The sequence below is a fragment of the Onychostruthus taczanowskii genome, unplaced genomic scaffold (genome assembly GCF_017590055.1).
Source record: "Onychostruthus taczanowskii isolate IOZ18803 unplaced genomic scaffold, ASM1759005v1 scaffold12, whole genome shotgun sequence".
NCBI lineage: Eukaryota > Metazoa > Chordata > Aves > Passeriformes > Passeridae > Onychostruthus > Onychostruthus taczanowskii.
The window spans coordinates 4100281-4172369 of NW_024498351.1; the positions used below are offsets into that span (position 1 = coordinate 4100281).

Below are 72089 nucleotides of genomic sequence, written 5' to 3' on the forward strand. Positions count from 1 at the left end.
AATGGGTATATATTTTATTCATTAAATGCACTGAAAACCAAAGGGTTTAAAGTCCTTCTAATGAAGGAGTTTGCACTTGAATCTCAGCCAGTTTGTACCTAACATCCTCCTCAAGACGTAATGTCAGTGCTGCCGCTCAGGAGGAAGAACTGCCGTCAGCCTACTTTGAACTAGTGCTGCAAGCCAAAGGTGACTGAAGTCCCAGGGCCACACCTGCTGCACTCCTGTGACAATGTCTGCCCTGCAGGCACATCCTAAAGAACAATTCTGAAGAAGTAGCTATGGGGCGTGAGATAGGTGTGATACTTTTTAAAAAAGTATGGCTTAGCAGTCTCCAGGAGGGATTTAAGAACTTCAAGCATCTGGTACTTAATTTCACTACATGAAAATTTGACAGGGTACTTCTTGTTGCATTTCCTGTTAACGGCTCAATCAGCTAAAGCTGGTTGGGATGGGGAAGTTTATTCCAGATCCCAAATGCATTTCAGTGAGTACTGAAAGCCAGGAACTGAAAAACAAATGATGTAAAAAACCCAAAATAAAAACTACCAGCACAAAACACCCCTTAGGATTATGTAGTGGAGAAGGACTGAACCCCAGCTGAATGCAGCTCAGCCAACTGCATGTTCCATTCCTAAGCAGTACAGTTCCAAACTGCATGTTCCAAAGCAGTACAGTTCCAGATGATAGGAGAAAACCATGTGCCAGAGAAGCAGCATTCCTGGGAATTGAGCATTTGTAACATAGGGCCAAGTTCTTGCCTGCAGAGAAAAAATAACCAAACTGGAGCTAGGGCTGTCCTGTTCAGGGCCAAGAGCTGGACTGTAATGATCAACTCCAGCTATTCTAAGATTCTTCTTATTCTGCTGTAGATTGTACAGGGCTGGCAGAAGCACATCTGCTGTTCTGAGCCTCTGATGCCAAAATGGGATGTGACCCGCAGAAGGCACACACCCCTCAGGCACTCCTCAGCTCTGAGAGCAGGCACAGCAGGTATGTGGGTGCAGAACTGGGAGAAGGTGAGCAAACAATCTGACTGGGTGAGATGCTGGCACTTCTGTCTGTGGCACTACCCTTAGGCACACAGTGAAGCAGCTCATGGCTTCAACCTTTCCCCTTTCCTCAGAAAGCAGGAAGAATGAGAGCAGTGAACTTTTTGTTCCCTTCTGTAAGGCATCGAGGCACACGTGGGCTGGGTGTTTTAATAATTGTTCCTGTGGTGCTCAGTGACTGAGCACTCCCAGTGTGCTGACACTGACAGTGAGTTATGGTGTGCACACCCAGACTGAGTATTTGAGATTGTGAATCCCCCTTCTCTCAGACAGGCAGACAGAATAGGTGAGTTTGTACCCGCTTTATTGGAAAACTAACCCATGCAGTTTCAGCTCTCTGTGTACTCACAGACACCTCTGGGAGCCCGTTTCCCAGGGCTGTGTGGAAATCCCATTTCCAAGTGCCACATCAAAGCATGGGAGATGCAAATGGCTGTATCCTGCTTTTCTCTGGCCCATCTGCCTTTGGCTGATGCATCCAGGGAGGGCTAGGACTTCAGGCTGCTTGAAGTGTATCCAACAAGCACGACGCTGCACAAGGAGACACCGAAGTTCATTTGCAGACAGGAAGAAGCACATGCTTCTTCAGTTGCTCGTGTGCTTTTTCTCCTGTGGCTACTCTGACAGCTTCTTCTCTAATAATTGCTTCACCAGAACAGGATTGGACCGTCCTTGTGTTTTCTTTTGTACCAGACCAATTAACTTATTTAGAACTTTTGGATTTCCTGCCTTGATCGCCATAACCTTTGAAGAAGAAAAAGACACCATTGTTACAGGAAAACTGAACGTGTTCACTCATTTCCAAGCAAGGTATGAATATTTTTGTTCTTTGGACTATTGTGATAAAAGACTACATTTTGGGATAAAGTGTTATTTATAAAAACTGCCTTCAGCCCTGCAATAAGCTCCTGCTCTGCTCCCATGAGAGAACAGCAAGTCCCTACAGCATCAGGGCCTTACAACTAATAGAGAGAGCTCCTCTTATTGAAAGAGTCAGAAAATACTTTCAGATTTTACAGTGTCTGCAGTTTGAACAGCAACTTCCTGGAAAAAAGCCAGAGAAGTGAGATGGACTTGCCTTGCTAATAGGATCTACCATTTTACTGAATATAATGTCCTGTTCTAACAGGTGATTTGAATCAAATCAAAATCTATTTGATAATATTGGTGAGGTCCTTCAAGCACAGACATAGGTGCTTTTTATTTCCTTCAAGCAAGTACTCCTTTGCAACACGATGATTAATTAACTGATCAAATATTACCTGCTATCAGACAGCCTTTGATGCACAATCACCTGCTACATTGCAAGGCCCATGTTTAAAAGCTGAAAGGATCAAAAGTTTCACCTTTGGGCCTTCCTAAAGCAGATGCTACTGCTGAAAGACAAGCATCTGGCTACTGTTTGTGTGGCAGGGAAGGCATTTCCTACCTTGTCAGAGTTACCGGGCAGAACGCAATCGATGCAAAGACACAGGATGACCTATTTGCAGATGTTCAGGGAAGGGTTGCAAACATAGGAGCTATGCACTGTGCCAATACCAAATTCAGATGCAAATACTGCTTCTCATTACAGTATCTGAATTATTGTCAGTCCAAAATCTTCTCTGTTATGTGCACAGTGGAAAGGACTCATTACTCTGGATCTGCTAGAAATTACCTATGTGGAGCAGAGTGCAGTACAGTCTTGCACTGTCATAAAGTGCTCAGTGTTGGTTTGAGCAGCTGTTTAGAAGCTATTTCATTCTGAAAAAAGTTACTCTCAAAACACATTGAAATGGGAGTGTGGTTATGAACCTTCCAGCTCCTGCACTTCCCAGTCAGTTCTAACATTTTCTCCCTCCCTGCCTGTGCTTTCATACCAGCCTGGAAATACAGCAGCACTTTTATCAGGCTCTGCAAATGAGTCAAGTCGGATGGAGGTCACGCCGACCTACTGCAAGCTCGTTTTATCAAAAGCTCTTGCAGAGCTGTTAGCATCCCCCAATGAGATCTGGAGTGGGCGGTATTGTTCTCAAAAGATGTTAATGTTTTTTTCCAAATGGCAAATGGAGCTAGACATTGTTTATATTAGAAGTAAGCTATTCACTTCTGCTTTTACATTTTTGCTCCAGAGAACATATAAGCACTTGTTTTCATTTTGCTTTTTATAAAGCAGATTATATAGACTCTGTCAAGATCCCTTCCCACTCCTCCCCTTCATGATCAACAAGGGTTTTTTCCCTTTTTTTTCCAGCTCAGACCTTGTTAGACTGAGCCACACTGGTTGCTGTGTCTTTCAAGGAGATGGGGAAGAGCCAATCATCCCCCACAGGGCAGCGTTTGTGTTGCTGCCACAGCCCAGCAGAACAGCAGAGTGGGCACCAGCTCTGGAGCTGCTGCTGCTGCCACAGGGCTCTGGCTCCTCCCCACCCCACAGCCACTGTCAGGCAGGAGAGCCAGCGAGGCTCCTCTCTTTGGCAGTGGACAGAGACAGGGACATGGCAAAAAGTCAGATGCAAGCCGAATTTCTGCCTTGCCAGCTCTGATACAGTCTCTAATTCCATAATTAATATATGCCTTGCTGGCAGGTAACTTCAGCTTCAGAACAGTTTAACAGTGTTGCCCCAATGTCATCACAACAGATGACATAAAAATCAGTTATGTGGCTGGGTGGCAGGGTCAGGTTAATGGCAGTACCGCTGGAGAGGGACAGGGCCCTGCAGTTTTGCTTTCCTGCATTAAAGTTTTATGGGCTCCCAGAATGACTTAGCACATTAGCCAGACTGGTAATTTGTTTTGCAGATCATTTTGTGTAAGCTTCAGTTTCAAAAAACCCACTTAGTAAAATAAGAAAGAAGAAAAGCTTGATAATATCTTGGCAGCAGCTTTACTGCTCTGGCTCTAGAGCACAAATGCCATCAAAAGGGAAAAAAAGAGAGGCTATTTTAGCCCCCTTCCACAGACTGCCACAGTGCAGAAGGTTCCCTGCACCATCATAATCACCTCATTTTCTTGTCCATCAATCACTGCCTGGCAGATCTGTTCAAGCTCTTTTTGATCCTGTAACAGTTCAAGTTTCTGTTCTTTAACAATTTCAAGGGGAGTCTTCCCTTCTCCCTTCCACAATTCCGCAAGCACCTGAAAATCACAATGAAAGCAGCAAAGGTCAGTGGCTTGACTTAGGAACATTGTTTACGTGCAGTATTTCGGTTATGGTTCCAAGCCCTATTTTTGCTAAGGGCCGATTGTCTAAACGTGAACAAGCCCAAGATTTAATCATGTGCCTCTCTGAAAGAGCCCTCGTACCTCCCTCCTTTTCTGCCACCTGCGCTGAGACAAAGCACTGCCACTTCCTGCACGAGTCCAGGTTAATGGTTAATGCAGCCTCCCGCAGCCCGGGCCCTGCCCGCTCCCCCAGTGCTGGGGTCTCTCCAGAGGGGATTGCTGAGCACAAACCCCTGCTCCTCTGGGCTGGCAAGCCCAGAGCTGCTGCTCCCTGGCTGGGAGAGGAGCCACCACAGCAGGGATGGCTGCAAGGCTGCTCCTCCGCCAGTACTCCTGCTCTTCTCACATCATTCACAGAACTGCCTGCGAGCAGCAAGGAAATGCATCTCCATGAGCAATGGCCGTGCCCGGGAACTGACGATTAGCTGACTATTGTACCAAGTTTAATCCCAGGTAACTCATCCCATTACCAGTCCTTGCCAGCAGGCTGTAATGAGGATATGTATGACAAAGCAGAAGAAAAATGGTGCCAAGCAGAATGAATGCAGCAGCTCCAGCCTTCCTATGCATCATCTCCAAGTACTGGACTGCTGGGCAAACCCAGGCCTGTGGAATAATCACTTGTTAATGCTAGTGTTTTCCTACACTGCAGCAGGACTACTGCCCTGGAATACACTTGAGAGGAGAGAACATTTATAAAAAACCAATTTCCTTGGGCAGTCATGTTCTGTATTCCCTTTGCTTTTATTTCAGGGCTGTGGGAGGAGAGTAAGAAAACCCTTATTAAAACAGCTCGTTGTGCTCCATCCTGAGCTGAGGATGTAATTGTATGTTTGGGCCATTGCTGTGTCCCAATATGGAAATGCATGTCATGTCAAAATTTCAGCATTAAATATTCCCTGTAGGATGAAGAGGCTCTGGTGGGAAGACAAAGAGGGGCATTCAAACTGCATGTTAAAAAATTTGCAGGGCAGCAAGAGAACTCAGGTAGAATGATGCACATGGGATGGGATCTTAACTACCCCAGCAGTTTGCTTCAGCATGACAAATTTGTGGGTACAAAAGACCTTTGGTTAAAGAGTTCTCTATTCACAGCAAGTATTTAAGAACTGTGCATCCATACAATTGCTGCAAGAGGACATTTTTTTGCCATTCTGAAGCTTTTTATGGGATCTTATCAACACTTCTGGAGACCTTATGAGAGGGTAATGGCACACAGCTGTATTGTGGCAGCTACATCTTAATTCTTCCTTGAGAGAGGGCCAAAGGCAGATCACAATATTGAAGTTACTGATAAGCCACCAGAGTTACAATAGCTGTAAGTAAAGCTTTCAGATCTTTACACTGAATAAATCAGTGCTGTATATGATGTCTTCTACAAGATCTTCCTTCTAGTGTGATATTTAAAAATCATCATGCCAGTGCTACCTGGAATAACCCTAGAAATAAATATATCATATCCAACAGAGATTCAGCCTGTCTGCAGCTGTTTGCCTTTTTTTGTGATGGGTTTTTTTTTTTGATTTTTTGGTTTTGTGGTTTTTTTTTGTTGTTGCACTCCACTGCTACTCCTGGCAGCCCTTCTGCTTCTTCCCTGAGGGATGAAGCAGGAAGGTTTTTGTCCTGGAGGCTTCCATACTGTATGTCACCTGTCAGAATGAGCCCTGTCCTTTCCAGGCACAGCACAACCTCTAGCATAACACCCTCTACAGTCTAAAGTACTGCACAAATCAGAGTGGACAATGAATAAGCCTTTTCACTCTCCTGGAAAAAGGCAGATGAGACTTTTAGGACTGGTATGTATTCAAGCAGGATGCCATGGGCTGCAGGAAGGGGAAATCTGCAATGAACAAAATCTATGCAGCCAACCATGGCAGAGTTACCCAGGAGCAACATGTACATCAGGCTGACTTAGATCAGGGGCAGGACAGCTTGACAGTCAGAGATCCAAGTCTGATTCCCTGTTATGCCTATGCCAAATATTTCCTGGCACTGAGGAAAGCTTGCCCATTAGAAACCTTGAAGGCACCAGATTTTCTCTGTGACAGCTGCATCATGTGTCCCTTCCCATTTGGTAACAAGCATCTCCACTTAGTAGAGCAACAATGTTATCAAGGCCCTTGCTTGTTTACAGGTATGTAGGAAAGCAGAAAGAGATGTGGCCAAGACCTGTCAAAGATGCACTTTTAAAAAATGTGTTTCTCCACTTGGCAAGGAGTACAAATCTAAAGAAAGCAGTTTAAAAAACGATTTCAACTCATTTACACAAACTGCCTGCACCAGCACAGGAGGATCAAATTATGAAGTCTCCAGAGCCAAAACGTGAATCTCAGGCCTCATTTCCATTACTGAAATCTCAGTAGCTTCTACTATTGATTCTTGCCTGAGCGTGATTAGATTTTAATGATGTTCTGTGGTCTCCACCTATGCAAGCTTAGCAGCAATGGTCAAGATGAATTAATCAGGACTTACACGTTTGGCTGTCATGGGCATCATATCAAACATTTTGCAACTGGTGACCATGCCAGCTGACTGCTGTGCCTAAGAATGCTCCAACTGGAAACCCTATCTGCAGTGATTTGCTGCCAAGGACAGGAGGAAAGCAGCAGGTAGCGCCATTCCAGCAAGTCCCGTGGGCACCTCTCCTTTCCAGTGATGGAAGCTGTCGTGTCTGGCGGGTGTCCCTCAGCCTCTCAGAGAAGTGGGGGGCAGGTTGGGTCCAGTCCTCCAGATGGTGTAGTCATAATTGTCAAAGCAGATGGTTCTGTTTAGATATAGGTACTGTACTCATTTCCCTGCTATCTACTTTAAAGTAGGGGTGCCAGGCAGATCTGTTGAAGTTATTCCTGTGTGGGTGACCTATGCAACTGCAGAAGCCAGCAAAACCCAAGGTCTGCTCTGCTCCATGGCCTGCTGGGCACGGATCCCCTGTGAACCAGTGACAAGGGTGTCCATACGGAGTTGCTCCAGAATGTCTGCTGGCAGCAGGCACAAGTTTCCACTTCCCTGGCCCAGGAACCAGCCTCCTCCCATTATGCCATAGCTCACAGGCAGGTCTGTTATGCCAGACACGGACCTGCTGCCAGCCTGGCCTCTTGAGCAGCAAGGCCCCATCGCAGGCACACTCCCCATCAGACGGGTTTCAGCCCTTGGTGAGCAGCACCCACCGCTCACACTTCAAAATGGTGCCTCTGGGCTGGGCCACAGGCAACATGTATCCATCTGATCCAGGACATGCCCACCCACAGCCCCACGTGCCAGCAGAGCTGGAAGCTGCTCCCCGCCTTTGCACAGGCAGGCCAGCCTGGAACTGCTTTGGAGACCTCTGGAGTGGGATGCTATGTTTGACGGCAAGTTGGGCATGAGCTCTGTAATTCCCTACATGGTAACTATGTAAGCACACAGTGCCCTACGTTTGGCATTGCATCCCACCACACAATGCTCAGTGTGTACAGCCAGTGCTCGCGGCTTTTATCTGCCTCTTTTACTGCCTTAGTCAGCAGAGCCCAAACACAAAACCTTTTAAACAATTTAAGTGGTTAACAGCCTCCCGCAGCGAGCACATATGTGTACACATGTCTGTGTGCTCACCCCATGGAACCCTTCCTTCCTTTCCCATTGGATCGGTATCTGCCACTGCAGATCATGCTCCCCCTCCCCAGGAGATGCAATTCATCTGCTGGTGTGTATATATAGCCCTTTCTGCCCTCGGGCCATCCAGCGTCTCTGCCTACTGCTGAGAATTGTTACAAACATTTGTTACTCTTCTGACATCCAGGCAACCAAAATACTTTTCTAAATGTGGCAACGTTTCTGCAGTTCGATAGCATCATCGCTCGGTGAGGGCAAACTACTGCGACTTCTGGGTCCAGTTTCAGATCACTGGGGACAACATCCACATTACAAGGAGTTGGTAATTAAACAACAAATGCATTTCTGAAATTCTTGACACTTCACAGAAGTGCCTGGCACACAAATATAACACAAAGCAGAAAATCCCATAGAAGAGCATTAGTACCCTGTCCCTACCTCCACAAGGAAGAGACTTCAGACTGGAGTTCTGAAGCTTCCTTTTCAAACACAGACACCAAACTGATGGGTGTGCCACAACCCCGCAGGCAAAGAGCTGCTCTGCATTCCAGTGCTCTTCCTATTAATACTTTATCTCCTTTTTGAAGCTTTTACTTTTCCAATACAAAATTTCCAAACACACATGCCTAAAGCCAGGCACTTAAATCCCTATTTATGACGCCTGTCTTATGCAGCTGGCTATCCACAGACCAACTTAATTAAGAACCACAAGTATCTCCAAAAAAAGAAAACAAACCAGAAAGTTCATTCACAGTTCATTAACAGTTTCACTGATAAACACTGAAAGAGTCACCTAATGCAGTTAACTAGAGTATAATAATTAATCTGAAAAGACAAATCATTCCATATAGATGAACTTGCAACAATTTAAGGTGAACGACTGATTATGGCCCATCACAAAAAAGCCTCTATATTTTGTCTACAAACACAGCAGTACTGTTCCCATCATAACCAGTTCACAATTTTAGGTATAAATCATCAAGAGCTGCGTTTTTAGACTGTTCTAGGCAAGATGAAAAAAAAACCAACCGAGCTTTACTTGCTTGAGAGCTTCATGATAGCACTTGCTCAAAGAAGCAAGGATAAAAGAAAGGCCAGACCTCTGCCACTTTTGACTCAGGTACACCAATGCAGAACTCTTTTTGTGACTGCGCTTGGATGAATTCTATCCTTTCCCATGTGCTAATGCTTGGGAACGTAGACTTTACTGTCCCTAGGAATCTAGTAACTGATACTCTCATCTTAACTGCAAGCCATGGATTAGCTCCCACTGACCTTTCATGCAGGCCTGACTGGAATAGTGAAATTGAGATCTACTGTCTGCTCTGCTCAGAAGCCGGATTTATTTGAGTTCAGTTCACATTGTTTAAGTCTACTATTTAGCTCCTGCCCTCTTCTAAAAGGGAGTATACAGATATGTCTCTAAGACTGTATAAAAACGTAAGGCATTTGCATCTATTATATGTATATAGCATAGATGCAGAAGTTATCCTTTATCAACAGTGTAAACAACTTCCCTTTAAAGCAACCATAGTACTGGTACACAATGATAATAAAATCGCTACGCAATTGAAATAAGAAGCCATGGATGCAGAGTACAGCAAAATCAAAAAGGTACTTACCTGCTTTGCTGCTGTAGAAGAAATTTCTTTTTTTTGTAGAAGGTTCAAGAGGTCAGCCAGGAGGAAAGAACTGACTGGGCTAGGGAAAAAGCGGGCAGAAGTTATGTCAGAGAATAAAGTGCTGTAATGTATCTGTACTACTGCTGCTTGCCTAAAGATCGCACAGTTCAGTATGACAAGCTATTTTTCCTCATGTTCAGTACTCATGGGTAAGGCCTGACTATGCCTTACCATCATCACACTCCAAAGACTGAACACTGACTGCTACTCTTAACAACATGATCCTCTTGTCTGCCATGTATTTCTCTAACTCCATTCAGCAGGACAGAGCCAAGGCCTGTGAGGGACTGCCTGGAGTAACAAACTTCACAGGGAGCAGCTAAAGCAGCCACGAGCAATGGAGTGGCATGGTACCAGTCATGAGAAAAGGATCACTTTGTCTCACCACTGCAGCAATGAAGAAGACTGACCTTTCCTTTACTGTAAGGGAATGTTCTTTCAAGTAACTGAGCAGGTCTTTTAGAATCCAGCCGATCACCTTCTTTGGCTTCATTTGGGTTTGTTTTACCACACTTTCAAAGAATTCTGCTAGTCCGTCTTCATTCTGTTTATAAAAAGTTAAATGTATCAAAGGGATACTGGAGTGCAAACATGGTTACAGAATCACAGAATTGTTAGGGTTGGAAGGGAGCTCTGGAGATCATGCAGTCCAACCCCCGTGCCAAGGCAGGGTCACCTGGAGCAGTGACACAGGTTATAGGTTACAATTAATTATACAACTGCACTCAGCATATAAATGCTCAGTCCTAAAGTAAACTTCAGCTCTGAATTCATGCAAAGTCATAAGACTTCGGAGTAATTTTATTAACATAACAGCCAGCAATCTTATGCCTAGAACGGGAATATACAGTTTATCTGTCAGCCTGTCTGTTTCAGTGGAACTTCCAACAAATGAGCCATCATTTTTCTCTTAGTGCCTCCCTAAAATTAACATTTGGACAGAAGCTTTCTCATCTTTGCAAGTGTTTTATGTATGATACTAGAAAATACAATGCTCTCACAGGCTGTCATGCTACCTTTTACCAAGAAGAGCCTTTTCCTGAAATTGTCTGCATCTACTTCACTCTTGATCTTGAAATCACTTCTATTTATTTTGGATTGAATTAGTAAGTTTAGCTTGCATTTACCCTTGAGAGATATGGAAAGGTCATATGTAAAAACAGGGTTTTATTTTTCAGTTTTTCTGAGAAGCTATGGTAAGCTTTTACACAGCACACTAACAGCTCAGAAGATATGACAGTGGGAGAATCAATTTATAGCCTAAGTGAAATCTGAGATTGTTTTTAGAAGAACTGATACTGCACAGTCTGTTGAAGGCTGTGGTGTTTGTCATCAAGGCACTGATGGACCTTTAAATGCAGCACAGAACTCATTACGTTTACTGAAGGCTGAAGAGGTATGAAGTGGCAGCTCCTACCTTTTAAAGGAGGAATCCAAATCCAGCATGCCACTGGATTTCTGCAGTATGTACCATAAACACACAGGAGGACAAGCCAGCTCTCAGAAGTCAGGAGGTAACAGCTTAGAGATAGCCAAGGAGCTATTCTAAGTATACAGTCATCACAGCAAAAACATTTCTCAAGCACATACTGACTGCAGCCAGATCTCTGAACAGTTATGAGCAAAAAGAGAGCAGGGTAACCACAAAAAGCCTGAATTCTCCACTCACAGCCCATCAAAACAGTCTCATTTGTCCTTGTTTTTAAAGGCCATTTACTGCCATAGCAATACAGAATTTTAGATTTTCCTTCTCCAAATTTTCACAACACAAACTTCCAAAACTCCGGATACCACATATTTCATTGATAATAATGTATGGCTTTTGAGAAGACTGATCTCTATTCTGCGAAACAAAACAAAATGTACCTAGATTAACATTGGTGCTGTAACACTGGTGTGACAAAAAACAGACCCATCCCCTTCACCTTGAGACCATGACCAAAGAAACCAAGTTCTCAGCCTGGGAAACCACTGAGGTCTTTTGTGAACCAAGGTAAACCTTCTAACTCCCACTAGTTATCTATCTAATACACATTGACATCATTCTATTCTTCACTCACTACTCTAATTTAACTAGCATTTACTCTCTAATCAAATTATGCAAAAATAAGGCTAAAGAGACTAGAGGAACAAATTTAACTTAAAAAAACGGTAAAGGAATGACATGATTACCAAAGCACAGTAAACTTGATTAAAAACTGTGTGTGTGTTAAGCAGAATTCCTGGAATGATGTATTGCCAAGTACTGTACTCTAATTCACCTCAGGGTTCAACAGCACACTCACTCATTATTTAAATAGTGGGTTCCTTTACACAGTAACGATTGTCCAATCTAGGTAGGAGAAAGTGAGCATGTCTGAATGCTGGGTTCTTTACACATGCTGCAGAAGGTTTTACAAACACTCCAGGCAGAGTAGGTCTAGCTACAACATTATGCAGAGGAAAATAATGTCTGCAGATGCCACATGTCTGAATGCAGCTACACAGCTCAGATGCAGCACATAAAGCACTTCCATCATGTACAGGCTAGAGAGCGTATCCCTAGCAGTGGGCACATCCCAGTTTCTGGATACTCACAGCCTGGCTGGAGTTAGTTCTGATCCTGCTGCCAGACCTTTGAAAAATCAAGGAAAAACATATGCAGCCTTTGCATTTTAATCAGCTGATTTCCAGGCGGCAAGTGCAGAAAATCCCAGGAAAAGTCAGGGAGACAGACTTACATATGCTACCAAGTCGCTGAACCCCATACCCACTACTTGTGCACACATAACCAGACACATTCCCCAAAATTCCCTTGCATTTCATTTTGGGTTTTTTAAAGAGACTTAATTTTCTGTAGCCAAAGAGAAGGAAAACCCAGTAATGCTAGACTGAAATGAGTACGGCAGAATGTCAAAACATCAGAATGACTGACAGAAATGAAACATTTTCTTTGTTTTCTTGTCATATTAAAAAAATGTAGAGATAACTTGATTAGCTTCAGTTTATAGATACTGCACTACTTGACTTCAATTTGGTTTACATTTTGGTACACTTTCTTCCAAAATTCACTCCAACTACCAACACACTCACAGACCTGTCCCTTGTGGCAAATCTCAGCTGAAAACTGCACCCTCCAACATGCCGGATTTACAGGAATGCTGACTGCCTGTTCTCTCTTCATTCTGAATACTCTAAACTTCGCTGAAAGGAATCCAGAAATCTGGAACAACAGCATCATATTTGTAATCCAGGCCACTCCATGCTCGCACTACACACCAAATATGCTGTAATTTCTTCATGTGAGTCTCACTGGCATGAAACCTGACATACCAGTATTTCAATCAGATGCAAATTTCTTTCTTAAACATGGTTCAAAATTATGATTTCATAGCAGTGAGATGAAGCAGTAAAAAACTCTAGTGGTGTAGTGATTTCAGGTACCTTTTAAACAAATTTAAAACAATATTTTACAGAATACCATGGGTACAATCTTCAGGGACATTGGGACTGTAATGCAAACTTATTCTTTTAAAGACCAGTAATGTTTCCCAAAGAACTAAAGAAGAAAACTGCTTCAATGATCACAAATAAAATGTAATTTGCTGCTTGGTTGTTCCCATTTTCACCATCACAGTTCCTACAATAACCAACTGTGAGGTAACTGCTGCAAAACTGTGCAAGACTGTCAGGGGGAAAACCCCCAGAACATCCAGGAGACAAGCGAACCAGTCAAAGAAAGTTCAAACTTTTTCCTAAAGCTTATTGTAAAATTATTTGAATTCTAAAAGAAGCGTAAGTTCACCTGTGTACTAACATGTCTGAGAATGGCAGGGCATGAAACAAAATGGTCAGAACCAATTTCTCCAGCAAGCCACTTCAGACTCTTTGAAGGAGTCACCAATGTGATTGTTCCACCAGGGCAATCAGCCCAAGTAGAACAGCCACTTTTATCTGAGTAAGCAAAGGACTAGCAGATGCACAGGAAGACTTGGAATTCACACGACAAAGGAAGTGATCAGACTGTTTTTTCTCATGCTGTGCTGTGACAATCAATGTATTTTCTGGTTGGACTTCCCTGGACCTCAGCATGCATTTTGAAAATGAAGCGTTGCATCAACACATTAATACATTAATGTCTATGCCAATGTATCTTATTTTTTTACTCAATAGATAGCAAGATGAAAATACCATAACTGGCAAAGTTGTCAGAGATCATTCTTGACTGATGTATTTGCCAGATTACCAGTTTACAGAGCAAAGTAAGAATTGCATGAAGAAATTGAATACCCAAATACCATGGAGTGTACATGGCTCAAAGAATTATGAGTAAGAATAGTTCTGCATGAAGAAAAATCAGAAACATCATATATTTCTGTAATTTATATAAAACTGCCAAAAATGAAGCCATTTACACATGAGGCATTTCAGATATGAAGATATTAATAGGGTACTTCTTCCCTTTCAGTACATCCTGTAATTAGGTAAAGGAGGAATCTCAGTTTCTCAACACCACAGTATGTACAGGCAGCTCCTGTGTATGAGGACAAAGCTCTGGAAGCAAGCTCAGGAGTTAGCCTGCATGCTGGAGTATGTGTGTTTGATTGCAACTTTGGCACAAAATGCTTTCTCTATTAAGTTGGCGCAGAACAGACTTTGCATTTTAGAGCCATTCCTCTACAACTGCCATTTATTTAATGAGCACTCCTGGGCGCTCTAACCTGAAAGAATGCTCATTAGATGTGTGCATCTGGCCCTATCAGCAATCCTGTGCAGCCTCTGATGCAAGCTGAGGGCAGAATGGACACGGCACTTCCCGATGAATTAAGGTTAACGGGTGTCCCAGCGCACAGGCAAGCAGCTCTGGTGGGGAGCGTGCAGGCTGACATTCTAATGCACAATAAAAGCAGACCTGCAGTGAAGAATGTGCTTGCTTCATGCATTCAAATGGATGCATTAGCTTATTACAAGCTGAATCCCAAATTTCAGCTTGGAGCTCATTAATTGTCTTATACGTCGCAAAAAGCAGAAGGGGAAAAGCAAAGGCAATAAAGGATTTCAGAGAACAGCTGAAAGAAAGGGCAGTTGATGAGGCAAATGTATAGGGCTAGTTAGCAGAGATGACAGAAGCCACCCATACCAGCAACTTGATACGCACAAAAGGTGGGCTGATGCCAAGTGAAAGGAGTGGGTGCCCTGGGCATGGCTGCCACGGCGTTTATGTTCTAAAGATATTTGGATTTGTGACCACAGCAACGCTGACGACACACAGGTGTTTTGGCTACTGCTGAGCAACTTTCTTTCTCCACTCTGTCCCCCACAGCAAATACGCCAAGGATGAGCACAAAGCCAGGTGGGACAGTCTAACAGCCAACCCAAACTGGTTATATTCCCTGCCCTGCTCAACAAGGAAAACTGAGGGAAGGGTTTTTGGGGGATGTAGTCAGTGTCATTGGCTGCAGACTGGCAGCACATCAGTCTACTTGTGGAGTGGTGACTGATTGTATTTGCAAAATTTTTAGGTTTTCCCCTACTGCATTCCTTCACTTCAGTGTTTCTCTCAAATCACAAGCCTTACTTTTGCTTTTCTTGATCTCCTCCCTCTACTCCTGGCTTGGAAAATGAGCAAGCAGCTGTAGTACCTAGCAGCTGGCAGGACCAATGCACTACAGAGAGGAGGAAGTAGAAAAATTCAGAAAGAAAGGATGCAGGACCTATCTATCCTTTCTATTCTTATGCTTAATTTGTTAGAAATATGTGAAAAAATGCATGTATGAACAGGAATGCTGGCAGCAAAATCATATTTTGCAGCTCATACAATGAAATAGCAAGGTAAGAACTGCTGACACCTCTCAATACTGTTACTGCAGTCTTGTGACTTTGATGAGAATTATGACTCACCTGCCCACAAAACAGTCTACAAGTCACTAAAATGGCACAGCAGCACAAAAGCAGTTTTCCTAACAGCTTTCCTCAGAACACAGAGTCATTTGCTTCCTGTAGAATCAGCCTCTGTAAAAGTGTATTAAATTACAGACATACAAAGAAGGAATATGAGGTAGTTATGTGCACTGCTCTCCCTTCATTTATAGTCAAAGGAAAGGATCTCCTCCAGAGGACAATTTAAAGTACTTAAAGTTCTGCTCTGAATCTCACTCTGAAAAAGTCCTTTTCCTTCTGTCTCCACTAATGACAGTGGTAACCAAAGCAGGACATTCTCCTAGCTTAGCAGGGTATGTAAAATGTCTAATCTAGGATGAGTATACTAACTCCCTCCCCAGAGTTACCACTGGCAAAGAGAGGTGACAGTTTGCATTTAAGAAGCTCATGGTCCTCTAGAACAATTTTGGGAGCTACAAGACTTTGCTGTCACTTCCTTATTTTTAACTGTATTTGCCACATTGTTTCCCTTCTTATCCCTCTTCTGAACCTATCCCTGGTAAACTGCAGTATGAGGTCAAAGTTGATACTGTGCAACCATTTGGGAGCACAGGAAGCTGAAAGATTTAGACTTTGGGTTTTGATTCACATTCATTAAATATGGTCAATGTGCCCAGCCTTGCAGCAAGCCCAGAGCTGAAGGGCAGACACTTGCAGACAAGGGACAGTATCCAGAAGCTGTACATTTGTTGCAGTCAGTCAGGGGTGCAGCAATGTCTAGACAGACAAGATCAATCTTAAGTACCAGTTATTTGACTGCATTTTGCATAAGAAACACTTCTTGGCACACTGTGTCTGGTGCATTTTTTCCACCATTCTATGTGTATGGCTCCATGGCAAGAAGTATGCATTGGACACACTTCCAAGTCAGAATGTTCATAAGGACTGACAGCTGGTTAATATGACATTTGTAAATCTTTTCAAGAATCATGCACCTTTGAAGTTTCTCGGCTTATTTTAGCACTTGATCAATAGACCTACCAATAAGGTGAAGCTGTGCTCAGGAAGAATCCCATACTGTTCAACAAGCTTTTTCCTCTTCACACTGGGGAGGTCAGGAAGTCTCTCATGAATCCAGTCAATATTTATCACTTGCTGATGGTTCATATTAGCTGGCAAAGATTTTGCATCGTACAGAATCAATGGGGGAAGGTTTGGCTCTGGCATGAACCTAGTAAAAAGGAAGAAAAACTCCTTTATAATTATTTTCACTCAGAAGCTAAGCAACAAGGAATAAAATTTGTATCACAAGTTTATACTTCCCTGAAAGCTGTATCACCCTTTCAACTAAACAAAATATTGAAAATTAAAGACCTGGTATATCACTGGTAAGTAGAAAGAGATCAGGCCCCAAACTGTTGCAAAGCCTCTCTCTTTTTTTCCTTCAGCAATTTTCCACCAATTGTTAAAGAGTTCATAATACAAAAGGGGTAATTCAAACACTTCTGCACCAAAAATAATAATAAAAAGTCCAAATAGCACCAGTAAAAGATATGGAAACAGCCCACTCTTTTTGGCATTAAGCATGAATTACAGACCTGGATAAAAATGGGAGTGGGCTGGCAGGGAAGAACTTGGATTGACATCCAGCTGCCAGCAATGATCTGGGCAAGCTGTAACCTTTTCCAGCCAAACTTCAAAAATCTTGATGAAATCTCCTGCTGTGCTAAAAGCAAAGTTACTGTGCTCAGCAGGGTGCTACCACAGAACAAAGGCTCCTTTAAAGAGAAGGCCAATTCAAATGACTCAAATAACTGTGATTGAAGCAGAAACTTCACTCTTACATGACCAAATTAGGGGTTCAAAACCACCAGAATAAAGGGCATTGAACTATAATGATTTCTATTTAAAAATCTGCCTAAACATAGATTTTAAGATTAACGTATAATGTGCAGCACTAAGTTACAAAAAACCCTAGAAAACATAGTTTACAGTTCAATACTGTTCATAATCTTACTACTAGTAATAATCTTTATGGTCTTTTTTTGAAATATCTTAGACTCATCAGTTTTGTCTAGGTTTTAATGAATTTTCTTTTGCATTTTTTCAAATTAGTCTTTTTAAATAAGCCTCATGCCTGCCCCTACCAAAACACGGAATTCACAAAATGATCACTGCTGCATTTCTACAAAAACATAATCTAAAATGCAGATTTAAATTCAAAGTTTGTGGGATGTTTTCAAAATTGTTGCTCTGCTGTAGCAAGATCAGTGGTAGAATATAAGATCTGACAAGAACACAGAGCTGACAAAGCTAAGAGACTCTGGAAGTTCTGCTGGGAAGTGAACTCTGAGGGTAAAAGGAAGATCTCTCAGGGATGCAAAGCTAGGGAACTACTGGGAGGGTTGGCACTACGATAGCCCCAGGCAGCTGTGCTCCTGCCTTACAGTGTTGCCTCAGAACTTGTTCCCAGCAGCATTGCTTTGCAACAGGACTCATGCCTTGTCCCCTCAGCCTCACAGTTAAATCCTTCCTGGGTGACTTTACGGTTGAGTGTTTGTCACCTCACACTTGTGGAAGGCTAAGTGCTTAGCAAGGTAGCACCTTCATTAGGTCTACAAAGAACTTCAAGGTAGAAACCTGCCCATGAAACGCTGACACCTTTCAATAGCAGCTAGGATTTTCAAACAGTGTTTGTGATCTGTGATCACAGAATCTAAGCATGGAGAGGCAGGGCCTGGTAGCTTAAAACCGTTTCCCTCTGTATTTACTTAAAGTAGGCGCAATGCTGAGCTCAGAAATTCTGATGTTTTATGGCAGGCATTCTTAAGAATACACTTATACTGGCCATACAGTAAACCTTCAACTTTCCCACTTTGAGCTGAAGTACTCCCAACCTAGTCTTTGGGAAGGGTCCAGGGGTTTTACCAGAAATGAGACACAAATCCAGATCTGAACTGCTCAGACTAGCATTGATTTTGATAGGTCTCTGCCCCTTCCAGTGGAAGGTAAACTTCCAACACATACTCACTGCACTGACTAACTTTACATCCTTATAACATTGGCTACACTTCAGAAATTTAATAAATTCTCAGTTTGTGAAATGTTAGGTCTATTTAAAAAAATACCGATAATCCTGTTTTCCTTCCTTGTCTCTCATTGGTACTGTGCACCTAAAATAAAAACAAAACAAGATGTGAGTTAGTTTTATGGCAAAACCACAACCCAAAACCTCTGCCTCATGAAGATTAGGAGTGCCTCTGAAAACCACTTCAAAGAATAAGTGCATGTAAGAGGGCAGTCATTTTCAGACACTGCTTGATGCAGGACACAATCTGTTGTGAAAAAACAGCCTTAAATCACTCCCTAAGAGGAGACTATACTTGTGAATATTGACTTTAGAAGACACAAGTTGAGCAACACTATATTACAGCTCCTGATCACGCCACTAGGTGTATGTGGGCACTCAAAAGCAGCTATTCCTATGTTCCTCCAAAATAAAAACTCACCCAAGCTTGGAATCAAAGGCTCTTGTTTCATTCAAAATTGTCCCTCCATTTTCAAGTTCTTCAATTTGCCTCTGTATTTCATAGTCTGATAGTAATAAAAGAAAAAAAGAGTAAGCTTGTTAGACTACACTATTAGCTTTAGTGCACTCCACTATTTCATTTTTCATGCTATGCCATAATGGAAGACTTTGTTGTTTTAACCTTAATGAAATCAACAGCAGTAGTTATGGGCAGAATTATCAGTCACTGTCTCTCTCTCCAGCACTGCTTCTTTCTTTGTGTGTTTTCCTCATCTGCTTTCATTTCCTTTAAATGGAAACCATTTTCTCCCAGGCACTGCAGTCAAATCATATATTCCTGGTGACCTTGCAGTCACCCAGTTCAGTTTTCTTTTGGAGATGTAACAATCAGCCTTTTTTTTCCTCATACCCAAGCTGCATCTGAACTTCACACACCATACTCAGTGGAAAGCAATCATCTCCACTGGAGGACACAAAACCGCTGCTACCATATTTTAGTCTGTGCTAGGCACTGAACCACCTGCTTAGTTCTTCTTGCAGGCAGAGGTTTTACTGCAACAAACCTGCAGACTAACATGCCTGCTCTTCCCAGAGTATCCCATACTAAGATTCATTCTGTCAGGGAGCAGCAAGAGTGGGGCTGCTCCATAAGGAGGATAAGCCAGGAGTGAAGGGTGGCCAGAGCCCAGGCCATGCCCTCATGGTCTGATGCAGTCCCACTGGTCTGAACAATGTGAGCAGGGGCACGTGCTACCAACTGAGCCCTCTGACAGTGCCAGCAGAGGTGAGGGGATGAGCTGGGTTCAGGTTCCATTCAGGGAGAAGCACAAGAAGCTAGGTTCTAGAAACAAGACTACAGAACAGGTCCAAGGCCCTTCAGGAGACAGGACTGAAAACTGGCACATCTGTGACACAACCATTTAGGCAAAGTCCAAAGACCCCTGCCTGAGCCTAAATGGGACTTCTGTACCCACAGGCAAGGTACATGGAGGAAACACCCAGGTGAAGTTTGTCAGGGCATTTAAGGCCAATTACTGCACTCAGGAGCCTGACATATTTCATCTCAGACCACATAAAATACCTACAATGCTCTTGTAATGAAGCAACCACCATTTACCTATTGCTTTTGCCAGAAATCGTATGCTATTGATATTCTTCACTTCAGTCCTCACTCCATAAGGCTCTCCAGGGTGATGCACAGAAACATTGGCATCCACTCTCAGCTGACCCTCTGTAAAAGGAAATTTTATTAACAGAACAGTCTGCCCTTTACACTAGAATTAAAAACCTTGGCATGCCTTAATAAACTGCATGTTATGTGCAAAGCCTTAATAGCAGACTTCTCTATGTTCAGAATGGAGTAACAACCACTTCATCATAGCTTTCTGTATGTGATTTCATCTCAAGGGACTGCCTTGAATCATTCAAAATAGTTTTAAATCATTGCTCATAATTCCTCTCAGAAAACTGCATGATGCAGTGCAGCACAGATCCTCTAAACCACACAGTGAAAAGAGCTTCTGATTCACAGATCTTAAATAAAGGGTAGAATCAGACAAGCAAAGTGGTGGATTGTGAGCTTCCATTCCTCTCAAAGCAGCACAAAAATACCTTTTGGAATTACAATTTGATGGATATATACTACCCTAGCATGGAACACAAGAACTTAAGGTTACGTTGAACAGATTTACTAAGGTGTTCTTGGAAATTTACAACTCAAGGACAAAATGTAAGCAGCAGTGGTTTTTTTAGTAATTTTCTTCCTCTCCTTCAGGAAATTGCAATCTTACCCCTCAAAATGTCCCTGGCTGCCAAAAACTGTACAAAGTTTTATATAAAAGCATCATGCACTCTCAGTCCAAAATGGATCAATGTCCTTAAAATTTTTTAGTGACTCAACCACAAGGAAATAATAATTGTATCTTTCTAAGTATTGTTCCTCTAAAGATATCTCTTCCAAGAAGAAAAGCCTTGCCACAGTTATCAGCTGCTGGGAATACACAAACAGGAGAGGTTGTATTACATCCTGGAATGTTAAGAAACATTATTTTTCCCATATTACACATTGAGCATCTGTAGCCTTTCCATGTGGTTTTTTTTTAATTCATTTTTTTATTTTAAATATGGATAAAAAGAAACAAATGCCTACTGATTGGATGCATTATAATGTTACAGAATTATAAATGAGAGTGCAAAATGACTCAGAGTTAAAACTGTGAGGATGCTACGGCTTCAGAACCCATTCCGGTCAATAGATTTAAACTGACCGACGAGACCTTGGTACAATTTGTAAAAGCAGGCTGGATGACAGCACACTAATCTCCTCTGTCTTCACAGAGCCTTGCCAGACATGCAAATGAGACAAAGATGCTGGAATGACCCAACATCTCTTTCAAGGGAAGTGTTTTGCATGTGCTCCCTCTTTGGGGTGAAACTTGTACTTGTTCCAAACGAGGAATAGTCTTGTCCTGCCCTTGCTTCATTTGAGACGTGACCTGTTTCTACTTGGATGTAGGTGTCAGTGTGACCAATGAATTTAATCAGGCACAAGCAAAAGACCCAAGCTGCAAAAGTTCCTAATAGAAAAAAAATAAAAAAACAAAGCAAAAAAAACCCCAAAAAAGGGCTTTTTTATTTTAAGCCCAGCTTACTTTCCTTTACTTTACAATGCGAGCATCTTTTCATCTGTTTGCTGTTAATGAAATAACATCTGATAAAACTGGGCACATGTTTTCACTGTACATGCAAAAGCGCCTAAAACCTTCACTTAGAAAGAAAAAAAAAAAACCCACATACATTTATAGCTACCTTTCCTGGAAGAAAAATATTTCCAATACTGGGATTCTCATATAAAGTCAGAAATCTCCCTGCGATAAAAGATACCACAATGCAATTTCAATGGCAATCTTAGGCCCAAATTCAGTAGTGAAAAATGATTGTATATAGATATGCCCACAAAGGCCCTTGGAGAAGCATCCAAACTGGCTGCTTAATACTGACAACTGTGCCTTATTTGAGATGTGGGACACTTGTGTGAGAAAAGATTCAGAGAAATAGATAATGTCTAGCTATTATTATTTCCCACTACATTAAATTAAAGTTGCATCAGTAGCCAACATTTATTGGATCCCATTTATTGTGTGATGCATAAACCACTCTGACTCAGTTTTCCAGGAGATATCCACTTGTAAAATGGACTGAATTTGTTGCCAGACAGTGAGGCCACCTGTCACAGGCAAAAATATAGCTTACACTGTGAACACTAATAAGCAGCTGCTAATTGTGGATATGTGCAGAGGGGATGAATGCTTGAAACCACTTTTAAATACTTAAACAGATGTCTGCTATATGCTACCTGTAACCACGTGCCTGTTGTAAATATTGGTAACATAAAGACTGAGGAAAAATGGCATGATCTGAATATTACAATTAATGAGATAAAATCAGCGGTGAGGAGGCTGAATGAAGGCTATGCTTCTGCACATCACCTACTGTGAAAATTGGGGCCTTAAAATTACAGAAAGAGCTGGTACCAGAAGCAACGTTTCCTGCAAGAGGAAGTGGTCTCACAAAGATAGGTAATCTTGGCTAAAATTAAACCCAGCATCCATTTCTGTACATGCTGTTGTTTACTCCATCTCATCTATGACACCAGCACAAGTTTACTGCCTACATCAATTGTATGACTAGCTGAGACCTGACACTTAGAAGATGATCCATGCTCCCACTACTTTGTCCCTTTGTCCCTTCCATACCCTACAATTAATCCTTGCTACAGATCTTCTGTGCTGCAGTGCTGTGCCAAGCAAGATAGAGAGAGATGGGGAGAAGCACCACAAGAACCCTGGGGACATTTCTTCCTGCCTAGCCTTATCCTGTAAAATTATTGTGTGAGGAAACACATCATCTAGCATGGCAAAGCTCTGCAGACAAAGGCAGGCCTATAAGTATGGCAGAGATTAGGAAAGACTCTGAGGATTGTAAAATTACAGCTAGAAAGGGCTATGCATTATAAGCAACCATAGAGAAAAGTAACAGGAAGCTGCAAAACTCCAGCAAACGCAGAGAATTACTGGTGACAAGGGAACATGCCTTTCTCCCCTCAGTACCTGCCATGACTGCCTGGCTGCTCCCAAGTGTTTGCAGAATGAGCTGAAGCTCTCTGACTGCTGCAGCTGCTTCTTCCCCACAGCACATATCAGGCTCCATGACAACCTCCATGAGACCAACTCCTACCAAGAAAAGAGATAGGAGATTTTCAACAATAGCTTTTGATCTTGGCATATCAGAGTGCAACTGGCTAACACATGAAAGAACTTGGACTTCTTTAAAAAAATATAAAAAACACATAAACCCCCATGTATTATTTAGCAACTGTCACAATGGGCCTAGCTGCAGATTGCTATAAAAACTTTTCCTGCAATTTTTTAAAGTAACTGGCAAATGCAGACAAACGGCCACCCTTTGATGACACGCACATCAGAAGGACCCATTCCTCTAGAAGGACTCTCATTTAAAGCCAATTGGGTTCCAGATGCAAAATTATTTATCTTAAATTAATTTTGGAGCAGGCAGAACTGTAAACAGATGTAGTCTAGTTTTTAGCTTCAGGACCTAGCTTTCAAGGAACCTGAGCAGCCACAGCCCTCAGCTTTGATGGACACCAGAGTACTTCATCCCAGTTAGGCCACGCCAGCCACGTTGCTGCCCATGTTGCGCACTCCTTGGATCACTCCATTTACAGTTTCTAAGTTGGAAGAGAAAATCTACATTTCTTCAAAGCTAATTATTAAGAGAAATTACTGACTCATGCACCAATAGATTCCAACAGCTGCTCTTCCTATACACAAACTCAATTCACTATATCTGTAATATTTTATTTTTTTTTTAACAGCACATACTGTACAGAGCTTAAAAAGCTGAGTGGCTCTATGTGACTGACACAGTTTTGAGCAAACTGGAGCCAAAAGATTTCTAACTTGCTACTGCCAATTGCCATCAATCAACAGCAAGTGGGAAAGGTTTACTGGCCATTAAAAAAATCAAGTATTCATCTGTTTCCAGTGTAACAGTCATTTTCATGAATTATTTTTTCAAGGAGAGAGCCATAAAGCTGTTTTTATTTTTTGCCGGTTTTCTGTCATTTATTTACCTTTAAAGACTCATCTTAACCCAAAAGGAGGAGAAAAATAGGAAAACAGTCCAGGCCTACCAGCCCTATTCAAGTCCACAAGGGTTTGGCTCCTTATATCATCATGGAGACTTTTTCCACTGTCTTGCTCCAACTGAATTTGTTTAATCCTCACAGTTTTGGTCACCATCTGGCTCATCTTGTTGTCTATGCAGAGACTGTATGACAGACTTCCATTCACTGCAATAGGAACTCTTTGCTGAGTGATTTGATAGCCAGCCTGTCAACAAAATTAGTTTTATATGCAACTGAAACATTCACTTTTCAGAAAGCAGACCAAGTGCAAATATAATTGACTAAGAACAAAACTAAAAATGCAACATCTTTCTGAGTGACCTATATAAGAGAGAATAAATGTACATGTAAATTCAAAAGTAACTTTGCTTAAATGGAAAGGAAGCAAACTAGAAGATGAGTCTAAAATTCAACATAACGGTAAGAAGCTGGAAGTCTGGAAAAAATACGAGGACTCCTCAATACAGACAAATATACGACACCATACTAATGCTGAAATAATCAATAATCAACTGCACAATCTCTTGCCAAGGATGACAAACTTCTCTGATACTGTCCTGGGGCAGGAAATGGACTGGAGGAGGTTCTTCCATGCCTGTGGTCCCATGATCATGTTACATGTTGTTTGAAGCCAGTGACTGTACTTCCATCCCCAAGCTGGGGATATCCCTCCTCCTCCCAACAGGCTGCATATCCCCCTCTGTCTCTTCCAAATTGTACTCATTAGAGGGGAGGAGAGGGAAGGGGTGGAGGCGTGCAAATCAAGAAAATGAGAAAGCTCTATTTCATTAATGTAGCAATTTAAAAGATAAGACACTGCAACCCCATGTAAGGGACACGGCTGGTAAATGCCACCTCACGCCTGGGACTGCACTCAAAGGGAACTGCTGGCCAAAACAGGGGCTGCCAGTGACAAGGTATTGGAATAACTGCAACGATGTGAAAATAGAGAAGTGAATCAAAGACAGCTGAGGTGGGGTTCCGTTTGCTTCCTCCTTCCTCACCTGCCTATGGCACTAGTGGTGAAAATTTTAAAAAAAGTCTGCTTGAAACAAATTATTTGGGAGGAGTATTTGTATATTTTACAGGGATGACAAGCTTACTCCAAAATGAGAGATGGTGAGTTCCAGGGCACTGGAATGGAGAACAGGGCTGGCCCTGTCAACACCCCAATTTATATATGCAGTGAGGTGCATGACCTACCAGACATAATCACTGTAAGAAAAAGAATATAACTGACTCTCTGCAGCCTATGCTAATCACAGGCTCTTCTCATCTCCTAGAACTTCTCATTAAAATAATTTTTTTTACAGCCTGAAATATTGAGTGACAATAAATAATATGAATCCCATTTCCCATCCAAAGCCCTGTTTTCAGGAGTAACAATAATCCCATTGTCAAATGACCCTAAGAGCTGGATTTATCTGTTCTAGTCAGCTCATTAGCCTAAACTCTGCATCTTATTACAGGGTTCCTGACTAGACTGTTCACTATGAAATGTAGGTCGGGCAGTTTATTGTCAGTGCTTAAACTGCAGAAGTCAGTCAGTTAAAAGCCAGAATTACATGTTTCCAACTAATAAAACATGTCAGCATCTCCCTGACCAAATCTCCATGCTTCTGTAACCAGAGGATCCTGTAATTCATGTCTGCAGAGTCCCACAGTTTCTTCCACTTCCACTGTTCTCTTGGACACATGGACGTGGATTCTTTCCCAGGACACCATTCCATATAGCAGCTATCAGTAGACTGACAGCAGCAGGCATCACAAGAATATGAGAGTGATTTCAGCTTAACAGAGTAAGCACTAAAAGTAAATTGCAAACAATTTGTCTGTGATGTTTTTGATGTTTCTTCACGATGCGTAAAGGAATTTCTAAAGTCATATTTATTTCCTGCTATTTCACCTTTTTTCCCTTCAGATCTTGCAGTGGGCTTTAAGATAATTCTACATGTTTAAAAAAAGTACTGGCAATTCAAACTGCTAAGTTTGCTTTTCACATTCCCAGCAGGTCACTGCACAGCTCCCAGTAAAAGGGCCTCTTAATGGCTTACAAATATTTGCAAAGTTATCCCCAGAAACCAAATCAAAATTATAGCAACTTCACAGAAGAGCCACAAGTTCACAACCTAGAAAAAAATAAAACAGAAATCCTTTCTGAGATCCAGGTCTCCACTGGACAACTATAATATAATTCTCTTTCTAAGGTGGGAAGCAATTGTATTTTAAAATGTTTTGTGTAACTTCAAAATATTTTCAATACCTGAACAAGAGTGAGAAAGAAAGTAATTGGTTAATAATACAGCACCTCTACAGATTCATCTGGGATCTGAGAGGTCTCCCACTCTGCTTCTCTGGATGTCTGAGAGTCCTCACCTAAAGACAGGATAAGCCAACATGCCTGATCTTGCCCAAATAAAATAAACCCACATATTTTTATTTTCATGTCATCAGATCTTCACCCCAAAACCAAAGAAAATAAAAATAGCTTCCTCCCTTTGACAGATTAGTGTTAAACAGAACATTCAGTACCAATAAGCTCATGCAAAAATAATTAGAAAGGTTTAATGTCATCAGAGACAAAAAAAAGGTTCAAACACTGCTGCATCCTGTTGCACGGACAGAAGTCAGGTTCTCAAACTATTTCAGTATTTCTACATCCATATCAAATGCAGCAAAATACATCTGATTTCCAGTGGCACCTTCTACACATACGAAATCTACCAACAAACCGCACTGCAAAGACTCGATTCCTCAGTTGTTTTGGTTTTTTCATTTATTGGAACCACGACTAGGAAAGTTTTGAAGGGAAATTAAATATTTTTAGGTCCCTAAGCACACACAAAAAAGATCCTACTGTGTTTATTCCACTGGAGCCTGTGTTAGTTATACATTCACTTTAAATGAAGGACTTTTATCAGATTGCTTTTGCCCTAACAGACAATTAGTACAAAACACCAGGAATGGAAAACTTAAGGGACAAATCAGCTCCAGCTCCCAATCCAATTACATTAGGCTACTGGAATTGTGCAGCTAAGCAAGGAGTCAGCAATCAGAGCAATCACATTCAATCAGTGAGCACAAGGGTACAGCTGCCTATTCCATCAGGGCACAGTGCAGCATCCTGCTGGGGAGAGCAGAGCACTGACTGAAAACAGAAGCAGCATCTCTGCACTCCTGCCCTACTGCTATCCGTACTGCAGACTTGTCCTTCCCAGAGCCCAGGAGGGACCAGCCATGCTGACTGCATACTTACAGGCAGATCTGCATAGAAGTAGTGTTTTCTGTCAAACAAGGACTTCTTGTTTATGCTGCAGTTGAGAGCCAGGCCTGTCATCACTGCTGCTTCTACACATCTCCTGTTGAGAACCTAAGGAAACATGACACATGGTTTTGCTCAGATACTCAAGTATGTTACAAATGTGTCTCCCACACACTGCCGTATAAGGAGCATATATCCAATTTCACTTGCCTTCAGTCACCATTAGATCTCTTTCTTTGTGTGGGTAGCTCTTATTCATCATTAAAGCTGCGGCAGCTATAAATCTGCGAGGCTTTACGATGAAAATACAAGCTATTCAGTCACTTTGTCATACCACATATGGAGGTGTGCACTGTACTGGCTTGCTACTTTTGCAAACATTCAGTGCTTCAGAATCTTTTGAGGGTACAGGAGACAAATCACAGCACATGATAACTGACTGGTAACCAGCTGTCAGCTCATACTGGGAATTTGAAACACAGGGGATGTGCATTAGGGACTGCAGTGCAGTTACAGTAGAACACTTCAGAACACCTGTAACCACAGAACTGCAGTGAATTTGAGTATCTACACATACCACAGATTTTAATGCTTTGCTTAACCAGGATGAAATGATGCACACTTACATCTTTGCTAAAACAGAACCCATAAGACAACAATTGATGCCATGGCTAAAAGTACAGATGTTTCCAGCTCCTAAGAAACCCATGTGATAAAGGTATTTGAAGAATGCCATGTGATCTAAAGATCCAGCAAGGTCTTCACGAAGAAATAAAGGAGTGAAATGCAGTTTTTCACCATGGAGTCATCATGCTCAGCACTACACCCTTCCATCTCCTCAGCAGGGTCAGGATCCAGAAGATTTCACTCCAAAAACTACTGACAAATGATGTTTTTTATTTCAGATGTGCTCTCAGTAATTTAACAGTTCGTTTAACTAGCATCAAATGGATGAAACTGAAAAGTAAAAAAGACTGAATTTGTCTTACTACAATTCTGACATGCTCACACTTACAGCATTTCGAAACAGGAACAGAACTTTATCCATCTTGTTCTGTACTGTACAGCTGCCAAGAAGTCTATTTCCAGCAGGACCATTAAAGGAGCACATTATGTAAAAGAATGTACATGACTTCATCTGCACTGACCAGAACATAAAAGGCTTAAATAATGTTTTCTTCCATGTTTCTGACAGTATTTACTTTTTATATTCTCCAGCCTCATTTCTGAAAACATATTAAGCAGCTGTACATTTCCCATCATCCCACATCTTCAGCCAGAAAACGAATCTCTTTATTTTATTCATTTACTTTTTAAAAATCAAAATAGTAAGATGGGATATGGGTAACTCTTCCTGAACAAAAACTTTAAAATTGCTTATACAAAAAAGAAATTAAATATTTAAGACATTTAACAAGGGAAATTTCAGATCTTTAGCATAGCTATATATGGCTAACTAGAACACATCATCTGTTCAGGCATATTTTACTTATTAAAAAATTTAAGAGATACATAAAGCAAATTCTAGACAAGAAAAAAGGAAGAACAATCTCCCTTTGAAATATCAATCCACTGCAAAATGCATGCAATTAGTCCTGACTCTAATCTAAAGAAAATTGATAACTACAAAATATGAATTTATTTTAGCAGCATAACTGCAGTTCATTATATAGTAGATGCTCCTGTTTTCAATAATTAAATGCTTCCAGACAATACAGACACTTTTTTTTTACTGTTTAAGGAATTCTGTGACAGTGGTAGTTAAACTGTTCCATGTTTAAAATATCTTCATATTTCTAAATACACAGGCAAATTTCCTCTTACTAAACCCTTATGGCACAATCCTCTTCAGCTTTACACATTAGTGAGGACCTTGCCAGTCAGTCCTTTAATAAAACTGGCCACCAGAAGCCCATTAAGCCTCCATAAGGACTGGTAGACTCAAAACACCACAGCTTCAAAGCAGTGAGCCAGTATCTTGCTACAATTCCTGATGGTGCAGGGGTTGTGACTGACTGCAATCAGCGAACAAGACAAAACCCAACTCCTGAGTCACAATCACTGAAAGCTTCATAGCACTTCACTGCTCTTCAATTTTTACTTCAAACAGGAGAGCGTGTATCTTACTCATTGCCCTAAAGGATAACACTGTCTTGAGGTGAAAAAAATAATCCTCATATATACACTACTTAAACCTGAGAGATCTTTTGCTCTACTGCTGATGAAACATTTTGGCGATCCTGGGGAAAAAGTGGCATAAAACCAGGAAGTACTGATTATTTTTTATGTAGTATTACCAGAATTTTTATGTAGTATTACATGACTCTGATGTATATGTGTCCCCTGTGTACTGGATCATAGTAGCCAAATCTTTGTATATGCTCCATTACTCATTCCCGTGCTATTCCTTCACCCATCTCAGTGGTGAGAGAAGGCCTTGCAAAGCAGATCTTTCCTGCTATGGCACACTGGCTACCACCCCAATCTGCTCCCTCTGCCCTGTGTGCCTTTAAGAAAACACAATCCAAAACCAACCAGACGACCCTCTTCTTCTTCAAAAATCAAAACTTATCTAATACTGCTTCACATCTGAAGTGACTTGTACTACCCACTGCCATGACCAAGGCTGTAAGCACAAAGCACCTTTCCTTCAAACAAGCCTTGCTTTTCAAATAATCTGCAGTGATAAACATCAATTCAGTATGTGAAACTTCCCATACTAATGACCTAGAGTAAGCCCTCCAGCTTGTTTATGCAGTAAGCTGTTATTAAGTTGACAGCTTTGACTAGCACCAAAGATTTAAATTACTGGCTTGAACTGACAAGCTGCCTGTCTGCTCTGTTAGTAAACTGCTGGCCTTGAAAGCAAGCTGCGTAGTTCCTGCAGTAGCTATGGACAAAACACAATAGTCTATAAAGACTTCTCCAATATACTCTTCTAAATGGGAAGCATCCCTCCTAGTACTTGAAGAAAATCCTACCGAGCCATTACAAAAGGAAATGTAAATTGTTTGTATTGGAAACTCATGAAAAACCTTAACAATGGCATCACAACACCAGCACCATTTCCCTCGTAGCTATGGTCTCCTGCTACAGTACCATGGTAACTGAGCACTAAAGGAATGAAAGAAGTCCAACCAAGATCTCTCTTTTTTCTGCTACTTGTCTATTCTTTACATCTAGACCACAAGTGGAAAGACTCCTTTTAAGAATTTATCTTTATTTGCAAGTTCAGTTTAGTCAAGACCTTAGTTTTAAATATTCAATAGCTATTGAAAACTATATACAGTACCTTCGACAGCACAAATTCCCACCAAAAGCAATTTTCTGACAGCTTTTTCTTTAACAACAGGTTTAGTCCTTATATTAATATATTAAAGAAAGTTGGCACCCTTTTACATAAAGATATACGTTTCTATATTTAGTAAATTACCATGTTTAGATTTCAAAGAGGTTAGGTATGCAGTTTCTTGTTTTGCTAATGAGTATTATATAGGATAATTGGGGGAAAAAGAAGAAATATCTAAATAACTCTCGTGGAAAAAGTTTATTTTTTGCTACCTCTTACAAAAAAACAATAATCTCTGCAATAACATTTGCACCCAGGAAGCCTATCTTAAAGAAGAAAATATTCCTTGTACTAAAAATGGCAAAAATCAAAATAATTCCCCAGAAATTTGTGAAGTTTTTCATTCTAGGGCACACATTTTAATAAAGTAGATTTAATATTCACCGGCTATCTTAAGACCTTCAGTCCCACTTACAATCATGAAAAAATCAGCATTAATCAGATTAACTACAGGACTGTTTATCTAAGAAATATTTAATTTTAGCTCATTTTCATTCAAAATAATACCTGAAAGAAGTAGTACAACGTACTCTGTAGACCAGACACCAATCTTTAGAAACCTCAACAGATATATCTAATCACATTTTCAAGTACTCCTATTTCATCTCACTCTGATTTTTATTTGCTTCTACTAATGGATATACCCAGTCTTACTATTCTAGCTGTGTTAAAAGTACCAAATTGCTGCAAGATATGGTTCTTTGAAGTGCAATCATAAGTTAAACTTCAAAATAGAATACCCTTATATGTACTTAGTCACAGTGTAATTGAGGCTGTTCAGTCTGACACTGTAGATGAGTACTTACTGCTCTGCAGCATTCTGCCTTGCATCCTCCCACACACAGAGAAGAGACCAACTGGAGCTATGCATGTACAGAATTTAGATACAATAAATCAAGAGCTGACCATTTCCCAAATTTATTTCAGTAGGTTACAATCAGACTTCATCCCCCAAAGGACACAGTAAAAATTTAAAACATAAGACAACTTAAGCCCTGTCATTTGTTAGGTGTTCAAAGAACCCACATTCCAAAATCCAAGGTCTCAAATTTCAGGGAAAATTTTAAAAAACTTCAATTTGTTTGGTGTCCTCTGCACTTCAGCATCTACTTCACAGCATGTTTGCTGCCCCAGTATGAGCATTATGTTCTTATCTCTAAGGAAAGGGGCAATTCAGAAGGAGAAGAAGCACCAGACATTTTAAATTGAGATCTTAGCATTATCAAAAGAGATCCCAGCTTAAGAGAAGAAAATGGCAACTCAGAAGCTGCAACAGCAAAGGCTACAAGGGCCATTAAACATACTTAATGCACTTTGTAAATTTACCTTTCCACAGTCTGGTACCAAACTCATACATTGCTATACAAAACACATCATTGCTAACCTTGCCTAGCGGCAAAGTTAGCTTGTGGTGACACAGCACACAATGATCCCAGTCATATCTAAAAACTAGGCAGTTCTGCCACCAAGAAGTACCCAACTTCCATACACATTACTTCAGGTGTACTCAACAGAATCAGAGGGCACACTTTCTCAAAGCTGAAGAGCTAGGCTGAAACCTTTTATCACAAGGCTTAGGATGGAGGAAGCATCTTCCAGTGTCAGTGATGGCCAGAAAAATGCAGCAGCAGTAGGGAGAAATTCTGACGTCTGAGAGCAAGAAAAATGGAACATTACACCAGATACAAAGATATTTCTATAATGACAGAATTTAAGGTTTCTCAGCCCAACAGGGGTTGCTAGAAGAAACACAGAAGGAAAAATCCATTCAGACTACTGTGTGGGCAAAGTGCTCAACGGCCTCAATAGAATAAATTTGTTTTCTGGGAAGAAGCCAATCCAGATCATATTTTTGATCCCATCAGCAGCATCTAAAAACAAATAAAATTCTATCCTGCAGGACCAGTTTCAAGCAGGAGAACCCACAGAGAAGACAGGACAATGCAATGGTGATAGAGTGGTTCATGTAATTCATAACCAAATGCTGCGTGGATGTGGCACTGCCATAAAGAAGTCCAGGACCTCTCTAACATCCATGCTCTCCGTGTCGACATTAGTCTTCTGCATCTGCCACATGGCGTTTTTTGACCTGTCATAAGGATGCTCCCTCTCTAATGCCAGCTAGAATTTAAATCACTGCTAATGCTATCTGATCCAGGGCACATTTAATGCAGGAAGATCCAGTGGTAACTTCTCACTGCTGCTGGAGGTAGGGGACTGAGCAATGGCTAAAACTTAAGTTACAGACTACGATCAAATCCAAAGGCAACAAGATGTTTAAGGAGAACCAACTCAGACCTTTCTTCCTACACTGAGTTCCAGAAAAAAAAGGCTTTTGAATGTGAGTATTATCTGCCTTCTTCAACATAACACAGATTGCTTAATTTCTTAAATGAAGACACTCAGAGCATTCAGGACAAAATGGTCTGTAAACCAACTCCTACCCTGTTTTTCCTTGCAGATGGCCCTTTGCTCGTAGGCTTGGTGAGAGCTAGCTCTGGGGTTTTCTGAGCTGTAAAAAATTCTGACCTTTGATCCCCATTTACTGTCATTTTCTATTATTTCAAAGTTTTGGCTATCTGCCCTCTGCTTCTTCTTGCAATTTCTGTGTGTCTGAGAGCCCACACTAAACACACACTAAACTCTCAGCCCTTTGCTCTGACTCCCTCATTCCTTTTTTCCCTAACAGCTATCTCCCAAAACATGCTTATTTGTTCTCAGCCATCTTTCCCTGTAGGCTGACCAAGATCTCTTAAAAGAGCACAATATACAAATTAGGAGTAAACCAGAAGTGGTCTTTTACACATAGATAAAAGATTATACTAATTGGGGAAAACAGTAGGCGACATAATGCAACAAGTCTTGCAAAGAGTTGTTAAGAAATTATTTGAGAGAAATTGTAAGAGAGCAAACAGAAATTATTTGCTTTTAACAAACTTGTTCTGCAGAACCAACAGAGACTGATTTCCTTTAAATAATATCCCTAGTTTGTTTTACCTAAGCAGCGACCCCAAAACTCTCTCTCCCATGACTCCCCCATCTTCTCATTTCATCAAACATCCCAAAATGAATATAAAGTGTCACAAGTATCCGAAGAGCAGCTGCCCAAAATAAACGGAGATCAGTGGGGAGACTAAATCGATAATTTCTTCTTCATATGCTCGCTAATATATTCATAACAACCCTCTACAAGCCTAAAATGTTTTGGAGGAAAATTTGGCTGAACTTGGCAGCAAAACTGCAAAACAAGCATTCTGTATAGAAAACAATAGTCCTGGTGGCAAAATTTGCATATGTAACTGATAAAAATCACTTGCAGAAGTTTCATAATCCTCTCAAAATCAAATATAGTCATATTTAAGGTGGCAAGGTGACTGATAATCAGAGAGAACACAAAGAAATTAATTTTACCCCAGGAACTGATTACAGCCTAATTATGCCAAGATAAGTTTCAAACAAAACACAAAAACCTGACAGTTATGCAACATTACTCACCAGACAGCTAACCATAAGATAACAAAGACCCAGTCTACAATTATCTGTCATTACTGTCAGACAATGCTTCCCGAAACACCTTTTAATGAAAATCTCTTCAACGGAACAATTGCTAAGAAGAAGAACGAAGTAGCAAGAGGTCCATTTGCAAAGTTAAAATGCTAAGAAATTGGTAGAACCATGAAACTTTTGCTTAAGAGAGCACTGCTAACATCCACATACACACGACATACCACCTTGGCTTTCCTCAAATGGAGTCACCTGGAACCAGACTGTCTACATACTGTGAGAAATCATCAAAAAATTAAGGATGCCAGAACACCTATAGCGACTGATACCAGAGGTAATAGAAACTTGCAACAATAAATCCCCTCTCAGGTCCAACTTAAAGAAATTCCCACCCACTGAGAAAAGCTACTGCAAAAAGCTTATGTGCATTTCAGTAGCAATTTCCAAATGAATTCAGAAAGGGGGGACACTGTTACATCATGCAGTGGCTGTGCTGTCCAAAAGTGTCCAAGATGGCAGAATAACTGCAGTAATAGGACTGTGTGAAAGAAAAGAAACAAGACACTGCCAACTCCTGCTCCCCCACTAAGAAGTAGAAAAAAAACCTCTGTAAAACAAAAGGTAAAGCGCTTAAAAAGAAACAACAGGAAAGGAGGTAAGAGAAAATACACAGGCATCATCATTGATGCACTGAAGGATCTGCTGAAATAGGTGATAACAAGATGTTCTATCAGTGCTATTCTAACAGGCAAGTTTGCATCAGCCACAGGACCTGTTAAGGATGATCAGTAAAGCCAACGAGAACAGAGTTCAACACTCACTGAGATGCTAAGGAGACAGCCCAACCTGAATTGTTAGCCTTGACAAAAAGATTAAAACATCCAGAATGAGGGTCAGAAATACTCACAAATATATTAGACATAGCAAAAAGTGAGAGACATCTTCAAAGCTTGAGAGAGGAGCAACTAATGTCACAAAATACTTCAATACATAAGAGCAGAGTCCCCAGAAAAAAATGGCCTAAGTATGATATAAAGTTGAGCTAAGCAACTGCAGTAATGGAGGAAATATAACATTACTCAGACCCAGTGAAGGAGTTTGGTACCAGAGGTAACCCTGGAGCTGTGGATGATCCTGTGGACACTAAGAAACAGAATGAGAAACAACCTGCACCATAACCCAGTCCTGAGTCACCTGAAGCCAGCATCTACTCATCTTTCAAAGGCTTCTTCTGACCAGTACAACAGCTTTGAACTGATTAATAATTTGAAAATTGGTATGCAGGCTTTAATTCACCATGAACTTGGACATTTAAGGTCTATGAACCAGAAAAGCATCCTCAGGGAGCAATGGTTTAAAAGCCTAATTCACTCCTCTAGTCTTTTTTTAAATTATTTGGGATTTTCTTTATAGAAGCTTTCTGGACTGCAAGCCCAGCAAGCTGGAATTGTGTGAGCAAGAAAAGACTCCCAAGCACTGACCACACAATTGCATGTTGCAAACCCAAATATTATCAGGAAAGAAAGGACTGCAACAGAAAGGTATCATCAATTCTAATAAAAAGAAAAGTCCTCTTTTTTCTCCTAAGTACAATTACTACAGTTTTAGTGAAATAAGTAATGAGGAGTTTAAATGAATGTAGACATAGGTAAATGGCTTAAAACAAGCATGAACTCACTTTTTTTCATCAGGCATTACCACTAATTTATTTTTAGAGGAGAACTCATAGATACAAAAACCTAGCCATCATATAGTTTCAAAGAAAAGAAGATGTATGTAATGGAAGCTAAAAAAACATCCATACAAAGATCAGAAGATTGTTCAACTCCCCATGAAAAGTGCACGCAATTAAAACTGTAGTTATCAAAAGTCAAGCAAACAAGCAGGCTTTTTTTCAAAACAAAGTAGTAGAAGAAGGGAGTAAATTCACATGCATGCCAGCAGGAATGTCAAAACAAAACTGAAATCACAAGTTGGTAAAGCAGCTGTTGCAATCATCAGATTTAACAGGCACAGGATACAAAAAAACCCCCTAGTTTCAAGCTGTAAAGTATAAACTCTGGTCTCAAATGCTGTTTCTGTTCCAGTATGAATAGCTGACAGACAGATCCACCAAAATCTCACACAAACCTCTCAGAGCTTTTGAAAGCAAATGCATCAGATAAATCCTGTATATTCTGATGAATTGTAGATGTTATTTAGGTCTGGTAATCCATCACCCAAAACATCTGGAAAAACACTGGGTACCTGCCACTGCCAAGAACAGATGGAAACAGCCTCTATAATCCCAAACTGGGTATTAGCCCTGTCACATGCCTGGGCAGCCTCCCCAGCATCCCAGCATTGCAAGGCAACAGCTGGATCCAGGTGCTCCCAGCAACGCTGCACTGAAAACTGCCGGCTTTGGATGAGCCCGAGCTTGGAGCTGAAGGTGCCAGAGCTGCAATGCCGCAAGGAACAAGGGCTGAGAGCTGCTCTAGCACTGCTCTCTTCCATGAAAAGGAGTGATGTGGTTGCCCCAAGTGTTTCTGAAAAGTGTGTTGTAAAAAACAAAAGAAGACAAAACAGATGCTGCTCACGCTAAGAGGAGAATGAAATTCGAATGCATGAGAAGATATTTAAAAAAATCAAAATATTTAGGACTGTAGGGCTAATATTAATTCAAACCTTATTAATTTAAACTTTGGATATGTTAATCCTAGATTATTTCTTTATATATTTACCTACAAAGGATTGCCTACAATAGGATCGTGGTTTCACTTCAGTCATGCCAGAGACAAACGTAAAATGTGCGACAAAGACTAAGCACTGACAAAAAGGTTTCAGCCTTTAGCTGCTAGATCTACTATCTTATTTCTGTGCCTGAGCTATAATTAACTTTTAGTCAGCCACCTCCATCATGAAAATAGATAATCATGGATTCTTTTTCTGTGAGCCCAGTTTTAGCTTTAACAACCTTTCTAGCCTCTCATAATTTTCAGAGGCTAAATCAGATTGGGAGGGCAACCACCTTTATGGATCCTCAGAAGAATTTCAGTCCAGTCTGTAGGTGTAATGCATTATCTGCTACCATGTACAGAATAGGTCTCCTCAAGATACCAAGCCAAGATCATTGCCAAGTCCATTCACAAGGTAAAAACCCCAAGCTTTTGCAAATTTCCTTACATGAAATGAAATGCATGTAGTCAAATGTAGTACCACACTGTCGTGGACAAGGAATTGGCTGGGTGGTGGCACTAAAAGAGCTGTGGTCATCTGTTCAACATCCAAGTGGAAAACAGTGACAAGTGGTGTTAGGTGGTCTGAGCTGGGACCAGAGCTGTTCAATGTCTTTGTCAGGGACAGGGGGATCAGGTGCATTCTCAGCAAGCTCGCTGATGACAACAAGCTGTGTGGTGTGGCCAACATGCTGCAGGGCAGGGATGCCATCCAGAGAGATCTGGGCAGGCTTGAGAAGGGCCTATGCAAACCTCATGAAGTTCAACAACGTCAGGTGCAAAGTCCTGCACCTGGATCGGGGCAATCCCAAGCACCAGTACAGGCTGGGCAGGGACCGGACTGACAGCAGCCCCAAGGAGAAGGACTTGGGGGTGCAGGTTGAGGAAATGCTCAGCATGAGCCAGCAAAGCACACCTGTAGTCCAGAAAGCAAACCATGTTCTGGGCTACATCCAAAGCAGTGTGGGCAGCAGGGCAAGGGAGAGGATTCTGCCCCTCTACTCCACTCTTGTGAGCCCCCACCTGGAGTGCTGCATCCTGCTCTGGGTCCCCCAACATAAGAGGGACAGGCACCTACTGGAGAGGGTCTGAGGAGGGCCATGAAGATGACCAGAGGGCTGGCACACCCCTCCTATGAAGACAGGCTGAGAGAGTTGGGGTTGTTCAGCGTTGAGAAAAAAACTCCAGAGAGACCTTACAGCACTTTCTAGTACCTAAAGAGGGCCTACAAGAGAGCCAGAATGACATTTTACAAGGGCTTGTAATGATAGGACATGGTTTTAAATTGACACAGGGCAGGTTCAGATTAGATGTTACAAAGAAATTCCTTACTGTGATGGTGTTGAGGCACAGGCTGCCCAGAGAAGCTGTAGCTGCCCCATCCCTGGAAGTTTTCAAGGCCAGGCTGGATAGATCTCTGAGCAGCCTGGTCTCGTGGAAGGAGTCCCTGCCCATGGCAGCAGGGCTGGAACAAGATGAGCTGTAAGGACCCTGGCACTCAAACTCAAACGTGATTCTATGATCTTTTTTTTTCTGTCTCATGCCAAATAGGAGAGCATCTGCACAGCTCCTCTTGCCTGTAGCTGTCTCTCAGAGGCACTTTATGAGAATAACACAGTGAAATGGCCATGCCACTTCCACTGTGATGATCCTCCCAAGGCCTGGTTGCAGCAGAAGGATAAAATAAGCTGTATTAACCTTACAGGAGGCAAATATTAAAAGGAAAGCAGGAGGAGGGCTAAACACATTCTTCTAGTTTCAACTTTCCTGTGTAAAGCACAGCAAAAGCTCATGCCAACACTTACCATGACCCAGAAATGCACAGCAACCTGAAAAGCTCCCTTCAGCACCATCATTTCTGCTCCCACTGTGATGGAGCCAATACTAGGACAGCTCTCTATCACAGCCATCTCGTTGTCACACAGCAAATTTAAATCCTTGTGACACTGAAAACTGTCCTTACAGTTCTCAGGTTAAAACAGTCATTCTATTCTAGACTCAGCACAACTACTGTATAAAAACTTTGCTGCTATTTTTTTTCATTTTTCAACAAAATGGAGTCCAAATATCTATCTTCTAAGTAGTCTTATTAGTCAATAACCTAACATTTATTTAAATGGCTTTTGTTGGTTTTATTCTACAAATACTTAAATAATTTTCAAAAATTACCTTCCATCTTTCAACATCTACTAAAATTCAATTCTGCTTCAGACAGTATTGCCATGTACCAATTGACACAGAGAAAACGAGGCCATCTGATTCCAGAACAAATGCTGGTCTCTCAGCAGCTGCAGGTACAATGGGAAAACAGAGCTGTGACTACTGACTGGATTTTGCATCACATTCTAACATGCAGGAACATGTAGTTTGTAACATCCACTTTCAACTCTATTTCCACCAGTACTACAGTAAGAAAAATCTTTCTTCTCTTTGTATAGATAAAAGCAGCTAGCAGAACCTAACATGGCGTCACTGCTTTAAAATTAACCTATCCATTCTGGATTTTTTTCTTCTCAGGTGCAGTTATTTTCTCTACCAAAGCCCACATGTACTGGGGTCTTCTTACAAAGGTCATACCAAGCCTCATTAATAAAGAAAAAAGACAGACACATACATTGCACCCTTGATAAACAGTAATGCAGAGAAAAATTAACCTCCTCATAAATATTCATTTCTGTTCACTCAAGAACAGCTTTTCTACTTGACTGAAGATAAGCACTAGACAATCTAAGAGAATTTCTGTGCATTAACAGAAGGTTAAATAGAAGGTCCAAAACCAGAATCTTGAACTCTTTTGGATTTTCAGACTAACCTAGCCATGCCCCCAAATGAAAGGAACTAATTTTCTGTATTTAAGTCTAGCTAGACTCTTCTAAAACCAAATTATTGCATAACATTCCCATTATCTCCTGGAAGTTTTCAGAATTTCCATACAGTTAGACCTGAAACTCAGCTCTGAATTGCCACTGTAACCAGAGCAAAGTCCCAATTTTATCAGCATCTCAACTTCATTTCCTTAGCTCCTTTGCAAATACAGAAATAAAAATAAAATAATAATAACAACATAATTTCTCCTTTTAAGGATCATGACATATATCAAGACCTTAAACATCCAGCCACAAATTAGTTCTCAATTTTAGATTATCTGAGACTGTCTGGTGATGAAGAGCTTCAACTAGATCTAAAAATACATTTCTGTAACTGGAATTCAAATCTGTACTTTAATGAATATAGTCAGTGAAATGCTTCTGCTTTAAATAATTAGACCCCATCTTAGTCTCTGCAGAGTTGTTGCATGTGGCAATGCTAAGTCTATTAAATATTTATTTTCACTGTATTGTAAGAGCTTATGTTATAATTTTTTTAACTTTTATTTTTAAATTAAACTTGTTAGATACTTAGAGAATTCCACAGCAGTACAGTCATAGCCATCACAGTTATAATTAAGCTGTGAATTCAAACACTTATTAAGTTTTCACTAATAAACCTTATTGCTAAGTGCTAGCTAGTTATTCTGACCTATTAATCCCCAATGTCTCACACAGATTACTTTTTTTTTTTAATAATTGGTTTGCTATGGAAATAGGAATGGTTGATACTTTCCTAAATTGGAGACTTTCTACTCAGGAAGCAAAGTAACTCCTCAGTGAGACATTCCAAATGGCAAATGACAGCTACATAAACAAACATATGGCAAAATAACATCAAATGGCCACTCAGAAATCTAAGATGTTCTTCTCTCACTGGGCTTTAGGCATCTCTCATATTTAAGGAATTTCCTGTGTGGCATACTAAGCAAACACACCCACTCTGGCCTCAAAGAAACACCACAACCCATTCCCTATGTTGAAGAGACACTCCTGATTTTTCTGCTTTGCAGAGGATATAAAGTATCTGAGGCAATAACTAGGGAGTGAGAAAGTGAAAAGAAACAGTTCTAGGCATCTCATGTTATGAAACAAACAGAAATTAGAAAAGTTAGGAAAAGTAGTCATATATATGACTTTAGTCAAATCCTGGGAAAAATAAAATATTAGAAGCATACGCAAAGTTGTCTGACATTAATCCTGACATAAATGAAATTGCAGCTTAACTTACTGGTAAAGTTCCTGGTAAAGAGGCATCAAAGAAAGATACCAAAGAGTTGGGAGGTGCTGCAAACCGGACTTGGGAACCAGAGAAGAGTTTTGAGTTTGAGCTGATCTGTGCATGAATTTCCAGCCCCACAACTGGCACCCACGGAGCAAGGCTGAAAAGGAAAGAGGAGAAGGGAGAAACAATTTAAATACAGATGATGTTAAAAACCATGGAAGCCTAGAAATAGAAGAATTAGGAATGTTTAATTTATGAAAAAAAATTCAGTTGTAATTGTAAAAATATTGTAAACAATGTTGCAAATACATCTACACTGTAATAGGAAAAGCTGTGCTGTGATACTGGAGAACAGAGGCTATGGGGACTATATGGCAGTGTTCATTATATGCAAAAAAGAATATCATAAAAAATGTAACGGTTTAAAACTTTTAACTTTTACTTACGCGAGAAATCTCAGAGAAATTAATGAGGCACACTTGCATGCTGGATGAACCCTAATTTGGTGCCTTGTGAAAATCCCCAAATCATCATAAATATGAATTACTTCTCAGGTAGTTTGATAAATCTCCAACAGACAGGTGGCATAATAAATTATGTATTCTCTGTCAGACAGACACTTGCATGCTGGGAAAGGTGGCTCTCCAGAGCAGCGTTAGTAGAATATTAGCATAAACATTAGTAATCTGGTAATAGAGAAATCATCATTTCAACTAGAGAGCTACTGTTCTCTGAATGTATTCTGAGAATAAAGCTTCTCCATATAATCTAAAAAGTAATTGCAATTCTCACATCCATAACCTTTATATGGACAAGAGAAAAAGGTCACCTTTACAGTATGAATTGCTTGACAGTTTCTGTAAGTAATTATCTGGCCTTGTACAAATGAAGTGGCACAAATAATATTTCACTGATGAAATCACACTTCTGTGGCAGAACACTTCAGCAGTATGAGTACCCAGACAGCTATAGGAGATAAGCAAGCTATGGAAAAACATCAAACAAATATATCAAGTACAGCGCTCCTTCCAAAGGTGAACATTCTACACTGCCAGGGTTTTAGCTCTCCATCTGCCCTCCAACAGCTGAGAACATCCCTACAAACACCAATCTAGTGATGCAGATGCCACTTATACTGATGCTTCAGGAAGAAGAATATTATCATGAAAGATTAAGGTTCAGGTATTTAAAGAAGTTAATAGAATTTCTTCAATTGAAATAGTATTATTCTTCAGTATTTTCAGCTAATCATACAAATGCCTCAAGATTTAAGAAATAATGACGGCTTTCTTTTACATTTTGGAGGCAAATTTCATTGTTTCCTGTATTTTTCAGAAATGCCTTTCTCTCATATCACGGCATTAAAAATTACACCAGGTTTTGCCTAATCAATGTGTTGGCTTACACTCAGAGATAAAGGTACGTGCACCAGTCAGTCCTTCAATCCTACCAACAACACCGATGAGGCACCTGGAGCTTCTTGCCGTGTTTGCTCACGGATTATGTTGATCTACGTCCCTAAATAATCAGCAGCACACTTCTGCCACTGTCTGCACAGCCTTCCTGAAGTGACCTGCTGTGCAGACACCGTGGGACACCAGACAACAGGAGAACTTGTTCAGGCCGTGACTTTCAGCTGCAGCAGAAACAAAACGCTCTGCTTCAGGCACACCGTACCTCACAAGGGAGACAATCTCTACTCCACAGGGAGAGAAAGCCTCTTTTGGGCTAGACTAACCCTGGAGAACGCGCTCATGTAAGCGGGAGCAGCCTCGCTGCAGCTCCTCGCACAGGCGAGCGCTGCCGAGCCGCGGGCTCTTAGCGCAGCCGGGCGCGCCTGAGGCACGGCCCCGCCGCCGCAATCACCGCCTGCGCTTCGGGGGGGCTGCGGGACAAAACCGCCTGCACCAGTGCCTCGCACCGCTCAGACACCGCAATTTACACCGGGCCCGCCGCTGTCACCGCCGCTCCCTGCCCAAACCCGGAGCCCCGCACCCGGGCTCCAGGGCAGAACCAGCTTCACCGGCCCCTCTCGCCGCGCTATCCCGGCAGCGTACCCGCTCTTCCCCGCCGGCACCGCCCCGCCTTTCGCGTTACAGGCGACAGCCCTCTTCCCTCCGGGGAAAGGGCCAGGGCCGGGGCCGGGCCCCGGCTGCCCCGCGCCGCGCTGCCGCGCCCGACGCCAGACCCCGCCGCACCCCCGCGCCGCCACGGCCACCACGGCCGCCATTGCCCCGCTAGCTGCGGCCGGGAGCCCGCAGCGCCCCCTGGGAAATGCAGTCCGAGGTGGCTGCGCGGAGCGCGGGCAGTGCCGGCGGACTACAACTCCCGTCAGGCCGCTGGCCCGCTCCGCCGGCGGGGTTGCGTCCGCAGGTCCTCTGCTTATCCCGGGAATGCTGGAGTGAGCGGTGGGATCGCTGCTTGGCTGCCGTTTAAAACGCGTTAGGTGGCTCAGGTCCTCCAAGTGCGTTTTCTTCTGGGCTCACGCTTTCACAAAACCAGCTGCCGTTTAATCGGCGGCCGTTTGCGGGCCGTGGGCGTCAAGTGACGCAGTGCCACGCGCTGGGGCCTGGGCGCGTGGCTGCGCCTCCTGGGGCAGCGAGGCTCGGCCTCGGCAGGGCCTGGCGCTCTGTGGGCATAAAAACGCTTGTCCAGGGCGTCTGCCAACATCTTTAATGTTTGCATAGCTGCACTGCACAGGCAACAGAATTGATGGCATTCCGTCCCAAGCCGGCGTGTGGGGCTTAAACGGAATGAAGATGAGCTGCTGTTGATTATGTCACCTGTGCTCTGTGTCAGCGAGAGGCTGGTCACCCACACACACTCTTCCAGCAGGGGACAGCGGGGCACAGCGGCACTTGAAAGTATCCTGGAACCTTTACGCCCTCTTGTCTTCCCAAGATCCAGTATGAGATGCTGAATGCTTCTGAATCATGCAAAAGATAACTTATTAATTAAATAAATTTAGAAAATGTCTTATAAACAGTGTTTTGTAGCACTGATTTTCTGATACATTTGTATTTTTAATAAATTACCTGGGAGTGCTGTATAAGAGGAACCAGTTGAGAGGTCCTTTCAGCAGGCACTGATGTGTAGTTACTTGTACGATATATCTTCTTTTAATTTGCTTGTCACATTCCTTGGGAAATCTGCTCCCCTTGTACAACAAAGAGTGACCAAGAAAAAATTCCTTTCCAATAGAGAAGACCTGACCACAGGTCATCTTGTACATGCTGTGGAGATGGAAAGAACATTGGAATGGCCTTTTCCCTTCTCTCCTGAAGGAAACGTCTTCATATATTAATATAACACATAGTATAATTCCCTGTGTAGTAGTCTTTGAGCCAATGAAATACTTAAGAACTTTTGATAATTCTGATTTGAGGAAAACCCCATTTTCATTTGGAGGAGCGTTTGCAATGTCTTGTGATGAAAAATGCTTTTCAGACTGAAGCTTTAGTACATGGTTTTTATTTCTGAAACAATTTTATTCTCTTTACAATTGTCCTCCATGAGCTCTGGATGTAGTTATTTTCTGATGCTGTGGAGGGATTGGCAGGTCACTTCAACCCAGCTGTCAGGATAGGTTCTAAATATAGCTCCAAAGTGTTTCTGCTGGGGTAAAAATTGTAAATTTCAGATTATTTGACTTTCTTTTAAGTCTGTTCTCCTGATGTAATAGAAGATTTCATAAATAGTTGCTAAGAAGTTAAACCCTAATGAATATTAAAGTCATGTTACTTAAAGCCTTACTCTGCCTTGATTGCATGGACTTCTGCCCTTTGCACATATCATTTAGAAGGGAGCAGACAGCGCAAAAAGGTTGAAATCCATCACAAGCAAATTTTCTGTAACTTTTAGTTGTTGTCTTACAGAGACAGGAAGACTGGGAAGTGCCATTGTGCCATTGTTTGTGATTTAAATTATCTCTCCGTGTTATTTTAATTCTGTTCTCAGAAACAAATCTCATTAGAAGAACCTTTGCAGCCTTCTGCCAGTAACCAAGTAGGTAATAAATGAAAACCCACACATCCATATGCAGGAAGCTGGTCAATCACAGGCAATAATTGCCTTTCCCAGCAGCTTACGTTGGGGTAGGAAAGGCTACATATTTGTTCCTTGCTGCAGTGTGTTTATAGATCATGCTGTGGCTTGGAATAGGAAAATAGCACTGCATAAAGATTTGTGCTATGATAGTTCAGTACTGTGTAGACTCATATCTTAGAGAGGGTAGACCCAGGGGACTGTTTGCTCTGAGTCTCTTGTTACTGTAGGAATTTAACCAATGTCTGAGAGGAAATCGGAATTTTGCAGAAAGCAAAAACCCAACAGCATATAATTTAAGCCCACAAGCAGTCTATCCCATTTATTTGACAGAAGATCCCTCCGAATTTTAGTTTCTAGGGTCTGAGCTCTAAAATCTGGTTTTTTGCAAGTCATCCTTAGCACACATACTTACTCTTTTGGAGACTGTGAGGTCTCCTTTTGGTACAGCAGGGAATGGGGTATTCAGACTGGGTGTTTGTTAGATACTTCACAGGCTGCCCTGCAGTGTCTTGTTTCAGCATGTGAAATAAGGAACAGACGGGAGTCTCTGCTAGATTTTGATGCAGAGGTTGTGACTTTTGGAAGAGTAGGTCCATAGGCTATCAAAAATTCAGACATTGGCCTGCAGGGAAGAGTAACAAAGCAAATTGCTAAGTCGGAAGCAAACTATGGTAAGAGATGTTTTCAAACTTTTAGGCCCCTAGGATCACCTCTATACCTTGAAAGCCTTTTTTTTTTTTTTTTCTTCTCTGTGGGTATAAAGAGAGAAATTTTCTTTTTTTCCTGCAACTTTGAACTAATAGTGACAATGAACTGCTTCAGTCTGGAATATGGATTCAACTTATCTATCTACCAGTAATGGGACATGGCAAACACAAAAATGTGGACTTGATCTTGAGGATTGGGAAAGGATGTTGACCACAGGAAAGAGTATTTAGGGACCTAGAGGGCTGCCTTGTGTGACCTGCTGACCATATGGGTATGCATGCATGCAGTGATAGATTGGGTAATATGATCAGCCTCATGATTTGAGGGTTCTTGTATCAAAGTGCCATCAAGTTCCTGATTGGGACATAGTGCCATTTTATTTTATTTAGCAAAATTGTTATAACTCATGAGTTGAAAAATAAGGGCCAGAGCCAGATAGGAAATAAAACACCACAAGAAATATGTATGCACAAGCAATTTCTATAAACAGTAACGAAAATATGTAAGTTACCTGGTGTAGAAGGTGAATTTAATATTCCTCAAGGCTGTGTCATTGAAGAGAACCTTGGTTCAGCCATGGTAAAAACTGTGTGTTAGCACCTTTCTGTGCTGGTTTCATCTGGTGTGCCTTGCCTGGGAGTGCTGCACTGAGCATTGGCTACACCGTGGTTTGAATCTGGCAATCCTGAAAGCTCTCACTTAGGGCCACAGGACAGCCCTTTGTCCTGGGATCCTGAGCTGGAAGTGGTTACTGGGCTTGTTTTAGCTGAGGTCTGTGGAAACCCATTTGGCAGAGGCAGAGTTTGAGGAAGTCCAGTGCCACTAACCTTGTCTAAGGGTGAGTGCTACCCTAATCTTATTGCTTAATAAGTTAAATCCTTATTTTTCCAGTGTGGACTTCATCTATTATAGGCATAAGGGGATTTCCTAGCATATCACTGCTGTCTTGGTATTGCATCTTGATTAAGTTATTGGAAAATCTACATTATGAGACTATGCTACCTTTAGTATGACTCCTAGTTGCCTAGGGATTAGTTTCTTTTAGTTGAAAATCAGTATGATTTACCTACAGGGTGAGCACTCCATTAGATTTAGTCCTGCTATAATGCACAATGTTTTCTAAATGTTTGAGTTGTAATTCTGGAACTATGTCAGGTTTATACTTAGATATAGCTCAGTCTATAAGGAATATGTCATAGTGGTTTTTTTTATAGTATATTTTTCCGGCAATGGAAACAGCATTTGGAAACAGCAGAGGCTAGGCTAAATCATCTGTGTTAAAGTCATCTGTATTAAAGTCAAATAAACTTATTGTGAGGACTTTCTGTGATTATTATGCAGAAGGAAGTGATTGATAATATTTCGGCTGATCTAAATTTTATTAGTATGTTCTCTCTAATTGTATTGGTATCTGCAAGAAAACTTTTAAAATGTCTTTCTAGCTCTTAGTTTTTTACTTTGGTCCATTTAGAACAACAAAGAACAGAGGGAAAAGCATGTAGAAGTGAGACTGATTTATTCTTGTATTTCATTTGCATTGCATATTTGTGTAATGTTCTTCTGGTTATAATTTTCAACTGAAATTATCAAAGAGCTGTTATGTCTGAGGCCTGTTGCTTCCTAAATTAAGAGCCATAACTCTTGTTTTGCAGGCTGTCTATGACTTTATATATATATAAAAGTCATGGATCTAACATTTCAGCAGTGTATAGTTTCACATAACTGATACTCAAACAAGAACTTTTGTATTCTCAGTTATAAGATTCCAGCTGACAGCCCAGCCTAGGAAAAAATAGACACAAGGATCTATGCTAAATTTGTTAAAGAAGAAAAATTTTAGCTGAACAGTCAAATAGGGAACATGCATCAAAATGTTTTCCCTGACTAGGAGATGGTATTAGGAATCAGCAAAGCCTTCAATTATTATTGACTTCTCTGTCATGAATATCAAGTGAAGGAATAGTTTGAAGGAGTTGTCAAGCAACATAATGCTGGGAGTAAGCTGGTTGTAATAATGTCATTAGTTTAGTTTAAAATTAATTTTTTAAATCAAAACCAATCTAAATATAGTCTGAAATGTTAAATTCTGCCAAGCTGCTGCGTGTAAGAGAGTGACTTCTTTAAAACATGAGATTACTAGTAGGTTGAAGCCAATCTCAAAAGGTGATATTTAAAAAAAATGTATTCCACAACTTAGCATGATGCTTTTAAGGGCTGCCTTTATTGTTCTTAACACTAAGGATTGATTTTAATTGTCTAAAGCACTAAGAATGTGAGCTAAAACTACTGTCCAGATGGAACTTTGTGATTTATTACTTCACTAAAAGTACAGCAGAAATGTAAATGAAGGAAAATACTGCAGGTAACTGTTCCAAAGCTTTTTATAAAGTTGCAGATCCTGAAGTGAGACAGCCCTGTCTTTTCCTTTTGAAGGAACACAGACTTCTGTTTTGCTTATTTAGGATTCTTTTCACTTACTTAGAATTTTTTTTACTTATTTATGATTGATTTAGGAGTTAGCTAGTTATTTTCAAAACGTTTTGTATATTCCTTGCCTTCAAACATATACACCGATACATTGTGTTATGTTTCACCCAGGCAGGCTTGAAGAACACCTGATGTTGAAACCTTTGTCCTACTGCATATAATGTTTTCACTCTGGAACGTAAAATTTTCTTTCTTTAATTGCATGGTTGCACTGCTGTCTTCATCTTCACACAGTGTCTGTGGCATTCAAAGCAAAATCTGGTTTATGTTGCGCTTTTTAGTAATAAATGACAAGAATGTTTATGATGTGTCTGGCTTTTTTTTCCCCCTCTGTTCTGTATTTATGCCATACCTATGTGCTTGGTAACTTTTCTTACAGGGGAATAAAAAATGTAAACATCACTTCTTCCTGAGAATGAAAAGAGGATGGCAGCACCCTTGAAATTAAACATCCAAACATCCATCTCACAATTTGATGCAGTTTTGGGCTGGTTTTGGGGGTTTTGTGGGGTTTTTTTCTTTTTTTCTTTTTTTTTTTTTTTTTTTTTTTTTTTTTTTTTTTTTTTTTTTTTGTTTTTTTTGGTTTTTTTTTTTTTTTTTTTTTTTTTTTTTTTTTTGGATTTTTTTGTTTTTTCCCTTTCCTGCAGACTCATTGCTTTTGCATCCAGTTTATGATTTCTCCGTGGACCTGGTAAAGATAGTGTGTTAGTCACAGGCATTAACTGAGAGCTTGAAGGTGGAGACAGATTGTGACAACCTGGAGAAATGAAAGCCTTTAAAACAGACCAGAACGCACAGAAGCAGTGCAAACATATTTTCTGTTTTGTTACTTTTGTATCTAGTGTCTTAATAGACAGTACTGCCAAAAAATTTCAGCCAAGTGGTTTCTTGTGGGTCGTTTATTCTGTCCTTGGGCTTTCTGTGGTGCCATCAGTTCATGCTGACTGATGTGAACTGCTACCCACCAGTAACCACAGCTGATATGAAACAGGCTGGTAACTAACCAGAGCATTTTTATTTCATTATGACCTTCACCTGGGAGTTGTCCCTCCTTTTGAACTTGACCTGAGTTGTCCCTTGCTCATGGGATGACTTGGCCCATTGAAGACTCCTGGTGTTTCATACATATTATATCACAGAGTTTGTTTCCCAACTTGTTATTTGAAAAAAGTATGAATAATTGTGCAGTCTTGTGGACAGCAGACATTTTCAAGTCTCGTTGCAGTGTATAAATTATATTGATAGTAGAATACCTGTTTTAGTATTACTTTAAAAGTAAAGAAAATAATTAAGTGCCGGTATTTGGTTTGGTTTTGTTGTTCAAGTGGTTTTGTGGGGGAAAGAAGTTGGGGCTTGGGATCTTTTGATTTTACCTGAAGTTTATTGTGTATATAGGGTTGGTTTTTTTGTTTAGGGGCCATGTGTGGTTTTTTTGTATGTGTGTGTTTTTTTTTTTTTTAACATCACCTCACATTAGATGAGGTTATATTCTTCCATTGTGGAAGTGAAATTTTCTCTATCGAAACTTTTATTAACTGGTCAATCAGTAACTACTTTGGGACTGAAGTGCTTCAGCAAGTGATTTCATCATCTCAGATTAAATGAAATCCTTCCATTATGGAAGTGAAATTCTCTCTGTAGGAACTTCTATTAACCAATCAGTCAGTAACTGCTTTGGGACTGAGGTGCTTCAGCTTCAGCAGCTGATTAGTAAATTGCAGTCTGAAGCCAGAATGTAAGAAAGAGGTGTTGTGTGCTTTGCACATATTGGAGCAATGGCTCATTAAGTTTTAATACACTGGATAATCTTTGTAGTTTGTATTTCCTCTATGCTTTGTCCAGGATAGCAGCACGTGCAGGGAATTCACAGCAGCACAGGATACTTAGACTGTGTCAACGGGCTGCTTCTATAGGAACTGTTCAAAGACAGCTCTGGGGGATTGAGTAAGAGTTTGGGTTTGACTCCCCATACCATTGCTAAAGCAAATCCAAAGGAAGTAGCATGTGTTAGATAATTGCAATAACAACTTTGCCAAAGGGACTTTAGAGACCAACCTTTCCAGCTTTGCCATATGTTCTTCCTTTTGCTTCCTTTCCAGATGTTAGCATTTATATGCTGGTAGCATAGCTTTCTCTTTAGAAGTATTTTCTTTCTGCTGATGCTCACAGTAGTGGCCAAAAGTAATGGTAATGGCATAAGAATCCATTGCTGGCTTTTGTTCCAGCAATGCTTTTGATCTCTCTTCTGTCGTGTCCTGCTACCATGTAGATTAAGGCAATGCGTGAGTGATGGCACAGGAAGCCTTTTCCACCAGGGTGGTATCTGTAGGAGAAGGGATACTCTGCCAAGGCACGAGACAATTCTTGTATTGTTACTGCATGTAAAGAAAAGCCTTTGGGGTGGGCCAGGCCTGCAGTAGCAACTATATCTGAACTACATGAACTACAACTATCTGAGGCTACATGGCCTCAAAGGCCCCTTTGGATTACGGCTTCCTGTGTTACTGAGGTGGAAATTCAACGACACCTTATTTTGAATAGCTATGCAGCTGCCTTATGCATAGCTGGAAGAAATATATCTGTGTATCAACATATTCTCTTTTTCCAATTATAATCTCCTGTCTCATGGTACTAGATGGGAACTGTCTAGTTCAGGAAGCATTTTATTTACTTCTGTATGGGTTATGCAAAGATGCTGTTTCTTTTAGGTCCTGTGAGGGAGAGATTTTTACTTCCTCTTGGACTCTTCTTTCTCGAAGCATGTCTGGTTTTCTGTTTTGGTTTTCTTTTTCCTTACAGTCTTTTGAAATATGGACACTTGCTTGTTTGTCTTACTGTGATTATGTTTACTTGGTCTTTCCCAGTCTCCATCTGTTTAATTTTAAATCCATTTTTATTGCTACACACAGAAAACAAACGTATACCTCTAGCCAGGATGATTTTACTCTAGCATAAGGAGAAGAAAGTATGAGAATTTTCATTAAAAAATATAGTCAGTGTATCTGCTAACCTCTTAGCAAATACTGAACAAAACTTAGCAGGAACTGAACAAAAATGAATTTATTGTCTCTTTTTACCAGAATGCTTGAAAGGTTTGCAAATGCATGATAGCAGCTTAGTAAATAATCAGCATATTGTAAATGTATCTTTTAAAGGCCAAGGAATAGCATAAATACTCTTTCAACTTTTGGATAATATAAAACATTTCCAGTTGGATCATGTATAGAGTAATTACTTTTGACAAGTTAATTTTGCAAGTGTCCAATTAAGCTATTCATTCATAGCTTATCTCTTCACAGTGTGGCTGTATTCACTTAACTGTTCAGGCTTGAATTTCTATTGTGCATTGAAATATGGATCCAAATTTATGGGATGTGAATTCATTGAAAGGGCAGTTCTTAGTGTTGAGAGTTTAAACCCCCCCAAATCACATCCCAAGACTGACTTTAAATCAAGAGGGATGTAAGGCTATATTTTTAATTTTTCCTTTCTTTCTCAAGTAGTAGTAAGTGTTAATTACTTGATTTCTATTTTTCCAAAACTGCTAAGATTTAGAGTCTCACTTTCTCTTTAAACTCACTTTAATTCACAATATAAAGTCAAATTTAGTGTGATTTTTCATGAAGCTACCAAACTCCCAGCTAAAATCTCAAAGCTGGGACTTCAAAATGAAATATCAAATATCAAAAGGTAGCTAAGAATTACAAGATGCTGAAGTAACTGTTCTGAATGTTACAAAGTAAGTATAATGAGAGTATAGAGAATTGAATCTTTGAGATTCCAGGATGGCACTACGTATTTTCAGTTGATAATGGAAGCTGTTGATTTAATGCTCTTGACAGAAGTGGAAATAAACAAAGTCAGGAGCATAGAGTGATTATTCAAAGGGTTCAAAGGCATCTGTAACCTGCTTCAATCTGTCAGATGTTTGGATTATGGGAGTGAACTAAAAAAGTGCATTAAAGATGGACGTGGGCCTCTAGAAGCTTGTAAAAAAAGAACCTTAAAAAATTAATATCTAATGCTTATCCTCTGAGTGAACAGAGCAGGATTAGGGAACTGCTGCATGATTAATCAAGCTAGAGTTTATACCAGACTGTAAACTCAAGGGACCAAATTTACTAGGCAGGTGTTTTACACAATCTGCCCTGGTATTAGTGAGGCAAATTTAACAAGTCGTATGATAGTGGTGGCAGACAGTGTTTCTTCTCTGCCATCCATCCTCTTTTTCACTTGCACAGAAATGTCTCTAGTAGTAATGGGACTAGGTCAGAACATAGCTGGACCTTTATAGTTCTTTGCTGCTACACAGAAATCTGTAGGTTGCTATTCTAAATCCATCTGAGGGGTGATAGAGAGAAGCAGGACCATCAAAGTAATGATGAAAACCTGGAATAATTGCACTGGACTTCCCCTGCAGTGGCTGGAAGTCACTAACATGACGTGGAGGGCAGGCCAAGCTAGGCCAGAAAAGCACTTACTGGGATAGAAAGCTGAAAGCTCTTACGATTACTTGGATGTTTAGGATGGATGGATGAGCCCAGCAGATTTCATCACCAATCTTCATTACTGCCACTGCCACCCAACAACGCAATCTATAAACAGCAGCAGTTCTTTTTCCCGGACTGTGTAGCTTTCTCAAAAAGTCTGGAGAAGACCTTCCACTGTAACTTACCAAGTAGTTCAAGATGCCAAGAAATGCAGTCTCCTCTAAGATGTCTGAGTCTGTCTATCTGACATACTGCTTTTTAAGTACTGTTGACTTAGGTTTCCTAAACAAGGCTTGTCTAATGCTATTAATCTACGTGCTTATTAAAAAAAAAATTTAAAAAAATTGACCTTCAGTATTTGTCCATTGGGCTATTTCTCTGAGATTAATTCTGTAAGACATAACTGAAAATCACTTTATATATTGGCTTACACATCCCACTGTGGAATTATCTAGAGGATAATAGTAAAATAAATCTTCCACCCAGATGTTATGGAATTGTTTCTACTTTGTGAGGTGTTTTTTTTTTTTTTTTTTTTTTTTTTTTTTTTTTTTTTCTTAGCATAGTTACACTAGGTCTGGATTCAGGTTCACATTGTTTCCAGTGGCCTTGATTTCAGAGGCAGTAGCATTGACAGTGCAAAAGAAATATAATGGTGGTCTGGAGTGGGGCCCTCAGAAAAGCACTAAATCTATGAGGATTTTCCAGTTAGGAAAGCCTGTTCAGATATTGCAGTTGTAAGCAGATTGTCACAAAGTTGGTGTGAGAAAGCTGAAGAGGGGTATGGTTTTGACTGAAGAAATAAAGCATTATTCTTCTTCCTTTGAGAGTTGATAATCCTGGACTCCAGAGAAACTGGCCAAGTCCTATTGCAGAAATGGAACTGATGCTGCTTCTCAACAGTGTTACTGAAGTGTGGACGTGGCTGAATGTTTTCTTCCCATGATCAGTGGCAGTAAACAGAGCTGTGGTGCAGTTGAAACTAGGTGAATGTAGTCAGGGTTGGGATTCAGTCCAGAAAGTTTGTTTATTGGGTAGAGGGTTTTATGAATGGACTGCATCTGCTCTGCTGCCTGAAAGTAAACTGGTGAATGCAGTGCCTAATGTCCTATGGCTTGGGCTGCTCCTGCTTGGACTTGCCTCAGCAATTACTACTGGTATAGCACAGTAATTGGGTGTTGCATGTTGCATATTTGGTTCTGATTTGATTTCTGCATATTTTTATTTTGGTCAAGATTAAAAGATGTTTAAACCATCAGTTTCACAATTTGTCCACATTTCATAAGTACATCATTAGTAAACGTTAGAGCTCTCATTGTACTTCTTATCTCATGTCACTGTGCTAGCACTAGAAATCTTCATTTCATTGTTATATATTTATTAGCATAGGCAAACACCCAGGTCTGGATACATTGTCCGAGTAATAAGTAGTAAAATTATTTAAATACAGGAAAAATACCACTCTAGGGAATTAACATAGGGAGGAGGGTAGTCTAATTTACAAATTGGGACAAGTCAGGGTTAGCCAAACAGTGACTGACAACCCATTCAACTAGGTTGGCATGGAAATAGAGAGAATATATAGTCAGCAGAGGAAATGTGGTTTATTGAAATATCTATATGTATATATATGTCTATGGGCCTTCAGGGAAATTCCTTATGAGAGAGGAAGTGAGTGCTCTGTCTCTTCTTCCCTTTTCATGCAAGAGAAAAATAAATAGTCAGACCCACAGTCTGACCCACTCTGAATACAGTCACCAGATGAGTCTCTGGTAGATTACAGAAACATTGTCACCTGTGCCACAGCTCCTGGGGAGGTGGCCTTTGCTGTATCAGCCCTGTTCTCCCGCTGTGTGCCAGGTGTGACACCACTGCCCTGCAGCAGGGCACGGGGCACGTTCTGTGCTTTGCTGTATTGCCACAAGCCATGGCAGAGGGCAGGTTTGTGCTGATGTGCTGGGGCTGGCTGAGATGCGGCTGTGGTTTTGCCATCCTGTCTAGGATTCCAGTTGTGCTGCTTCTACATTTGCTCCAGCAGTAGAATTAATCCATTCATTTACTCTGTGCCTCACTCTGATCCTTTAAATTGGTGAGACTGAGGTGTAAATTACTGCTCTTTATGAATATGTTATTTGACCCTGTCCTTCAAAGAAGTAGATGAAGTTTCATATGCTGATAATAGTATTGGACTAGAATTGTTACCTCATTCCACAATTTATTTCAAAAATGGATGAAAAAATATTTTTGGAGCAAACCTTCAGTCTTTTCTACTCTGGATAATTCCTTGCACAGAGTCCCATAAGATTTCACACTCGAGACTATTTAATCAAGTGGACACGTGTATCTTGAAACATTCAACAAAACTGTACTTAAAATGTAGCAAGATTTAACATAAAATTTGCTAGGTTTGTTGTGGTAGTTGCCTGAAACTTTGTACCATTCATCCTACTGGAGCCTCTAGGAATCCTGTTGTCTTTTAGTTCTTACTGAAAGGTAGATAACAAAATTGCAGTAAGAAGTTAATCAGTGCAGTGGTGCAAGAGCCTTTTTTTTATTGAGACCCCCAGAGACTTCTTGCCTGTGTGCAACGCTTCAAATAATTATTATTTATTACCAAAGTATTTGCACCATCTGCCCCATACTTATTAGTCTGACTGTGCCATGTCCATTGATAAACCTTTTCCTTCACTGCTGCTTCTCTGCCACCTCCTCCTTCCATGAATAAATGCTAGAGCTGCTAAATCATGTGTAAGGCATGAACAAATTCTTAAACGCTTTGAGAAGGGAGTCAGATTATCTGCTGGATGTAGTCATTTACTTGACAAATGAACACAGGGAAGGCTAGGGCATACAAATAATGCTGTGTTCTTGCTTTGTCATGTTTGAAATTTCTTCTTAACTTCCTTTATTTCAGTCCCTAACTGAAATAAGTGCATGTAAGTGTCCCCAATTAGTAAGTGCATGTAAGTGTCAGGTGCCAAATGTTGTACGTGTCTTTCTAGAATTTACATAGCTTTTCAATTTTTTTGAAAGAGAAATAAAATACAGTATACTGCCTAAGTTGGCCAGTCTGATGTATTGCTTCTCAGCCACAGTATGCATATGTTTGGTTTAGCAAGAATATTCTCAGGTCTTTTCTAGCCCTCAAGAAATCTCATAGTGGATTGTACTCCCTAAGTTATTGCTTCATTTTTTTGTATTAATTTTTCCCCTCCCAAAGTCAGGTACTTTCTATTTTTTTTTTTTTTTAATCCAATAGACTTTATTTCAGCTAAAACTAGGCATGGTTTTTTTAGTCCTCAAACCTAGTGGTTCTCCTTGCTACAGCTTTCAGTGAGTGAATGAATACTTGTACTACCCCAGGCCAAAAAATGGAGATGGGCTAAAATGCATAACAGATACATTCTGCAAAACACTTCAAATAGGAAAAAGAGTATGCAGAAAATCAAGAGATACTGTTGAATGACCTGAAGTCATCTATGTCTGATGGTGCTCCTGATAGGTGTTTGTCTAGCTTGTTCTCAAGGGCCTCTGGTAGCAGGTATTTCCTACTTTTTTTAGTCCTTCACTATCTTCACTAATGCAAAATTTTGTTTACTACAAACTCTTCCCCCCCCCCATGATTAAGACAGCTTCTTGTTGTCCTGTTCATAGTGGGTAGGCAGAAAAAATGAATCCTTTCTTCTTTGCAGCAGTCCTGTATAATCCAGTAAGACTCTCACTAGTACATTTCCATTGATCTCTTCAAGCTAAATAGTCCTGTGTCTGTCTTTCTTCATATCTGGTATTTTCAGGTTCCTGATCTCTGCTCTTCTCTGAACTCTCTCCATGTGGCCTAGGTTTTTCTTGAAATATCACACCTTGATGGGAATTCTGGCTTAACTGGTGCTGAATAAAGATACTTCACTGTTCTTTCAGCTAATATTTATGCTATAAATGGCATAAACCTCTATGTTTATTTTATGGTACTAAAACAAAGAAACAATTATTAAATTAATATTTGTGATCCAATGTAACTACCAGATTCTCCCAACAGAAGCGATACCTAGCAAGATGTCCTCCACTGTGTGCTTTGAGCAGTTAATTATTCCTACCTAAGTGTATAAACCTGCAGTATAAACACTTTCAAATTGCTATTAGAAGTTATGTAGGTTTTCTGAATGGGCTAATTGTTCTGCTTGAGAGAAGGCAGATTCTATTAATTTCCATGTAAGAGAAATACTTGCAATACAGATATAATTTTAATGATGGCAATTAAAAAATAGATGGTGAGCCAACCTTCTCTAAGGAATTTTCCTGGTATTTTAAGTAGAATGGGCTTTTCAGCAGCACATTAGGATTTCTCTTTTGAGTAATATGTTTTTTCTTCCCCCCCCAATACTCTAAAATAGTTGAAAGAGGAGATGTGTTGAAAATCTGTGCAAGCTTACAATGGGCTCACAGGCAGCAGTGGTGACTGCAAAACTTCCTGGAGCAGCCACAATGTGGTTTGTCCTGTCAGGTCCAAAACAGTCTGTTAGAATTTCAGAGGCAAATAGAATTTCAGGGAAGTGATGACCTTTTCAACTCATTTTTTTTCTGCCATTTCATTTTCAGAATGTTCCCTTATAGGATTGAAATACAAGGGTAGATTTGAGTGCTACAAATGTATGTATTTAAAAAGCTGGTTTTAGAGATAATAAATTATTTTATGGAAAACAAGAGAGGGATGAAAATGATTACAAAGTTTTTGTAGCCCACCTGGCTGGCACTTGAACCGCATTTGATAAATAGATCATAAGGCCTCTTGTGCCCAGAGTGCTTGGGAAACCATTACAGTGCAACCTTGGTTGATTTGATGGAAAGAATATGACCTCCTCTCAGATCATAGCATACATAGATATTGTTCAGAGGCTTGACTTTAAAAAGAGCAGCAGAAAGTTTTTAAATCCTCTAAACAGGGAATTAAAAAAAACCCCAGCGCTACACGCAAACAGCAACTCTGAAGAGAAAAGCCTGAAGTACTCCCAGTTGTCCCAAGAGTCTAGGAACTGTCCAAAACCTAAAGCACTTTTTCCTCTCTCAGTAACTTGGATGTTTCCATCAGCATATTTCATCAATAAAAGATGTTAATTTGAGACCTCCATAGGGACCAAGATGTCTGACATATTGTCTTGCACTGTCCAGCTGATCTCCAATCTGAGGAGGTGTTGCAGGCTCAAGAGACAATGATGTAGATTATTAATCTTTTATTATTATGATTGTGGTGCTGTGGATTTTGTGAAAAAGAATGATAGCTGTTGTAAAATTCAGTGACTGATTTGCATATATTATTGCATAATTGCAAAAATAAAAAATTGAGGTGAGATGCAACAAATTGCCCTACTAATGGTTTTTAAAGCACCATCTGTGGCCTGATACTTCTGGCTCTCTAAAAGTGGTATTGTTCAGAAATCTGTTGTGTGGCATACAGGTGGCTCATTCTATGCTTGCCTGCCATCAGAAGTAGCCTGTGTTAGTGGGGGATACCTCCACAATGAAAGACAATGGTATTTATCATATTTTTGGAGCAGAAGCACTCCCCACAGGCTATAACATGGTGTTTTGTTTTGGTTGTCAGTTTCCCACAAGACCAAGTTTCCTGAAAAGGATGAACAATAAGCCAAATGCTCATTATTTGGCTTCATGTATTTGAGCACAACACAGCATCTGATATAATTGATTCAATTCCACTAAGTAGCATATGATGATGTTGTTATTTTAGGTGCACTGTACAGGGAAAACAGCAGGAAGAAAAACACTCTAGTGTCATGTCCTTATCTAGTGACCTTCAAAGCTGACTGCTCTGTGTTACTGACTCTTAACTCAAAAAAACCAACAATAGAGTAATCAGGCACAAATAACACCCCTCTCCACTAAACCCCCCAAAACAAATAACCCCCCCTCTCCAAGCCTGAATCCCTTAGGAATGAGTCTTGAGTGCCCTGAATACATTAGTGAAAGTTGATGTCAAGTAATCCATATTTAATTTGTATACTTTTCTCCTCTCAGCTCCTTCTGCTAGCTGTCGCTCCTTTATTGGGCCCATATCAGCATAAATTAAATTGCCTACTCTCTGCCACTTTTACAAACAGAACCTTAAAGGGTGGTAGCAGAGTAGGGGGGAAATAAGTTCTATTCCAGGGAATTCAGAGGCGTTCTTAGCATTTGGCCAGTTATCTTTAGAGGGCATGGTTTAGAGTGAGTTTTGCAGTCAGTAGTTGTCTTTCCTGTGATAGTGAGAAGTATATGTTTTGCTGTCAGCTAAACCTTCCAGCACCTTAAATTTTCACGTGCCCCCACGGAAAGCCTGTCACTGGGAAGACAGAGACTACCACCTGGGGAAAGTAAACAAAAAATGTTAATTTTAATGCATTGCTGTGCAGTGGCAGGACTTGGCAGTCAAGCTGGCATCCTGTTGTACTTCCATGTGTTATTTTACATGCAGTGGAGTGCCAGGCTGCAAAGTGTGATTAGGGTATAGGGGCACGGTGCGGTCAGAGCGGAACCTGGAATCGATGTGTGTTACAGTGTGGCACATGACTACATCCCAAATCTCAGTAGTTTTCAGTTTTGGTATTTGCTGTGGCTTTCCCTTAGAAAAGCAATTCTTGCTTCTATTGATATCTCGCTTATTACTTCTGGGCATTAATCTGAAGTATTAACTACAATAGTATTTCTGTCATATGTTAATGAGGTGGAATTTTATAGCTGTTAACAGAAGATGAGTATTGATATGAGCTTTGAAAAAATTTCTTCCAGTTTGGATAGATTTTCTAATTCACAAGGAATGCATTAAAAAAAAAAAAAACCATGAAAAAAGCTCATGTAGTATTTGCCCAGAGCCTATCACCAACCAATCGAAAACTACTTTTAAGATACTTCATTGACACTAGTTAGAATTCATGTTGGGTAGTGCTGGTCAGTTAGAACTTGGTTACTGAATAACTAGATTCTCTCCCCTTCCCCCAGTAAATTCTGACAGTAAACCCTGAGACCTATAAAAAGAAGGATTTTAGTAAAGTTATTTTTTCACCTATATAATTTGAACCCCATTGTGCTACTTGCAACACCTTTCCTTCAGCCACAAAAGCTAACCCTGTATCACTTTTATTTTGAAAATATTTCGGATTTCACTGCTTTCTGCCCTCAAGTTGCACTTTGACTTGTTTATGATAAAGCTTGTTTCAATAGTTTCTGAAATTAGTATGCTTTTAAAAATTATGGATGATATTGAAGTCTATATCAAAATCTGGTGGAAAAGGTTAAGGATTTGCAAAAGCAGGGTGAAATGTCTTACAGAAATCTTTATTGCTGATAACCTTAGTTCATTGCAGAATGGAAACTATAGAAAATAGCATTAAATCCTACAAGGATAAACAGTAAGTGCTGGAGATTCTGTATCGTATAATAATTTGTCTTTAATCTTAAGATGTGGTTTATCTTATTTCAAGTGTTTTTGCATTGCTTCACTTCATGCCTTTTGCTATAGGCTTGATTCAAAACCCTTTAAAGTCAATGAGAAGATAATATTTCACCTTGACATCAGCTGGCTTTGTATCCAATACTGTGACTCATGAAGCTCTGTGGAGTTCTTATTATACTTGACTGATAATACTGTGGCCATTGAAGTAGCCAGGAATTTAAACAGATTTTAAAAAATAAAACTCATCTCAGCTTGCACACAATAAAAAGAAAAATCCATATTGTTTTCTAAGTATTTTGCATTGCTTTATAAAGCAGTTTGGGCATGATTTGTACTATTGTGGGTAATAGAAATGTAGTATCAGGCAGCGTTTCAGTACCTGCCTGTATTATTTTATGTGAAGATCAAATCTTTAACTCACTTGTCTAGGCTTGTTTTTGATTTTGGCTTTTTTTTAGCTGTCTGTAAGTCAAGCAAAATAAAAAAAATGTTTGAAGGGGAATGAGAAGACTTGGAAATACTGAAATATATTGAGGCCTCTCTTCAGACCCATTCTGTCATGCTCAGGAATGACTACATCTTGTGACTAGGTTCTTTCATAGACACCCCCATAGTGCATGGCTCCTGTGCATGGCTCCTGTGTTGTTTGTTTGTCTGACATCCAACACATTCATGAGGAAAACAAGAAATTATTTTATTGGAGGAATGTCACTCACCATCAGATCAAGCTTCAGGACACTAACAACCTGGCTTTATATGCAAAGGGTAAATGAATGAAAACCAGGCTGTGGCAACATTCCTACTCACTTCAAGAATTTGTTATTCTTGGTTTCCATAGCAGAAGCAGGTGTTACTTTCTTGGATTGCTGATATGTGCCTCCAGTCTATTATCTGGTGTCTTGTGGGTTTTGGTGTGGGGTTTTTTTGGTTGGTTGGTTTGGGTTTGTTTGTTTGTTTGTTTGTTTGGTGGGGTTTTTCCCCTTTGGTTGGTTTTTTTAGGTTTTGTTTTGTTGTTTGTTGGGGCTTTTTGCTGTTTGGTTGTTTGTTTTTTTTTTGTTTGTTTGGTTTTTTTATTTGTTTTTTTTTTAAATTTTGATTGGTGGTGCTTCAAGATCCCATCAGCTAAGCACTAGCATAATCCCATTCTTCAATTAGAAGTATTTTAGTGGTTGCAGTGATGGATACAGTGGGTCACTGACCATTGCTGCAGCTGGCATGTGAGGTACCCATGAAGAAAGTGAAAGCTCCTCTACTCTCTTACTTCTTTTGGAGAGATGTTGTGAGCTGCCTTCATGCAGTGTTTTGTATACACTCTAAATCTATGCATCAATTCAGCTTTCAGTCTGTGGTCCTGGCCAATATCTGTCTGTTTCCCTTCTAAGCCACTGTACAATGCTTGCACCAAGCTCTTCCTTGGTTCTTTGAATAAAAAATTAATTCCACCTTGCTTGCTTGAATGAGAAGGTGGTGTTTCAGTTGTACAAAGGAATGTTTGCTATGTGGGGTAATGGTTTAACTTGACCAGCTCTTCAGAAATAAGCAAAGAGCTGTTTTGGACAGGTAGATATTAAGATGAGTTTACAATCCTGAACACAAAGCCATCTCTAGAGTGCATCACACCAGCTGCCTGGAAGAACAAGGTTTCTTGTTATGAATATTTTAGTAATTTGAGGGAAACCATAGGATTTTCTTTGTTGCTTTGGCATGAAAAGGAACCGGTTGTTCTAACAGTTGCTTTGTTTAAGGAGAAGAGTTGGACTGGAGAGATGCTGAAGTTTCTGCCTGTGTTAGAATTTCATGACAGTATTATGTAAGCAGTTACAGCTCTCCTGAGCTGTCAGTAGCTTAGAGTCTTCTACTTTGATTAGACCTGTGACTAAAAAAATTACCATAATCCACTGACAGGCACGAAGAAAGCCGTAATAAGACTGATAACAATGTGTCAGTTAAGAGGCTATTATATTTTACTGCCTTACTACAGCAGACTAAAAAACCATTCAAACTTACTATTGATATAACTAAAGCCTTTTAAAAATCTGCTGTCTGCCCTAGACTTAATAATACTTATTATGCCTGTGGGAGAAAGAATTAAAATATGTACCTGTATACATGAGTGCTTAGATGTTGACAGTTTGACTGCAGGCATAGTGTGTAGCTACAAATAGAGGGCCTTGGGTTTTCCTTCTCTGAGTGGGAAACTTACAGATCTGGGCTAGAAGGGAATCACAGAGAGAGGACTGTGGCTTTGAAATGTTATGCAATGACAGCTCAGACCTGCAAATCCCTTTTTGTGGTAACTTCACAGGATATTATAAATGTAGGAAGGGTAACATGCTCCCTATTTCAATCTCTACTCCTTTTTCCTGTCATCCCCTGCACAAAAAAAATTTCAGAGTAAGTCACTACAGGTTTTGGAGGCCTTATGCTGATTGAACTTCTGCTATAATGCCTTTTCAAGAAAGGTCTTTCAGTCGGAGATGTTTGGCCTATTAAATCTAATAGTCAGATAGAAGCTTGGTGTTGACAAAAAGGGTGGTGGCGTTAGTGTCTGCACTTTGGGTACAAGGTGGTTGACTGGGAAATGTGTTGATGCTCTAGCATAAATTTGGCAGCTTTAGGACATAAATTTGTAGTATGCTTTTGCTCATGTCCACTTGGAATCTCCAAAGCTGCAGATTGTGGTCAAGACAGTTTGTTACTTCACCTGCTGCTGTCAAGGAGAATTTGACTCCATTGGCATTGTATTTCTTCTAGCAATCCTTGGCCTCTTCATTGAACTACAGAAGCTCAGCTCCCTCACTTGATTCTTAGGAATCATATTCTCTAAGGCCATGGCCATCTTAGTGATCCTTCTCTGGATGTTCTCAAATTCTCCATATTTACCTGGAAACGGGCACAGATTCCTGATGCTTTGCCAACACCAAGTAGAGGAGGGTAACAACTCCCATTGTTTTGTCAGTACAGTCAAGTGTTCAGTTTGCCTTGGTCATTATGAGTGAGCATTTGTAGCCCTGTTCAGGGTGGTGTCTGCTGTATCTCACAGATCCTTTTCTTCTGAGCTGAAACTTATCCATCTGCTTCCCAGCGTGGGTTTACTTTGCCCCAGGTGCAAAACTTTGCACTATTCTGGAAGCTCATTGTTATTGCCCAGGTGTTATTAAACAACACAGATCTTGGTATCAACCACTGGCAAACATTTCTCACTTTGGACAGCCAACCATTGTGCAGTTGGTGCCCAGCAGTATTCTTTGAGCCCTGCAGTCCAGCCTATTTTCAGCCTACCTAGGAGTCTGTTCTTCCAGCCCATACTTGTTCAGCTTCCAAAAACTTTACTAAATTCTAGAGAGATTATTTTTGCCACTCTCTACAGGTAGTTAGTCTGTAGGTTGGCTAAGTGTGGCTTAAGCTTAATAATTCAGTGCTGATTTTCCTGTTTACCGTCCTTGGGGATGTGTGTGTTTGGAAATGTATTCAAAGAAGAGGTGCTCCATAATTTCCAGGACTTCAGATGAGATTATTCTTTGGATTCCACTCCTTACTTTTTTAAAGGGTTGGCAGAGCACACTTTTAAAACAGATGTTTTATCAGTGGCCTGATCACAATAAATTTTCATAAATTCTGATAACAGTGTTGTTATCAGATCGGCTGGCTCAGCTGCCTCAGGGCTTCAGGTTCTGTATGACTCTGTGGATTTGAAAAAATCCTGCTTCTCAAAGTAGTCATAGGCTGTTATGGAAATTGCAAGAGCTGCTGAAGATCTGCTTTGTCCATTGCTACATTCTAAAGGATTTATGATGCAAAACCCAAAAAACTGCCTGTGATTCTAAAATATGTTAAATTTAGATTAGATATAATGAAGCAGTTTTTTACAATGATGGTGGTAAGACATGGAAATATGTTGCCCAGAGGTGATGGATTCCCCAGGCCCTTTCATGCAAAGCCATACTATGTTTCTGTGAAACTCATATAAGAGATGTAGGATGTAGGAAACTGGAAAGTGACACTTGAGATTTTTTTTCCCTTATTTTTTTTTTTCCTTTACTAATATATTTAGAAAACAGTTTCAAAATTGACAAGCAGTTGCATTCTCTGTGGGCTGGTTTGTTAAAGTTCTTTTGCTTTCCCTGTGTTGTTTAGTAGGTTCCTTTTTTCAGTCAAGAGTTAGTTTCAGTCAAAACTATTAGTTGAGAATCTACTTTCTCTCTGGTTTTTAATGCATGCACACACAAGCATGCAGGGTAATAGTGAGGCTCACACAGACAGAGAATTAAAAAGGATCAACAACTGATATTTCCTTTAAGTGTATTGTCATGGCTTTTATGTAGAATGCACTGAATTCTTGTCTTGTACTTTTTGAATCCTCCTTTTGTTTCCCTCTCAAAACCACCATAATTCATAGCCATAATCTCCAAAAGCTTCCCTCTTATTAGTCCTCTGTCTTCTAGATAGAACAGAAATTCACACACTTTACTTTTGTGTCTTGTCATCATCCAGGTTCTACAACTTCCATGATGAAACTGAAGTCTTGTCCTGTCTGATCTTTGCTTGGACCTGTATGTTCACCTCTTGAAGCTCAGTGTAGCTGAAACAGAGCCCTTAGCCTTCCAGGCCATTCTCATAGCTTTGTCTTGTATACCTTGATTATGCCAACAACACTTCTAGCTTTGGCAGTGCAGGTTGATCCACTTCTGTCAGTGGTAATTGCTGCTCTAAAGAGAATTTCCTTAGCTCTCAGTTTGACCTCTGTCACTTCTTTCCTTGACTTCATCAGCTAGCTCCACCTATCCTGTCACATTAAATGTAGGATGTTTGTCTTTTGTTTTCAAGGCTCTTTATTCTTTCCTACATATCTCATCTCCTGCATTATTAAAACATTTATTTCTGCCTTCGCTTGCTAATCTCCACAAACCATTTAAGTCTAACATTTTTTTAATGCTATCATTCTGTGATTTCATGAACAGATGCAGAACTGCCTGCAAACTCTCCCCAAAGACTTTCTATAAAAGTTTATTTCTGGTGCCTGCAAAAGTTACCTACCATATAAGCAGCTGGATTATGCCAAGACCACTGCTATTCCACTGTTTCCTTGTGGTTTACCCTTTTGCCCTCTGCTGTGTCTCATTCAAGCTGTGATAGTGGACCAATGTTTCCTTCTTCATCTTTATTCATGCAGTGTTTAAGAGAATAAACTTTGGCTGCAGATGCACCATGGTAACTGTAGCTGTAAGGCTGCAGTTTTCCTTTCCATCCATAAGCTGACACTTTGTGTGTTTGCAAACCTCCTAGAGGACACAGGTTGCAGAAGAGAAGTTCACCTGACTGGTTTTTCTCTCTTCTTATTCCAGCAGTAAATTAATGGCTGTAGCAGAGAAGCATCATGTGCACAACTTGGGCTCCCTGGTCTCATTAGGAGCTTTGCTACAGCACTGTCTTCAAACAGGTCAGATTGCTGGAAAAACTTAGAGATTACTTTTGCAATGACTCCCACTGAAAGAAACACAATTCACTTGTACCTGTTGCATTTTGGGCTTTGTCTTTTATTTGCAAGGCAGCCCTTTAACATCTCTGTTTCTGTAAATGAGCCCAAATGAGAAACAGATAATGATTTTGGATGTGGTGTCAGTCAGCATTATCCCATTTTGCAGTCCACATGAGAAAGTGCAAGTGTGTGGCAGGTGTGCCGCTTAGTGAAGCACTACGAGATGGAGCACTTCCAGAATGCATGTTCCTTAGCTGTTGTCTTCTCGTGCTGTGCTGAAAGCTCAGAATGTTAGATATGTCAGGTGCCTTGATTTCATGGCTGTGCATAGTGGGAGCTCAGAGCCACGCAGTAGAGCCTTATTGGAAGCACAGAAAATTTGAGGCAGTTCTCGTTTCCTCCATATGCAGTTCTTTAAAGGGGGGACTCTTATGAAAACCTGATGGATTTTCACCAAGCCTGTGATAATGTCAGTTTTGCACCAGATAGGTGTTACTTTTTTGTCTAGATAGATTGCTGGTGGAAGAAGCCAACACTTGATATGTTTCAATATTCTTGCATTTCTCTTGTGTATGCTGCTTGCTATTTTAGATGCTGAATCCTATGAAGCACTGATAGAATCTCTGGAAATTATCCTCTGGACAATGGGTGCAATTGTAATTCAAATGAAATAATGGAAATAATAAGAAGACTTGATATATTCTGACTCTATGTAATGCAGTAGACAATAGCTTGATATGTTTGTTACACTTAGATCTTTGTGCAAATTAAAGATTTCATTTTTTCTGTAGTGGGCTGCATTTTGCTTTAGCTGTATTTGGAATTTCACATGTATCAAAGCTTAATGTGAACAAATTACAATGTTTTCAATGCAGTGCAATTTGCAATTCTCTTTATTTTTTTCTCCATGGTCTTTTCCTTTGTTCCTCTGAACGAGGGTGGTTTTTTCTTTCTCTCTCACTGATTACTTTTGGATCCAAGCATGAGCATTCTTTCTTTTTTTCTTTTCCTTTTTAAATGAAAGTACCTGAACTTACCTGGGTCTTTTGTATACAGTCTGTATCCTTCAGTGGGCATTATTCATCTATCGAAATGAAAATAAAATTGAAAACAGAATTCTGTTTTGGCTGGAATGCAAAATGTCATTATTACATTCTAGTTTTCATACTTAATAACTTGTGATTTTTAGGGGCTGTGACAAGCTGCATATTAACTGCAAGAAATTTATACTGCTATTATAATAACTTTTCTCTGCTTTAAGCTACTACTTTATTCTTCAGATTTTTTCTTGTACCATATGTGCTTCTGGAACAGGTTTTCTTTGTCCTTCTCTCTATCACAGTGACAAAAAGCTTCCAACACCTTAACGTTCTTGACTTTACCATTAGCCAGTTCTTGGAAAAGAGGTGGAAATATCTTACTGTCCTGAACCCCACCAAAATCACAACTGATTCAAGTCTTGTGATTTAACTGAACTATGTCATTCGAGACAGACAGAGGGAAAGAAGAGCTCCTACAAACAAAAAAAAAACCAACCATGAGGAAAAATATTACTAGTGTCTGCATACAGATTAGGTTTTGTTTTCTTGAGGTAAATCACAGCCCAGGAGGAGCATATCTATTAGCTGCACAGCATGGGTGTATTTTTCAGAACAAGATGGGAAATATGAACCTTTCCTGTGCCATCATATGACCTCTGGGGTGCCAGCTGGGCTCAGCAATCCCTGTGTGTTCTGCCACTGCACATCCTTGCTTGTTAAGTCCCATGAGTTTTCCGCCTGCTCATTTCTTTGATAGATTCCTTGAGCCAGCTCTTTGGATTCCTCCAGCTGCCCAATCGCATGCTTGCCATGGCAGATGCTCCAGCCTCATTCTTTAACACATACTCCACATGCTTCCATCTTCTGCTTTGGAGATAAAAGTTGTCAAACACCCCACTAAGCTTCAACCTTTATTGACAGTTAATTCGGTTTGATGGAATACTTAGGATGAATGTTTGCAGTCTAGTCTGTAGATAATGCCCAAATTAGGAACAGGTATGGGTTTAGCTGTCTGTTTTTGACTCCATGACATTATTTCCTCTGGTCATTTTCAGTGACTTCCACTGTACATTCACGGTGATAACTGATCATTTGTATTCCTTTGTCTCCTGCTTTCTGAGAGGCAGTAGGACACCTCGGTTTGTGGTGTTGGTTCCATGGTGTTACATGAGAAGAGTAACATGAACTATGTGAGGGAAGGGGTGGTGGTAGATTTGACTATTTTTACTTAAGATTTATTATTTTTTTTAATTTCCTGATTTATTTTTGAGATGTTAAGAGGCAGGTGTGGTACTAGCCTGGGGCACTGAGTGTGATAAATAAGCTTCTGGGATGTGTTTCTGCTGCATTAAATCGGCTGCCCTCGAGGTGGTCTGCCTGTCAGTATGCTGTCACTTTGCCATTGTATGTGGCCTCCCTGGGTGTTTCAAGCAGACAAATCAGAACTCACTGGCATGTTTTAGTTTTGGAGCTGTGTCTGCACTGCCCTTCTATAATGGCTACCTCATTGTCTGGAGAATGGTGCATGTAACTGCAAATGGGAATGACATTCCATACGTGTGTGCTAGCAGCTGGAGCATGCCACAGCTTCACAGAGGTAAGGCAGCCTGGCATGCACCCAGAGGGAAAGGGGTTTCAAATCCAAGTGCATCTTGAGGTCATTAACTTGTCCCTGGCAGCGCTGTAGTTAGGAGGGCTGTTTAATTAACGCTAATTGTTCGTTGCTTGTTGTGTGGCTCGTAAAGGATTTGCTGAAAAGCACCTCCTAAAATACACACAGCTTTGAGGGGAGAACATAACCTCTCATGTATTCAAGCTCAATTTATGTGCAGTTTTCCATGTGTGAGGAGATGGCATCAATGTTAGTTTTATTTGCATAATATTTATGGAATGTTTGAGATATTTTGAGTACCTGGTGTGGCAGAATAAAGAAGGCAACGGGCAAAAGCTGCAATGCTAAGATGCATTGTGTTAGTGTTATGGGTTTATTTATTTATTACTTTCTAATGGCAGGAGAGTAGAATGTCCTTTGCAGAGAGGGTGAGCATATTTATCAATCTCTTATCTCTCTCTTTCTTCACCCTCCCTTCTCCTTTGTTCAGGTGCTCCTTTTAGCTCATTTTTGTATGTGTGGTTTTATTCCCTGACAGAGACTGCATTTTTTTCCCTTCTTACAGCTTGTTGGCTACAAAGAAGAGGAACTGACAGGTTTGAAATAAAAGTAATGATAGGTAATGGTTCATATAACTCTGCCAATGCAATCAGAGAAAAGCACTCAAAGTGCTTTCATATGATAGTGCCAGCACAAAATAGAGTTAGCAGGTTCAGATAAGAAAGATATTAATGGTGTAAGGGAAGAATTTTGCCATTTTATTACAAGAAATTATGATATTTTGGGATTAGAAATGTGGAATTTAATATTTATTGAGATTTTAATCCCACCTGTCTGCTTTTTACAGCCTATCTGCTCTTCTTCTATTTAGCTTCCTGTTCTGTCAATTCTAACTTTTGACTTGAACCCTGCTCTGGTTCTGTGGACCTGTGAATATGCCTGATGGCACAAACAAGATTGACTTTTAAAAAATTAGATATTTTTACCTTTTAGTGTGTGAAAAATAGCAAGCAAAAGGCCATAGTTGTAACAAAATAGGGATTTTTTCATATATCCATGCCGTCTTTTTCAGTGAAAATGGGCAATGACTGCCTGTACTTATCTGCTTAAGTTTCATTGTCCTGAAATGTCAGTGATCACATGGAGTAACACCCGTTAAGTGTAGCAGTGCCTATCTGTCAGTGTTCCACAAATGTTTCTTTATAACTTTGCCTTTTGTCTTCCCATTTGTATTGTCTTCACTTTTAAGAGGACCACTTTGTACCAGAACTGGCAACTTCGCAATACTTTCACATTGCTGCAACCCAGAGCTGATCACTTTCTGTTGCTATCATGGTCTGTCTTTTTAGGACAAGACAGTGCTTTTATCCAAGGGTTTTATTCCTGTGTGAATTATTTTTGTGCTGTTGTGATCCATGATGTTTATAACTAGAGAATCTTGGTGTAACTTTTCCAGGTTTTATGAAAAAAATTAAATTTACAACCTTTTAAATGAAATTTGTATAAAGAAAAGGGACCTTTGCTTTAAGACAGAATTGAGAAACTCACTCTGGAGCAGCTGATAATATGGTCATTAGGACTGTGTTTAGAGTCCTTGGTCTGCCTGGTTTAGATGAGGATCCTGCATTTTTGGTGTCATATACAAACACACCCCTGAGTTATTTCTTCATCGAGATATTGAATATTAATTGGGTAGGTTAGTGTTTCTCACTTCATCTTGGCTTGTTTTTGTTTGTGGATTCAAACTTCAAAAGGTCGTGGTTATATCCTAGTGCACTTGATCTTCAAAGCACCTTACTGACTTTAGATTTAATACTGTGTGATGCCAAATATGTCCTGTTAGGTGTCGAATGCTTCTGCTTATACTTGCACTTTCATGCTAGTTGGTTCTATTGCCTAATTTAATAATTTCCTGACTGAATTCCTTGATTGTAAAAAATGGTTCACATGCATTATACCTTGTAGTTTCTAATAAATTCCTTCTACCAAATCCTTTTAACATTTTTTAATTAGCTAATATATTGATGTTTTGGTTTTGGCTGGGATAAAATTAATTCCTTCTTGATAGCTGAAGCAGTGCTGGGTTTTGGATTCAGAATGAGAATAATGCTCTTGCCAAGCTGATGTTTTGGTTGTTGCTGAGTAGTTCTTATCCTAAGACAAGGACTTTTCAGTTTCCCATGCTGTGCTGATGAGAAAGTGGCAGGGTAGCATGTCCAGGACATCTGACCCAAACTGGCCAAAGGGTTATTCCATACTCTTACATCTCATGCCCGTAATCCAGGAGGAGTTGAATGACACGGTCCAATTTCTGCTGGGGATGAGCTGGGCATTGGTCAGCAGGTGGTGAGCAACCTTATTGTGCATCACATGTGGGGGTTTTTCCCCTCAGTTTTTTTGGGGGTATGGGGTATTTTGGTTTGGAATTTTTGTTTGTTTGTTTTGGGGTTCTTTGTTTTGGTTTTGTTTTATTTGGGGTTTTTTAAAATTGCTATAATTATTCTTCATAGAATAGTTTGGGTTTGAAGTGACCTGTAAAGATCACCCAGTCTAAGGCCCCTGCAATGCCCAGGGACATTTTCAATAATGTCAGATTGCTCAGAGCTGTCCAACCTAACCTTGGATGTTTTGAGGGATGGGACAACCATGTCAGCAACCTGTTCCAGTGTTTCACCACCCTCATTGTAAAAAATTCCTCATATCTGATCTAAAGTGACCCATTTTAGAATAATAAAATTGTTAAGATTGGAAAAGACCTCTAAGATCATCATGTTCAGTTCTTAACCTAACAAATCCTGGCATCTTGACCACCAGACAAGGTTCCCAGTACCGCATCTATGCATTTGCTGAGCACTTGCAGGGATGGTGTTTCCACCACTTCCCTGGGCAGCCTATCTCAATGCCTGACCACCTTCACAGAAGAAACTTTCCCGATCTAGACCTCCCCTGGTGCAACTTGTGGCCATCTCCTCTTGCCCTGTCTCTTGTCACGTGGGAGAAGAGCCCCATTTGTTACAACCTCCTTTCATGTAGTTGTAGAGAGCACTAAGGACCCTCCTTAAGCCTTCTTTTCTTCAGGCTAAACACCCCCAGAACCTTCAGCTGCTCCTCACATGAGTTACCCTCCTGACAGCTCCCTTGCCTTCCTTTGGACATTCTCCTGCACCATTACCCCTCCTTCCAGGGTGGGTGAGGTGTGGAGTGAGCAAGGGACCCCATGGTCCTTAGTTCCTGGGTGTGGCTAAACCGCGCCATTCTCACAGCCTCTTTCCCTCTTTCTCTGGTTTATTTTTCCCCCCCTCCAAAATAATGCTTTTTCTTATGATTGTTCCTCCTAGCACATATTCTCAGACCAATTATTTTGCATTTTTCTACACTCAACTGCATTTGCCATCTGCTGGCCTTATTACCAAAATGGTCCAAATCCTTTGAAATCTGATTGTATTCCTCTTCATTATTCAATCTAACTCTAATTTTAGTATTATTTACAAATCTGGAGATCTTACTGTGATTACTATTATGTAAACCACTGACATGATGATTTGACTAATAGTAAGAAGTATGTGTAACACTTCTCGCTCTTCTCAGTTTTGAAGGTAAACTTTGCCTTCAAATAGATTGCATTCTGTCACTATGTATTTGATCTTCAAAGAGCTGCACAGATGTGATCCTGCAAAGCACTAGCATTATTAAGAATGCTGAATGTCTTCCACTTATATTGATACTCTCTAGATT

General features: G+C 40.4%; 1 protein-coding gene across 1 annotated transcript; it reads right to left on the reverse strand.

Annotated features, from left to right (window-relative positions):
* Positions 1-1339: 1339 nt before the first annotated feature.
* On the reverse strand, positions 1340-43289 carry GATB (glutamyl-tRNA amidotransferase subunit B). Its single transcript, XM_041395813.1, has 13 exons — positions 43105-43289; positions 41054-41204; positions 27380-27493; positions 24130-24328; positions 23027-23149; positions 20035-20148; positions 18898-18982; positions 18517-18561; positions 16430-16619; positions 9940-10073; positions 9470-9548; positions 4035-4169; positions 1340-1796 (listed from the first exon to the last, which is right to left on the reverse strand). The coding sequence occupies exons 1-13, from the start codon at positions 43275-43277 to the stop codon at positions 1668-1670; spliced, it is 1671 nt and encodes a 556-aa protein (XP_041251747.1). The 5' UTR covers positions 43278-43289; the 3' UTR covers positions 1340-1667.
* Between the last annotated feature and the right edge of the window lie 28800 nt (positions 43290-72089).

Excerpts from the sequence above, each read along its gene's own strand:
- GATB (XM_041395813.1), bottom strand. The coding sequence starts at position 43,277 with ATGGCGGCCGTGGTGGCCGTGGCGGCGCGGGGGTGCGGCGGGGTCTGG. Across the intron at positions 24,329-27,379 it reads ACTTCTATGCAGATCTGCCT|GCTGGCTATCAAATCACTCA; the intron begins GTAAGTATGCAG and ends TTTTGTTGACAG. Across the intron at positions 10,074-16,429 it reads AGCACAGCTTCACCTTATTG|AATGAAGACGGACTAGCAGA; the intron begins GTAGGTCTATTG and ends TTTTATAAACAG.